The sequence below is a fragment of the Furipterus horrens genome, unplaced genomic scaffold (genome assembly GCF_987537825.1).
Source record: "Furipterus horrens unplaced genomic scaffold, mFurHor1.1.pri manual_scaffold_13, whole genome shotgun sequence".
NCBI classification, from domain to species: Eukaryota; Metazoa; Chordata; class Mammalia; order Chiroptera; family Furipteridae; genus Furipterus; species Furipterus horrens.
Window position 1 is genome coordinate 51,603,105 of NW_028327183.1, and position 70,410 is coordinate 51,673,514.

Consider the following 70,410-nt stretch of genomic DNA (forward strand, 5'->3'; position numbering starts at 1 on the left):
TTCAGTTGTTGGTAGTCGTGAGTTTCTTGTCATTTTTGTGTTCATAGTTTCGATCTTCTTTTCCTTAAATAAGTCCCTTTAACATTTCATATAATAATGGCTTGGCGATGATGAACTTTTTGAGCTTTACCTTGTCTGCGAAGCACTTCATCTGCCCTTCCATTCTAAATGATAACTTTGCTGGATAGAGGAATCATGGCTGTAAGTCCCGTCTTGCCTGCAAAGTTTCTTGTGAGAAATCAGCTGATAGTCTTATGGGAGCTCCTTTCTAGGTAACTCTGCTTTTCTCCTGCTGCTTTTAAGATTCTCTCTTTATCTTTCATGTTTGGCATTTTAATTATGATGTGTCTTGTTGTGGTCCTTTTTCTGTCTAGCTTGTTTGGGACTCTCCGTGCTTCCTTGACTTATATGTCTATTTCCTTCAGCAAATCTTGGAAGTTTTCCTTCATTATTTTTTCACATAAACTTTCAATTTCCTGCTCTTCCTCTTCTCCTTCTAGTACCCCAATGGTTCAGATGTTGGCATGTTTAAAGTTATCCCAGAGACTCATTCTGTACTGGTTGACTGGTTTTTTTTTTTTTATTCCCTATGTTGCAAATCATTGATTTGAACCCTGGTTTCATTTTCTTCATTATTGGTTTTGTGTGAATTTTTCTCTGTTTAACTTAGCATAGCCTTCACTTCTTCCCTTATGCGTTTGCCATACTCAAGCATATCTGTCAAGCCTGTGAGCATTTTTATCACCAGCGTTCTGAACTCTGCATCTGTTAGTTTGGCTTTAATCCTTGTTTGTTAGGTTGGCTATCTCTTTGTTGCTTAGTTCTCCCACTGGAACCTTGATCCGTTCCCCTGTTTGGGCCATACTTCTCTGTCTCCTCATCTTCACAAGCTCTGTGTTTGTTTTCCTCTGTGTCTTAGGTAGAGTTATTGCAACTGTTACATTGTAAGGGGTGAAGCGTTAGGTGTTCATTAGTATAAGGCAACCCGTTTCACCACGCTTTGGTGCTGTATGTGGGGGCGGGGTCAGAGAGGGAACAATGCTGCCGGTTCAGCACCCACCCCTTTTTCAGGCACCTCTCTTACCTTCTCATGGGACTGGTGCCCCTCCAAATCTCGCCCTGGCCGCCGCTCCCAGAGTTGATCGGTCTGCGGATGTTCCTGGACCATGGGGACCATCCAAAGAAGCAGACTCTGCTGAAAGACAGACAGTTTCTTCCTCTGCCCCAACCCCCAGTGCACAGTGAGAAGCAATGAGACTTGATTTTCCCTGGCGCTGGGATTGTGACCTGTGCGGTCTGGTCTGGTGCTGAGAGTGCTCCCCAGGTGTACCTCCCCACTTTTTAAAACATGTGACTGTGCTTTCTGCTGTCCTGCTGCTGCCACCGCTGCTGCCACCACCACACTACATCCTCTCTGCCCAAGCTCCGCCCTTCCTACCTGCCTGGATGAGTGTTTCTTCTTTATACCTTTGTTTGTTGGACTTCCATGCAGCTCAATTTTCTGGAACTTCTGGTTGTCTCTAGTTTTGAGGCAGTTGTATTTCTTCTTAGTTGTGGAGGGAGATGCAGCATGTCTGTCTAGGCCTCCATCTTGGCCGGAAGTCTATGTTGTAGTTCTTAACACATTTTTATGTGTAATTAAATGTTAATCACTACAAGGTAGGCATCTTTGAATAGAACAGAAGAGCTGTGCTCCTCACTCTACACTGTGTGGGTGTCTACACTGACAGGGAAGTTTGGGAGACTGGAAACTCAGGTGTTACCAGGTACCTCTGGGTAATGGGAGGATAAGGCCCCAAGTTCATTTTTTCTGGGCCAGGGGATGGAGAGAGAGGAGCACAAAGTGGGGAGAGAGAGGACTAGTCAACGGGAGAGGCACAGGCAGAAAAAAGGGTCCATTGCGAGTGGGTATCACCTGTTGTTTATTTTCTGCATCTTAGGATGCTTTCAAGTCTGAAAAACCGCTGGCCAAGGAGAGACACAGCTCCTCCCAGGACTCCCCACATCTCAGAGACAGGGAAGGACTCTGCCAGGAACAGCCCCTCAGAGGCAAACCATCCAATTCTGATCCCACATTCCCCAGCCACCAACCTGCCCTCAATCACCCAGGACCTGGGATCAGAGAAACAGAGACCACCCGCAGGAACAAACCCACCAGATGTGTATATACAGCTGATCCTAAACAGGTCACCCTGCCTTACCTTGGACTTCCCTTGGAAACTCCAACAAAGGCTCTGGCTAGGCTTCCCCCCACATACATCTGCTCCCTGAGGAGACCTGGTGCTTCCCCTGGGGCCCTGCTGGCCTGGCGGGGCCTCCTCTATGGAAATGAAAGTAATAAAATCTCCTTCCATTGACATTGACTGTCCTTGCCGTCACTCAGTCACACAAATTAAAATCCCAAGGGTACGATTGAAACAGGTGAGTCAAGAGTTTCCAGGGAGAAGGTGACACTGATGTCCCACGATGGCTTCTCTGGACCCCGTGTCTCACCTCAGTGCCGTCTTAACAAGAAAGGAGAATTGGTCAAAATGTTGGCCTTGTTGCTAAGGGGCCTCCACACCTGCAGAACCAACACAGGCCTCGCTCAGCTCAGCTCCAGGCAGGGGGACAGCTCAGCCCCACCTGGAACTGGGGCCGGTCACTGACCGTCCCTGTAGGGAGACAGACCTGCCCACCTGGTGTAGTAGAGCCAGGTGAGGCCGTAGGTGAGGAGGAAGCCGGCCCCCATGAGGGCCCCTCTGACCAGGGTGAGCACCAGGGGCCAGGAGCCCTGTTCCTCCTCAGTCACACACCTGCAGGGAGGGGGGCTTCCTGGGGAAGAGGAGAGGGGGTGTGACAGTGTGACCCCCGGTCCTGTCCTGCCCACAGCCCCAATGCCTGACATGGCTGCCGGCTCGCAGCACCTGTCCTGTACTCACTCTGCACAGAGAGGTTGAAGGAAACATGCTGGGAGCCCAGCGGGTGCTGAGCCCGGCAGGTGAACTCCCCTCAATCGCCAGATCGCATGGGCGGCAGCTCCAAGACTCCCGGAGCGGAAGTCTGCAAGGGGCTCAGTGTTTTTCCCTCCAGGGACCAGCTCAGCGTGGCAGGGGGGTTGCTGTCAGCCACACAGACCAGACGTAGGGACTGGCCCTCCAGGACAGGCAGTGATGTGTGGTTGCTGAGGGTCTTCAGAACTGGGGGAGGGACACACACACAGCAAGGTGGGTTAAGGGACAATGACCCTGGCAGTCAGGTCAGGCTACCAGAAAGGAGGGGCTGAGCTGTGGTTGGCTGGATGGGAAGTGGGCAGGCAGCTCAGATGGAGCTGTGTCAAGAATTTTGGAGCCCGGCCAGGGATGGGCACTACACCTACACCTGCATCTTGGCAGTAGGCCCAGGAGCACCAAAGCCATGGCTATGGTGGAGACAAGGCAAAGGCAGAAATTCCGGAGCCTTGAGCGCCAGGCTGAGGGCATTAGGCTGTGCCCTGAGTTCACTAGACAGCAGTAGGGAGCTTGTCCAGGGGACACAGAGAATCAGTGCCAAGTCCAGGGAGATCCTGCTGGGCTGTGGGGTCTGGGCCTGAGATATTAGACTGGAGGCAGGGAAGCTGAGGAGGACGCTGAGCCATGGGGTTCAGGGTCGAGGACAAGACTGGCACTGAGGCTGGGCCAAGGGCAAGAAGAGAAGGGGGAAGAATTTGAGAAGTGACATTTCCCTGACTCACGGACTCGGGAAGCTGCTGCTGAGAAAGGAAGTCATCTAGAGTGAGTCAGACCACGTCTGAGTTACGTGTGGTCACAGGGACCTTGACAGGCAGCAGCCAGAGGCACCGACATGTGCAGATCTGTAGCTGCCTGTAAAGCTCCGGGAGACATCAGGATTGGTCAGGTCAGAGGCAGGGGCGCAGGTGGAGACGTGGGACGTGAGGAGCATGTCCCGGAAAGTGGAGAGAGATTGAACCACATGCAGGGTGGGGCCGTGGGGAATGGGAACGTTGAAGGCTCCTGGAGAAAATGACCAGATCGCAGATGAAGAAGGGTACGTATCAGTGGGGGTGAGGGCAGACAGGAACTTCAGAAAGGGAGCAGGGAAAAGAAGGAGCAGAACTTGGAAGTGTCACCACCACAGAGACAGAAAGTGGAAGGCATTTGGCAGGGGCTGGACATGGCGAGTGGGGTGGGAAGTTCATGTCTGCTGCGGATGGAGTTTCAGTTCTGCAACAGGAAAAAAATTCTGCTCACGGGTTGCACAACCCCGCACATGCACTAACCCTGCTGAACTATTGCCTAAAAAATGGTGAAGACAGCCCCGACTGGTGTGGCTCAGTGGACTGAGTGCGGGCCTGTAAACCAAAGGGTCGCTGGTTTGATTCCCAGTCAGGGCTCATCCTCGGTTACAGGCCAGGTCCCCAGTTCGGGGCACGCGAGAGGCAACCACACATCGATGTTTGTCTCCCTTTCTTTCTCCCTCCCTTCTCCTCTTTGTAAAAATAAATAAATAAAATATTTTTTTTAAATGGTGAAGATAGTGGTGTATTATGTGCACTTTATTACAATGAAAACTAAACATAGAACTTTAGAAACGAACAGGTAGTGGCCAAAAGCAAGCGAAATCCCATAAATGTGAGATGTTGATGAGGGTGTGGGGGCAGACCCAGACCTTGGGGCAGAGCCCTAGGCTGGCAGAAACCCCACTCCCCTCACATCTCCAGAGAGGACAAAACGGTTCCTACCTGTAGAGTTTCCCTGGGAAAGACTGATGGTCAACCGAGGCGCGTCTGGGGAGGAAAACGTGGTGAGATAAGAGTAAAGGGGACATCTTCCATTTGCGCCAGGAGCTCCGTAAGGGGAAGAGGTGAAGCTTTACTTTGCCGATGTCCCCTGGGAAAGGGATTCCTCTGGTCCCCAGGGACCCAGCCACCCCTCAACACTCACAGAAGACACTGAGCCGGATGGTTCTCTGCGTGGTCACCAAAGATCCTTGTAGTGTCACCTGACAGGTGAGGTTGGTGCCGTGGTTGCTGGGCCTCGGGGTGAAGGTGAGCACGGGGGAGTGAAGGGTCTCGGGATTCAGAGAGCCAACAGCATCCCCGACCCAGGAGAAGCTGAGAGGACGTCCCCCTTCGCAGGACCCTGGCAGGCTGCAGGTCAGCTGCGTGGGGCGGCCGGACTCCAGGGGCTCCGGAATGAGGATGTCTGGTTTCTGTGTGAGGTCTGCGGAGGCGAGAGGGAGGTGCTGGGGGCCCAGGGTTAGGGATCCGGACTGAGACTCTGCGACAGACCCGGGCCTCAGTGCCAGAGGCGGATTTAACAGCGGGCACACCAGCTGTGCGCCCTGGGCCCCAACTTCTGAAAGGCCCCGCAAAACCCCAACTTAAAACTTTTTTCTAGCGACACCGAGTTTGGTTTCGTAAGTGCAATTTTAATTACGTACATGTTTACAATTGGCAGTAAAGCCTGATAGTATGTTACATTCACTTACCTTTTTATTTCATTACCACACTGCATGGTATACATACACTACGGTTCACAGGCCCCGTGCAGCCGCGCTACCGCTCATCGGAGCAAATATTTTTTATTTATTTAAAAATATGGTTAACATGTATTTTTATTTTCCCTGTTTCTCTCTTTTTGTTAAGGGGCCCAATATTTTCTTCTGTGCCCGGTGCCTCAACTGACCTTAATTTGCCTCCATTGGGCCCCTGATCACCTCAGCTCCTATTTCTCTTCTGAGCACCGGGGTCCAAGCCCTGCATCAGGGAGGGTCCCAGGGTCCTCTTCCTGCTCAAACACAGGCTCGCACGTCTCAGTGTCCCCTCCCGCGACCCTGGCGTACCTGTCACCTGCAGTGTCAGCGTCTTATCCCGGTAAGTATATTTCACATGAATCCCTCTCTCCACTCGGAAGACGTAGATTCCTGTGTCATTCCTCCTGGCGTCTCTGATGCTCAAGGAACAGTTGTTGGTCCTGGCGTCTGCGAGGAGGAATCGGCCCTGGGTCCCTTTCTTCACTGGTTTATTTGGGTTGTTTGTGGCCACAGGAGCAGCATAATCTGTGTCGTCCCCACTCCAGTACCAGTAGGTGTAGGGATTGCTAGTGGGATACCACGGAATCCACGGGTAGGAGAAGGAACAGGGCACGTGGATGCACAGGCCCTCCTGCACCCTAACCCATTCCTGCACTCGGAGCTCATAGCCTTTCTGCTCCTGCAGGGACCCTGGGGGGACACAGAGGCTCAGCTGTAACCCCTTCCCCTCCCCCACCTGCCCGTCCCCCCAAACTCAGCCCACTCACCCCCCCACAGCAGGGGCAGCAGCAGCAGGAGCACCATGTCTGCATCTGACAGGTAGAGTGGGTCCCGGTCCCCGTGTCAGGGAGGGAAATGCCCAGCTGTGGGGTGGGGCCGAGGACACCCCAACAGGAAGCCATGGGTGACCGACTGTGGCCAGGCCTGGAGGGGGAACTTGGTCTCCACAGGCCATGGGGGTGGTGTGGGTGCTGTGAAATGAACTTCAGCCCTCTGTCAGACCCTCCAAGTGGATATACCAAGGTGCCCAGAGGTTGAGAGGCTTCTCCAGATGTGGTTCTGAAAGAGATCACCTTGTAGATGATGTTTAAATTGAGAAGAAGGTAACCCATTGGTTCCTACACTCAAAGGGGTCTTGGTGACTCGGGGGCTACCACCCTCCAGCTGAAATCACTGAACATTCTGGAAAAGGATAATGTTAAGTTTTCCTTAGACCACACAAGTGCTGAAGGAGAGGAAGGAATTTAGACCAAACTTCAGTGGAGGTTAAAACCCATGGGAAAGCTGCACATTAAAGCCCTCTGTCCTGAGGGTTTTGGGGACATGGGATACACATGTGTTTTTCTTGAAGGGTCTGAGGGTCTGTGGGACATCAACCACAAATGCCCCTTCAAAATGAGATGTGTGCAGAGACCCCAAAGGGTCTCTTTGGCAGGAACCCCAAAGGCTGGCCCTCAGCACAGCAGGAAACTTGCCCCCTGAATCCTCAGGGAACTTTATCCTCAGGGCGCCTCACATCCTCAGTCTCTTTTCGAAGCTCCAGCAAGGGCTCCAGGGATGTGTGAAAATAACCTGCAAGCCCACTGCTCTGTTATGAATGAAAGAAACCTGATAAATGTTTTCACAAATACGACAATGGTGTGAAACAGTTCAGAAATTCCTGTAACAAGCTGAGTGACTGAAATAAAGTTTTTGATCCTGTACAGGAGAAAAAAACATCAATCAGTTCCGCTGGAGGAAATATTGAATTCTTTTCTACTCTCTACATTATATAAATATAATATTTAGTAAGGGAATGATTAATATGATATTAATATTTATAACTATCAGACACCATTATTTTCCTATGAAGAGGGAATCAGACTATTAGTTAGAAACACAGGGAAGTGTTGTCATGCAGGTGGACCAGACTGGAACACCTTACTCCTAATGAAAGCCGTCTGTAATGTTCTGAATTGTCTTATATTTTGGTTTTCAGCATTTTAGCTTTACTGACTTAACGGGATGTGTTTTCTCACTTCAAAAAAATCTATGTGTGCCACATATTGCATTTCTCTTTGAAGCAGTGATCTCAACATTAGTAATCATATTACGTTCCACAAAATCCAGGTCTGCCCCTGCTGCAGGGAGCAGGTGAACAAGTAGGAACCAGCTCTACAGCCCACTCACCACCGACTCCACACGGATTGCAAAGAAGATGGTTTTGTGCCAGCAAAGGTCTAAAGAAAGCAGGATTTCATGGTTGTGCCCCCACAACTCACATCACTGAGGGTTCTAGCAAACCTCAAGAAATAGTAAGTGTTGGCAAGAATGTTCAGAAAGGAGAACCCCCTTGTACAGTTGGTGGAAATTAAATTGGAGGCCACTATGTAAATCAGTATGGCAGTTCCTCAAAAGTTAAAAACAGAACTTCCATAAGATCCAGCAATTTCACTTCTGGGTATTTATTTGGAGGAAATGAAAACACTAACATGAAAAAAAACTAATGCATCCCTGTGTTTGTTGCAGCATTAATTACAATAGCCAGTATGTGGAAGCAACCTACGTGTGCATCCTCAAATGAATGGATAAATAATATGTGGTTGTGCACAACGGAATATTTTCGTACCTCCCCTAAAAAAAGAAAAGAAAATCCTTCCATTTTTGATAACATGATGGATCATATGGGCACTACGCTAAGTGAATTAAATCAGACAAAGACTAATACCACATCAGTTTACTTATAGGTAAACATTTTTTAAAAAATCAAACATGGAGAGAATAGATCAGCAGTTGCCAGAGGCAGAAGGTTTGGGGTAGTCAAATGTACAAACTTACAGCCATAAGAAAATTAAATCATGAGGAGTTCATACACAGCATGGTGGCTGTAGTTAATAATAGTAGATATTAATACTATTGACTATAATAATATAGTTAATCACACCATGTTGTATATTTAAAAATTGCTAAGAGAATAAATTGTTAAAAGTTCTCATCACAAGAAACAAGTGTGAAACTTTATGTGGTGCCAGGTATATAGCAAGACAGATTGTGATGAGCACATCACAATATATACATCTAGCAAACCTTTAAGTTGCACTTGAAGCTGCAGGAATGTTATGTATCAAGTATCTATCTCAATTGTACATATATACTAAAAAACTCAGGCTGGGCCAAGTCTTCCAGGCAGAGATCCTTTCTCCCTCATTTGTGCTCAAAAACCAGCATAGCAAATTCCTTACACTAAATTCCTGCAGCTGAAATACATAGTGGGGCATCTCTCTTCCTGATCTGCCCTTGACTGATTAAATCATGAGATAAAACAAGGAGCAGTGGGTGATTTCAAATGCCTTCATGTTAAAACTCACAGGCAACTAAGAATAAAAAAGAATTTCCCTGGTCAGATCCAAGATGGCAGAAGAGTAACTGGAAGCTACACTAACCTCCCAAAACCAAACTAGAATTACACTAAATTTTAGGACAATCATCCTGAATAACCAACCGAGCACTAGATGATGAGAAGCCATATAACCAGGGATGAACAGAAGAAACCATTTCTCCACAAGGAGACTTGTAACAGAACCCCTGGGCTGCTCTGATTGAAACAGAACCCACGAGCTGTTTAGTTAGGGGCCCGATTGCCCGCCGCCAGAATTATAACTCTCAATACCAGAGTTTGGTGAAAAGAAAAAGAATTGTTTATTTACACAAAGTCCTGCCTCCCCCTCCCAGACCTGGCCAGTCTTAGGAAAGTCAGAAACACCGTTTCCCTACTTCCCAAACACAGTTCAGCTTTACCAGTAGCTGCCAATCACTCAGTTCAGATTGGGGAGTTCCTTTCTGTGATGTGGTGCCCTCCAGTTCCCAATGCAGAACCGCCTGGATTCTCAGCCTCCTTGTAAACTGCCTTCTTCCTGCAAACCGCATGGATCTCTTCTCCTTCTCATAACCACATGGAGGAAGCACACCAGAGCTAGGGCCAGAGAGAGAGTGAGAGAAAGCCAGCTCCAGAGCCCAGCTAAAATGTCTTCAGCTGCTTATCTCCCTCCCCACGTCCTCTCATGCAGTGGGTGTTGCAAACAGTTCTGACCATTCACAGAACCCTACGCAGGCTCTGTCTGCTTCTTCCATACCAGCCCACAGTCCAAGACTCCTCCCATCTTCCTGAGCCTTGGAAGTTTCAAAGTGGATCTTTGTGCAACAAAGTTTCCAGCCACTAGCCCCAGGCATGCAAGGGCATCATGAAAGCTGCTTACTTTTCCCTATCTCCCAGCGGCAAACTCTGGGGTTTGTTTTTGGACTCCCCTGTTTCTGTAACAGACTGGTAGGAAGTGCAGGTGCCAGAGGGCAAACTGGGCTCCAATGAGCTTCAGCTGAAGTTCTGGAGGGATATTTTAGGGTCCGATGTGGGAAGGGAATTCCCCCTGAGAAGTGTGGGGTTTAAACCGCAAGGTGGGCTCTGCAGCCTAGACCACCAGAGCTGGGGAAGGAACCCAAGTAACATCCAGCTGTGCAAGGCAGTGATGTTTCTGTCTACCAAGAAGGGACATCTAGAGACTCAGAGACCCTCTTAAGGGGCCAACACTCAAAATTTTGTTGGAAGCCACTTACTCTGGGCTCCAGTAGAAGGAGAGCAGAGTGGACTAGAGCCACAAGAGGAGAATCTGGGGTTGGTGGCTCTGGGGAGAGAATTGAATTAAAGACGCCAGGATTCCCGTGCTGACTCACTCCCTGTACTGCAGGAGCCACCTTTCTCAGGTAGAGCACTCACCTCATTGCGGCATCAGCCTGAAGCAAAGGAATAGGCCCAGCCTCAGGAATTCCTCTCTCCCCATGCTGTGCAGCTTAACCCAGGCTGCTGAAGAGCACAGCTGGAGGCTGTTTCAGTCATTGAGTCTAACAGAAAGCCTGCAGCAGAGGTGCATCTGTGGAAGGTCTGAGGCTCTAGCTGACCCTCCGCTGGGCCTGGTTCTGGTAAAAGCCGGCCTTGGTGTGCAGCTTGGTTCCTTCTGCGCGCACCCAGGACCAGCAGAGGGCGCCACGTGCTGTGCAATTCTGATAGCTCCAAACAGGTTGCCCAGGGCCAGTCACAGGCAGCAGGATACAAAATTAATACCCAGGAAACAGTTGCATTTTTATATCCCATAATGAACTCTCAGATAGGGAAATTAAGAAAACAATCCCATTCAAACTTGCTCCAAAAAGAATAAAATACCTAGGAATAAATCTTACCGTGGATGTAGAAGACCTGTGCTCAGAAAATTATAACACACTGAAGAAAGAATCAAAGATGATACAAATAATTGGAAGCACATATCATGTTCATGGATAGGAATATTTAACAGCATTACAATGCCCATGTTACCCAAAGCCATCTATAAATTCAATGCAATTCTATCAACATTCCAATGAAGTATTTCATAGAATTAGAAAAAATATTTCAAAATCTTATATGGAACCACCAAAGGCCCTGCATAGCCACAGCGACCCTGAGAAAGAACATATTTGGAGAAATCACACTACCTTATATCAAACTATACTAGTAGGCCATTGTAATCAGAACTGCATGGTACTAGCATAAAACAGACACGTAGATCAATGGGACAGACTAGGAGCTCAGAAATGAACCCACACCTTTATAGTCAATTAGTATTTGAGAGAGGCAGCAAGTCCATACAATGAGCTGAGGATAGCTTGTTCAATAAATGGTGTTGGTGAAATTGGACAGATATGTGTAGAAAAATGAAACCAGACACTTTCTTGCACCACATACAAGATTAAATTCAAAGTGGAATAAAAACTTAAATGTTAGACCCTAAACCATAAAAATCCTAGAAGAAAACATAGGCAGTAAAATCTCGAACATTGCTTGTAGCAATATTTTATCTGATATATCTCCTTGGGCAAGGGAAACACAAGAAAAATTAACAAATGGGAGACTACATTGAACTTCAAAGGTTTTGTGCAGCAAAGGAAACCATCAACAAAATAGAAAGACAACCCCCTGAATGGAAGAACATATATTCTGATATACCTGATAAGGGGTTACTACCCAAAATGAATATAGAACTTACAATACTCAACACCAAAAAACTAACAGTCCAATAAAAAATGGGCAAAGGACCTGATTAGATGCTTCTTCAAAGATGGCCAATAAATATATGAAAAGATGCTCAATGTTATGAATCATAGGAATGCAAATTAAAACCAAAATGAGATACCACCTCACCCTGGTCAGAATGGCTACCAGCAATAAGTCAAAAAACAACAGGTGTTGGCGAGGATGTGGAGAAAGGGGAACCCTAGTGCACTTTTGGCGGGAATGCAGACTGGTGCAGACACTGAGGAAAGCAGTATGGAAATACCTATAAAAGTAAGAACAAATCTGTCATATGACCCCACGTTACTACTTCTGGGAATTTATACGAAGAAATCCAAAACACTAATTCAAAAATATAAGCATCCTGCCCTGGCTGGTGTGGCTCAGGGGGTTAGGTGTCATCCTGCAAAGCATGTGGTTGCTGGTTCAATTACGGTCAGGACACATGTCTGGGTTCAGGCCAGGTCTCCGGTTGCAGGGTGTACAGTAGGCAATCAAACAATGTTTCTCTCTCACGTTGATGTTTCTGTCTCCCTTTCTCTCTCTTTCTAAACATCAGTAAATAAAATAATAAAAAAGAGACTATAAGCACCCCTATGTTCATTGCAGCATTATTTACAACCATCAAGATGGGAGCAGCCCAAATGTCCTTCAGTAGGTGAGTGGATAGAACAGCTATGGGACGTTTACACAATGGAATACTACTCGGCTGTAAAAAAGAAGAAATATTACCCTTTGTGACAGCATGGACGGACCTGGAGAATTTTATGCTAAGGGAAATAAGCCAGTCAGAGGAAGACAAAGACCATATGACTTCACTCAGATGTGGAATCTAATGAACAAACTGAATTAAGAAGCGAAATACAGACAGACTCACAGACGGAGAGCCGGTGACAGCTCTGGGGGGTGGTGGTTAGGGGTGGAGGGACTGAGCCAATAGGAAAATAAGCTCATGGACGTGGACAACCGTGTGGTGACTGCAAGGGGAGGGGGGTGTAAGGGAGATAAATAGTAATGGAAGAAAATACAATAAAAATAAATCTTAAAAAATTACTAATGCTAATCTTGGATGAGTAAACTGTGAGGCTGTTTATTACTACACGTCCCCCATCACTATTTTTACGAGAGGCCTCCTGCACCATGTTTCCTTCCTGGTAGGAGTCTGAGCTGGGGGCTCCTGAAACCATTCATGCACTGAGGAGCCAACCGAAATCCTGCAGACCAAAGGATTACAGTTTACATTGAATATTATTTTGTATTAGATTCAAATACACAACATGGTCATCAGACACTCATATTCTTTATTATTTATTTATTTTTATATATTGAATTTAGAGAGAGAAGAAGGGACAGAGAGAGAGGGGAAGGGACAGAGAAGGGGAGACAGAAAGGCATCAATGTGAGAGAGAAACATGGATTATCTGCCACCCACATGTGCCCCAACCGGGTATCAAACCCACAGCCTAGATATGTGCCTTTACTAGGAATGAAAACCACAACCTATCGGTGTATGGGACGATGCTCAACCAATGGAGCCGCACTGGCCAGAACAAAATCATGTGCTTTGAGAAGTGATTCCCTGATATTCCCAGCACTCATCTGGCACCACACACAGTAATGACATATTATTGTCTGTGCCCCCCATTACGCACTCCCACAGACACTAAATACAACAGGAAAGTCAATTTTTATGTTGTTCCTTTTTTAAATTCGTCGTCGGCAGCCGTCCGTCTCGAGAGACGATGGTGTAGCTTCTTAAGAGTCTATCTGCACCGCCGAGAATGGCTGTGCAGTCCGACTCGGGAGTGACACGGTATCTGTCTCCTCCCGTGTTGAATCGACATCTTGCGATGACGCTGGAGTGTCCTCTCCAGTGAAGCTGAAGCTACAGAGCCTGGGCAGGGTGATATGGAGGGTCTGCTGTTGCCCATGCAGCAGACGCCCCCTCTCTTCGCAGCTGAAGGATCCAAGAGAAAGACGGAGTCAATACAGCTTGGCTTCAGGTGCGCCGCAGGAGTTGCCGGTGTTGACTACAACGTCAAACCGCCTTAGGGACTCCGGCTCCGGATTTTCTGTCGGGGTTTACTCCCTTAGCCTTTCCCCTGAAGAGGTATGCCGCAAGGCAGCGGAGGTTTTTTGGAGTCAGAGTTTTCCTTCTCTGATGTGCCCTGACTGGAAGATCGAACCAGCGACACTTAGCTCGCAGGCCGACGCTCAATCCACTGAGCCAAACCAGCCAGGGGTCTTTTTTAAATTATACTTTATTAATTATGTGTTACAGTAGTCGCAATTTTTTTCTCCTTTGGACTTTACCCAAAAGCCCCCTTCCCTCCAGCAATGTCACCCCCTTAGTTCATGTCCATGGCCCATGAATATAAGTTCTTTGGCTTCACCCTTTCCTGTACTATTCCTTAAAAAAAAAAATTTATTTATTTATTTATTTGTTTATTTTATTTTTCGAGAGAAGGGAAAGGAGAAAGAGAGGGAGAGAAACATCACTGTGTGGTTGCCTCTCACTCGCGCCCCCAACTTGGGACCTGACATGCAACCTAATCATGGGCCCTGACTGGGAATCGAACCAGCGACATGTGGATCGCAGGCCGATGCTCAATCCACTGAGCCACAGTACCAGAGCTCTTCCTATACTATTCTTAACTTCTCCCTGTCTATTTTGTACCAATCAATTATGCATTAATCCCTGCATCATTTCCTCATTTTTGTCCCCTTCCCCCTCCCAGCTGATAACCCTCCAAATGATCCTTATACCTATGATTCTCTTCCTATTTTGGTTTGCTTAGTTGGGTTTTGTTTTTATTTTTCTGTTTCAGTTGTTGATAGTTGTGAGTTTCTTGTCATTTTAGTGTTCATAGTTTTGATTGTCTTTTCCTTAAATAAGTCGCTTTAACATTTCATACAATAATGTCTTGGTGATAATAAAGTCTTTTACCTTTACCTTGTCTAGGAAGAACTTCACCCGCCCTACGATCCTAACTGATAGCTTTGCTGGATAGAGTAATCTTGGTGGTATAGGTCCTTGCTTTTTGTCACATTGAATACTTCTTGCCAGTCCCTTCTTGTCTGAAAAGTTTCCTTTGAGAAATCAGCTGATAGTTTTATGGGTACCTCTTTGTAGGTAACTCTCTGCTTTTCTCTTGCTGCTTTTAAGATTCTCTCTTTATCTTCACGGTTGGCATTTTAATTATGATGTGTCTTGTGTGGTCCTCTTTGGGTCCAGCTTGTTTGGGACTCTTGTGCTCTCTGGGCTTCTATGTCTATTTCCTTCACCAAATTTGGTAAGTTTTCCTTCATTATTTTTTCACATAAGCTTTCAATTTTTTGCTCTTCCTATTCTCCTTCTGGCACCCCTATGATTTGGATGTTGGCATGTTTAAAGTTGTCCCAGAGGCTACTAAGCCTCTCATCACTTTTTTTTTCAATTCTTGTTTCCTCATTCTGTACTGGTTGACTGTTTTTTTATTTCTTATTTTCCAAATCATTGATTTGAATCCCAGTTTTTTTTTCCTTCACCGTTGGTTTTGTGTGGATTTTTCTTCGTTTAATTTAGAATAGCCTTCACTCCTTCTCTTATGCATTTGCCATACTCAAACATATCTGTCAAGCCTGTGAGCATCTTTATCACCAGTGTTTTGAACTCTTAATCTGTTAGGTTGGCTATTTCCTCATCTGTTAGGCTGGCTATCTCCTTGTCCCTTAGTTCCCCCACTGGAACTTTGATCTGTTCCCCTTTTTGGACCATACTTACCTGTCCCCTAATCTTGACAGGCTCCTGTGTTTGTTTGCCTCTGTGTCTTAAGTAGAGCTGTCACACCTGTTACATTGTAAGGGACAGAGCCTTAGGTATTCATCAGTACAGGCTGTGGTACTGTATGTGGGGGAGGGGTCAGAGAGAGAACAAGGCACCCAATTCAGCATCAGCCCCTTTCCAGGCACCTTGCCACCTTTACATGGGACTAGCACCCCTCCAGCCATTACCCTGTTTGTCACTCCCAGATTGGGTGGGTCTGCAGATTATCCAGGACCACAAGGGCCCTCCAAACAAGTGGACTCTGCTGAAAGACTGAAAGTTTCTTCCTCTGCCCCAATCCCTACTGGTTTGCACAGTCAGAAGCAATGAAGCTTGATTTTCCCTTGCACTGGGATTGTGAGCTGTGTGGTCTGGCCTGGTGCTGGCAGTGTTCCCCAGGTGTTCCTCCCTACATTTTTAAATGTTTGACTGTGCTTTCTGCCAGCCTGCTGCTGTACCACTGCTACCACCACCACACCACATCCTCTTCACCTCGGCTCTGCCCCTCCTGCGTGTCTGAATGAGTATTTCTTCTTTATATGTTTGTTTGTTGGACTTACGTGCAGCTCAATTTTCTTAGAACTTCTGGTTTTCTTTCATTTTGAGGTAGTTGTATTCCTTCTCAGTTGTGGAGGGAGCTGCAGTGTGTCTGTTTAGGCCTCCATCTTGGCCAGAAGTCTTTGAGCAGATGACTTAACCATTTATTACCAAAACAAAAGTCAGTATTCAGCTTTTTATCCCCCTAAAAATGGGGTTGGTATAGTGATTGTGGAAACCAACGTCATCCAACTATCATGCTGTAATTGTCCACTTCTTTCCTCAAGAAAACTTTCAAAAGTTCAGGAAATAAGTCATTATGTATGGGTGCTTGTTTTGTGTCACTGGGGCACTCACCTGGGCCCATACTACTTGTGCCCACAGCACAGACATTTCCCCCACTGCAGTCAATTTTGTGGCTGGACCCGCTCTTGTTGTTTTTATTATGATTATAGGACACACTTCAGCAACAACCCTTAGAAACTTTGAAAAAAACGGATTTAGTAGCGTCATCTCCTCTCCTCTGCAGTTGTGTTTTCCATGGTTTCAGTTAACTGTGTTCAACCACAGTCTGTATGTACTAAATGGAAGATTCCAGAACTAAATTATTCATGTTTTAAATTTCTCCATGAGCTGAAAAGTATGATGAATCCTTTATGCCTCTGTCTGTCCTGCCTACATGAACACTTTGACCAGTGTCTCCATTCTGTATACACTGCCCACTTGTTAGTCACTTAAGCTGACTAGGTTATCAGTTGGACTGTGGCAGTATCTGGGCACTTGTGTTCAAGTCACCTTTTTTTTTTTTTTTTCAAGTCACCTTTATAGTAGCCTCGTGTTATGTCACAATGCCTGTAACATTCACCTGCCTACATCTCATCACAGAGGCATTGTGACATCTTACAGCAGCACAGGAAGAATGATAAGTAAAGGACAAGAAGATATTTTGAGAGATGGAGAGACCACATTCACAAAACCTTCATCACAGTATATTGTTATAATTCTTCTCTTTTGTTATTAGTCATTACTGTTAATCCCTAATTGTGCCTAATATATAAATTAAACTTTATCAGAGATGTGTGTAGAAAAAATCATGCGTGTATCAGATTCTGTACTATCTGCGGTTTCAAGTACACACTGCGGGTATTGGAACATCTCTTCCAAAGATAAGGGGGACTGATGTTTTCACAATCAAAAGTGGTTATTGATAGCAACTTAGGCTATACTACTGCTTTTGAATTTTTGGGTGATTTCGTTGTGGAGATTTCTTTAAATAGTAAATTATATCAACTATATAGAGGTGTGAGAGTATGAGTTTTCAGTTCACCCTCTCAACCCAAGTCTGTCCAAGAACTCAGGTTTGAAGGACAGGTTGGTGTAGGTCAGATGAAAGCAAGGTGGTGTGGCCTCCAGGAGGGGGACCTCAAATTGCTAACATTTTTGTAGGAACCACCATAGAAGGTTAAAGAACAAAGGCTCCGAGGACAAGGCTGGTGAGGACAGAGGTGCCAGGAGAAGATGCCTGTGACGTATTGTCTCAGGCCAGGGAGTCTGAAGAGGTTTGTGTAGGAGAGGCAGCGTCAGGCCTCTGGCGTGTTCCGTTTTACCACGGAGGACTAACCCAGCCAGGAATCGGGAGGCCTGTGGGGGGCGCTGTCACACCGTCTGTAGTGCTGACAGCCCTACCGGAAATGCTCTATGGTCACGGCAGAGCTCTATGGTCATAACAGCCCCTCCCCTGAACTTCCTCTTCCGCTCCATAAAAAGGACTTCTTACCTGCTGCTTTCTTGCCTAGAGTGTGCACGTGGGTCACTGAAGCTGCGTCGACTGCCTTACAGCCTTTTGTTTTCTCTGAAAAAAACCCTTTTTGGTGATGAAGTACCCAGTCAGCTCTTGTTCACAGGCGACAGGCTGTTGGAAAGATCCCAGTGGGACCGTTAATGGGATGGGGAAGGGGTCGAGAGTCTGGAGTTGCTGGAAAAATGGACAGGTCCCAGTGAGGAGAGATGGCTCCAGAGAAACTATAAGATACTGTATCGTAAACTGAATGCCAGACTGATGGGCATATATTTCCCTGTGAAGAGTTCTGGGACGGAAATGACACCGTCAATTTGTCACCATGTTTATTATGGTTGGCCACATCTGGCTGAAGGAGAACTTCACACCAGGACTTCTCTGGTCAAAAAAAGAGACAGGCAAGCCCTGGTCCTGTCTTGGTTCTTAATTTCTTTAATATCCACAGCCACTTAGAGTCGGATGTATAATTTGTGTTTAAGAATGGGAAATTGAGAAACAGAAAAGTGAAGTGAATTTGATGACAATGCTTTAAGAAGTGCTGAAGCCTGCACTTGAGCCCAAGTGTCTCCAATCTTGTTACCTTTCTTCTTCCTGCTCTGCGTGCTGACGCTCTTCCAGTGATTAATGTGAATATCTCACAAGGTCTCCTCATGCTTCACCAATTAGTCCCTGACTGCTTTCCCCCAGAGGGGTTGTGATGTCTCCATCCAAAACCGAGATCTGAGTGATGCCTCATTTGCTGGTCTTCTTGATCTCTGAGTACACGCAGGTGCTGGTGGCCTCCTTGTTCTGAGGCTCCGGCGGCTTCCTCTCGTGAAAGGTGAAGTTCACGTACTGGACGTCCTGCTCCTCTCTTGCCAGAGAGCCATCCTGTGGCAATGACAGTTGGTCTGGGAGTCTGTCTGGCCAGGATTTTTGCTGGGATCCCTGAGTAAAGGGGAGAGAAGAGAGTCAGAGAAGAAGAAACAGACAAGGGGAAGTCAGACTGATGGAAGTTCTTCATTGATCCTCTTACTCCACACACACTTCTCATGAACGCAATGATTGGCTCATCATTTTAAAATATTGTAATACCACAAATGATTAGACCATATCGAGAGATCACTACTCACATTTCATCCTCACAGACACCAAGTATAAATGATACTCTTATTATTTCCATATACAGATAGGGAAACTGAGGTTAGGAGAGCTGAAGTAACATGCCGGGAGTAGAAAGTAATAGTTTTGGAGAGACCATTCTGGCAGCCTGTCCCTGACACAGAGGTGAGGCAGGCTCAGTGGCCAGCAGGGCTGGGGCAGGAGGCTGACCCTGGGCTGCAGGAGATGAAGGAAAAGTCAACTCCCAGCTGTCTGTCCAGCTGACCACAGAGTGAGATTAGGGAAATGCTGGGAAGCACAGTCTGGACTCGCTGAATAAATATGTCCAGGACCCCTCCCTACATTGCAGGAGAAGACATCCTCATCACTCACCCAGGTGACTCCAGCCATGACAGGGCCTTCATCGTTCATTCCCTTTGGTCTCCCGGCTGCTAGCTTCCTGTGGGCTTTCACTCTAAGGGAAGAAGCCAGAAGCCACAGTGGCTCAGTCTCAGGAGGGCAGGCTGCCCCCACTCCCTGGTAACACAACTGAGCATCCAAACCCTGGAACCAGACTCAGAGAACCTCCTGACATGCAAGTGAGTGCTCCGTCCCCTGGATGACTAGATTTTTGGCCAAGACTAACTTACATCACGATAGGCCCCTATACAGGGAGAAACTGATTCACAAGTGATCATAACAGTGTTGTTGAGGACCACCCCAAAGTATAATCAACCCAAGTGTCCTCCAATGAATGAAGAGACAGACAAAATGTGCCCCATCCATACCATGGAATCTTATTTGGGAATATAAAGGAATAAAATAATGACATATGAACCTTGAAAAAATTATGCTATGTGAAAAGAAGAGTCATTCACAAAAGACAATGTACATAGGATTCTATTTATATGAAATGTCAAGAATAGGCAAATCTAGAGACACAGGAAATACATTAGTGGCTGCCTGGGGCTGGAGGAAGGATGAAGGCAAAATGACGAGTGATTTTTTTTTTTTTTCATTTTGTGCTAATGAAATCTAAAAATTGATTGTGGTGGTAGGTGCAGAACTCTGTGACTAAACTAAAAGTTATTGAATTGTACACTTTATGTCTACTGGAATTTTGTTTCAGTAAAGCTGCTCCCTCATCCTGCCCCCCCAAAATTCCTTTGTATGTCCTCAGTTCTGCCTTTCTAGATTCAGGGGCCTCCACCTGTACCCCCTATAACACAGCTCCCTGTACCTCCCCGGGACGCAGGCTCACATGAGAAAGGACATGAGACACAGACACAGCGACAGCAGGGCCAGGGCACCAGCACCTCCAAGAGCCGCAGGAACCGCTCCCGACACGGATGCCGACTGCCCTGCAGAGAAGAGGGGCATGAGCGCACCACTCACGGACTCGTGTCTTGTCTTCCCACCTCCTTGCAGAGCCAGAGTAGGTTGTGTGCAGACACTAAACGGAGGGTCCCATCGTAACAATCACGCCCTTCTGGGACGCAGCCCCTCTCCCCGGTACCAGCTCCTCTCTGACCCCACCCTCTCTCCCTAAGTCTCTGTCCCCAGCAGGCCCTGACCTGGCGGCGGCGACAGCAGCAGGACAGAGGCGCTCTGGGCCCCGTGGACGTTCCCGGCCTCGCAGCTGAGTCTGAGGCCGGCGCCGAGCCCCGTGCGGAGGCTCAGGGCGCTGTGGGCCCAGGGCCCGGCTGAGCCGGAGGTGACCGTGTAGGAGCCGTCGCTGGGGGTCCCCTCCAGCAGCCGCTGCCCCAGCCGCCAGCGCAGCGAGGGGGCCGGCTGGGCTCGGGAGGAGCAGTTGCAGTGCAGACCCTCGTCCTCCTCCCAGGAGCAGACGGGGCCCAGCAGCTGCGGGGGGTCTGCGGGGAGCGAGGAGAAGGTCAGCGGAGCCCCTGCCCGCCGGGGACCCAGGTCACCTGCCCAGGGGTCCCCACACTCACAAACCACGGAGAGCTTTACAGAGATACTTTGGGAGCCCAGCGGGTGCCGAGCGCGGCAGGTGAGCTCTCCTTCGTCCCCCGACCCCACGCGAGGCAGCTCCAGGATCGCGGTGCTGGAGATGGGGGTGGCGTTCAGGGCTGGGGACCCCCGGAACCAGCTCAGCGCTGCAGGGGGGTTGCTGTCAGCCACACAGAGCAGCCGCGGCGCCTCGCCCTCCGGGATGGGAAGGGATGTGGTTTGCAGAATCTTGAGGGCTGGGGGAGAGAAGTGCCGGGAGAGGGGGAGGGGGAGAGAAAGAGAACACAGGGGTAGGCGCTCACCCAGGAAGGTGAGGGAAGCAGGGTGGTTATTTCCATCCTTGCCTCTCCCATATCCGATCCCACTTACACTCTGTTCCCCCCTCAGCTATGTGGTGTCCGAGGGGCAGGTTCCAGCCCCAGAGACTGAGGTTCTTTCCTACCTGTGACATTTCTGAAGGACATGCCTATGATGAGGTTCTGTGGGGCATCTGAGACAAAAAGACATGGCCCAGCTTCAGAGGGGAGGAGCAGGTGGAAGTCACTGCAACCCAAGGAGGGGCGGTGGGAACCAGGAAGGAGCGAGAGCTGTCCTCGCCCCCTCCCCGCCTGCACTCAGATCCGTGCATGAGTGCTGTCAGGTAGCTCAGTCTCCTATAGCGCACACACATACACACACACACACATGCACACACAGTCCCACTGCCCTCAGGGGCCCAGCCATCCCTCCGAAACTCACAGGAGACATTGAGCTGAATGGTTTCCTGTGTGGTGAGCTGAGGTCCAACAAGTGTCACCAGACAGGTGACATTGGTGCCATGGTCCTGGGGCCTTGGGGTGAAGGTGAGCACCGAGGAGTGGAGGGTCTCAGGGTTGAGAGAGCCCAGAGCAACCCCCTCCCAGGAGAAGCTGAGAGGACGTCCCCCATCGCAGGACCCTGGCAGGCTGCAGGTCAGCTGCATGGGGCGGCCGGACTCCAGGGGCTCCGGAATGAGGATGTCTGGTTTCTGTGTCAGCTCTGAGGAGGCGAGAGGGAGCTGCCTGGGACCCGGGGCAGGAATGGGGAGCCTGACCGTGTCTCTGCCTGGGAGCCAGGCCTCAGGGCCTGAGCTCACCCTGGGTCCTGCTCCTCTTCTAACACCATGGGCCCAAGGCTTGGATAAAGTGGTGTCCCACCATCCTGTTCCTGTTCTAAGACAGGGTGCCACATCTCAGCATCTTCTCCTGTGACCTTGCCATACCTGTCACCTTCAAAGTCAGCCCCTCATCTTGGTAAGTATATTCCACAGAATATCCTCTCTCCCCTTGGAAGATGTAGGTTCCTGAGTCACTCCTCCTGGCATCTCTGATATTCAGGGAACAGTTGTTGGTTCTGAGGTCTGCGAGAATGAATCGGCCCTGGGTCTCTCTTTTCACTTGTGCATCTGGGTCATTCGTGGCCACGAGTTCCATGGAATATGGATGGTACTGATATCGGTACCAGGAGGCGTAGCGTTGGCTAGAGGGAGACCACGAACTCCAATAGTAGGAGAAGGAGCAGGGCACGTGGACGCACAGACCCTCCTGCACCCGGAGCTCATAGCCTCGCTGCTGCTGCAGGGACCCTGAGGGACACAGACACTGACCATCAGCTCCTGTTCCTCCCCCACCTCCCCAGCCACCCTCTCATGGTCCACTCACCTCCCCACAGCAGAGGCAGCAGCAGCAGCAGGGGCACCATGTCTGCTTCTCACAGCACAGAGTGAGTCCCGGTCCCCGTGTCAGGGAGGGAAATGCCCAGCTGTGGGGTGGGGCCGAGGACACCCCAACAGGAAGCCATGGGTGACAGGCTGTGGCCAGGCCTGGAGGGGGAACTTGGACACCACAGAGATGGGGGTGCACTGAGGGCTGAGAAATCATCCTGCCTCACCTCCCCTAACCCAACCCTGCAGGTGATATACGGAGGCCCGCAGTGGTTTGAGAGGCTTGTTCAGATGTGGATCTGAAAGTGATCGTCTTGTAGATGATGTTTAAGTTGAGAAGGAGGTCACCCAGGGGTCATTGTGTTCAGAGCTGGTCCTGGTGACTTAAGGGAACCCTCCAACCGGAACACCTGAAAGTTCTGGGAAAGGATGAGTTGAAATTTTATTTAGAGGACCAATTGATGAAAGAGGGGAAGGAATTTAAACCCGACTCCCGTGGAGGGTGGAACCCTGGGGAAAGCTAAGCATTAAAGCCCTTTGCTCTGAGGGTTTTGGGGACATGGGATGCACATGGTCCTCTCAAGCATCTGAGGGTCTGTGGGCAGCAAGGGCACACAGACCCCCCAAATAGGACATATGCAGAGATATCTCACCCCTTTCAGCAGGGACCCCAGAGGCTGGCCCTCAGCACAGCAGCAAATTCGCCAACTTTAAGATCATAGAACTCCACCCTCAGGGCCCCTCACGCACTGGGTCCCTTTCCAAAGCCCCAGCAAGGGCTCCAGAAATGTGTGGAAATAACCTTCAATCCTGCTGCTCTTTTAAGAAAGAACAGCGCTTAAACCTTTTCCCAAATATGACAATGGTGTGAAACAGTTCACACATCCTAGTAACAAGTTGTGTGATTGAAAATGTTTCTTAAACTGTACAGGAGGAAAAAAAGTTAATCACCCGCATGGGAAAAAAATACTGAATTCTCTTTCTTTTCTCTGTAACAGAGGCCCCCAACTTCTTTGACACCAGGTACTAGTTTCATGGAAGACAATTTTTCCACTGTCTGGGGCTGGGGGATGGCTTTATATTCCGCCACCAGATACAGCGTAATTGTCACGTGCCCCTCACTGATAAGGTTTTGATACGAGTCTGGAAGCCCTTGATCGGTTATGGTCTCCGTGCGGTCCGACCTCTCTGCTGAGGATGATCTGTGTTTGCAGCCGCTCCCCGACGCCAGCATCGCTGCCTCGGCTGCACCGCAGGTCACCGGGCGTTAGATCCTCGTAGGGAGCGTGCGACCTAGGTCCCTCGTGCGCAGTTCACAGTAGGGTTCGCGCTCCTGTGAGAGTCTAATGCCCTGCTGATCGGACAGGAGGCGGAGATCAGGCGGTTGTAAGTGCAAATGAAGCTTCGCTCACCCACCGCTAACCTCCTGCTGTGCGTCCCAGTCTGTGGCAGTGGGATTGAGGGTCCCTGATCTATATTATATAAATATAAATTAAAACAATAATACTTACTAATATTATATGAATATTTATTACTATATGGCATAATTATTCTCCTCTTAAGTGGCAATCGAAGACTATCAGTCAAAAACTGTTAGGAACATGTGTCATGCAGGTGTGCCAGACGGGAATGCCATTTTACTAATGAAAATAGTCCATCATATTTCTGAATTGTCTTATATTTTGGTTTTCAGCATTTTAGCTTTTCTTACTTCATGTGATGTGTTTTCTCATTTCAGAAAAATTCATATGTGCCACATGTTGGTTTTTGTGGAATCTGTGATGTCAACATTAGTCTAAATATGAGGCTCCACAAAACCTGGATCTGCCCCTCAATGGGGAGCAGGTGAACCAGAAGTAGCCAACCCTACCCCAGCCACCCCAAACTCCTCACAGATTGCTAATAAGGTTGACTGTGCCAGCGAAGGACTAAAGGAAGCAGGATTTTCATGGTTGTGCCCCCTCAGTTCACATCCCGGAGCGATCTAGCAAATCTCAAGCTGGGATCATAAAAAAGACAAGAAATAATGTTGGCAAGGATGTCCAAAAAAAAGGAACTGTCATGCACTGTTGCTGAGAATCTAAATTGGGGATCACTATGTAAATCAGACTGGCACTTCCTCAAAAATTAAAAATAGAGCTGCAAGAGAATGCAGCAATTCTGGGTATTTATTTGGAGGAAATAAAAACTAACTTGAAAAGACATACTCACCACTGTGTTCACTGTAGCATCACTTACAACAGCCAAGGTGTGGAAGGAATCTAAGTGCCCCGCAATAATGAATGGGTGGCCCCCCCAGCCCGGTGCCGGTGTTGCCCGCCTCAGCCCAGTGTGGCGATGTATAAGGAGACCCCGCTGTCCCAGAACCCGGACACCCGGTGGGAGCTGGTGAAGCTCTTGAACTAGAAGCAGGAGCTGGCGGCTGCACTGGCAAACTTGGAGAGACAGATGTATGCTTTTGAAGGGAGCCGCCTGGAAGACACTCAGATGTATGGCAAAAGCATTCGTGGCTGGGATAGGTATCTGACCAACAAAAAAAAAGAAAACACTCCAATAGTCAAAACGGCTGAAGGAACCAGAAGGGGAAGGGCGCTGAGCGGCTCTGCAGTAAATCCTCAGTTACTTCTGCAGCTGCAGCAGGTGCATTGGCAGGAGTTCAGGACCAGCTCGTTGAACAGAGGGAGCCGGGACATGGGACGGAAATTGATACTTCTCCAGACGTCCACCTCCAGGAAAATGAGCCTAACCAGGAGGACCCCAGGGATCTGGATGGATCTGTGCAGGCAGTGAAACCTCAGATGTTGCATCTTCTACTTCCTCAGGGAGTCACCACAGCAGCCGTAAAAAGCGGAAGAATAAAATCTGGCACCGATATGTATGTCAGGTTAGGCTGGGAAGTTTCTTACAAGATAGAAAAACATGATTGAGGATTGATCAGAAGTTAAACAAAAAAAGAAAACAAACCACGAGCTGAGCACTAGAAGACTCATTAGTACAGAAGCTTCCAGGCTGCAGAGCCCTGCTTCCCTCCTGCGACCTCACATAGACAAACATCCCTTGTCTGAGTGCGTGGCCATCCATCCACCTCTGCTTTCCCAGACCCAGTGCCTGTCACTCAGAGCACTTTCTTCTGAGATGTGGTGACAGACAGTTCATTTCCGTATGACCACATTGGGTCGTTTAATTTGTGTCATTTTTAGTAACAGAACTGCAGGAAGACCATGACACGGTTATGATCCCAGCAGGATGCTAACTGAACCTCTCCCTTCGTGGAACTAATACCCCCACACCCCAGACTGGCTGGTATCAGCTTCATCTGTGATACCCATCGACAGATAGTCTCTGCTTTTGTTCTATGCTGATAGTAGAGCTATGACCACATTTCAGAGGGAGGCTGTAAATACCAGGCTTTTTCTTATTTTGTTTGTGTTTCATTCTTTTTCTATCATTCTGACCATATTCCTTTCTTTTGGGACTTTTGTAATGGCTTTGTATAGCTCATACGTTCCTGCTCACATATCTAATAATCTGTTATCAGTATTCTTAGAGTGAAAGTAATCTGGTGTACCATAAATAAAATGGGGAACTTGGCTCTTTGGTTTTATGCAGGGGAAAGGTAAAGAGTGTTTATTTAATAATTACTCTAAATCCTTCTCAACTGGAAGCAGTTTTCATGTTCAAGGAAAAAGAAAAGCTGAAAAACCTAAGTTTTAAGCAGTCCTTTTAAAATAGATTTCTGTGTAAATAAAAGATCATAGGGTTTGACTTCTCATGCTTTAGTTTTAAACCTAAAAAAAAAAATGGATGAAGAATATGTGGCATATATACAATGGAATATTATTCTGCCACAAAAAAGGAAATCCTGCATTTGCAACAACATGGATGGACCCTGAGGGCATTATGCTAAGTGAAGTAAGTCAGACAGAGGAATACAAATATCATATGATCTGACGTGTATGTGGAAATTTTTTTTTTTTGGCAGCCTCCCTGGGTTTGTTTCTGTGTATTAAGCAGAGATGCTTTTATCCCTGTCTTAGTATTGTGGTCTATGTACAAAAGACACCTGTAAATTGTGTGGGGCAGAGCCTCAGGTAATTGCTAGGGCAGGGCCACCTGAAAATTTTTAAAAAAATCAAAATCGTAGATAGGGAGAATAGATTGATGGTAGCCAGAGGCAGAGGGTGGGGTGTGAGTAAAATGGTGAGGGTGGTCACAGGTGCAAACTTCTACTTATAAAATAGTGAAATCATAAGAGCATAATGTACAGCAGGGTGACTGTGGTCAAAAATAGTGGGTATTAATACATTAACTGTAATATTAGAGTTAATAATACTGCATGGTGTATTAGAAAATTGCTAAGAGAGCACACTTAAAAGGTCTCACCACAAGAAAATAGTATGTAACATTATGTGGTGATGGATGTTAACAAGACATATTGTGGTCTGCACTTTACAATCAAATCATTAATTTGGACACTTGAAAGCAACATAATATTATATGTAAATTGTATCTCAATTATATATAACTTTCAAATCTCAGACTGTGTATTTGGTTTAGATCTGAAGGTCCATGTCTTTCAGGCAGAGTCCCCCTTTCTGCTCCATTTGTGTCCAACATTGGCATAACACATTCCTTACGTTAAATTCCTACTGGTGAAATACATAGTGGGGCTTCTGTGTTCCTGACTGGCCTCTGAGTATTCAATTAGCATGGATGGAACTAGATAGTATTATGCTAAGAGAAATAAGCCAAGTGGTGAAAGACAAATTCCATATGACCTCATCTGTAAGTGGAACCTAATGAACAAAACAGACGAGAAAATAGAACCAATGTCATGGAAATAAGAAACAGACAGCGATCAGAGGGGAGGCAGGAGAGGGAAAATGGGAGAAAGAAGGGGAAGCATCTAGTCAAGGATGAACTATAAATGATCTGTGGATAGGAACAACAGGGAGAGGATTGACTGTGGGAGTGGGGGTGGGTGGGGCAGGGAAGAGCAATGGGGGAAAAACTGGGGCAACTGTAATTGAACAACAATAAAATAAAATAAATGAAAAAAGAGATAAAACAATGAGTAGTGGGTTATTTCAAATGCTTTCATGATAAAATGCACTGTCAACTAGGAATAAAGGCAAATTTCCTTAATGGGATAGGGGATGACTTCAGCAAACATCACACCTAATGCAGTAGCATCAGGTCATAGTCTACAAAGGAAATAAGAAGTAAAAGCTATAAAAATGGAAAAGAAAACGAAGCTGTCTTAGTTCATCAATGATTGCATATATAGAAAAATCCACAAGTATGTGCAGATACATCTGGGGCTTTACTAAGAGAGTTTATCAAGGTTGCTAGAGACAAAAGCAGATTACAGAAATCAAGTGCATTCCTATGCCACAGCAATACCAAAGACGGATGTTATACAAGATGCCATTGATGATAGCATCAAAAATTATGGTACGTCTCGAAGAGAGATATTCAGATATGTACATGACAAAAATATATTATGTGCTTTTTCAATGGAAAAATTATAAATCTGCATAAAAGGACATAAAGATGTAAATAAATGCAAAAATACATATGTTTATGGATATGAAAACAATATTGTATAAAAGTCTATTTCACCCAAATTAGCCTGCAGAATTAAGGCAAATGTCACCATATCTTCCAGTTGAATTTTGTGAACTTAGTACTTCTATTGTAAAATATATATTGAAGTAAAACCTTCCAAATACAGACAAAACAATCATAAAGAAGAAAAATGTATGAACATGATCACATGGCATCCAGGAGAAGGAGTGTCACGCATGGACTTTGTCATCAACACGATCAAGTAAATAGATGCTGGAAGAGGGAATTGCATTGTCAAATTGGGATATGTGAAATAAAGAACCATGCAGGATGCAATGGCTGGTACCAGACTATTCGTCCTGCTGTGAACAACTGTCAAACCAGATGTAACACATGAGACAATTTGCTTCGCCTTGATCCATGTGCATCCCATCCTCTCAATCGACAACCCTGATGACCAAAACCAACATCAAGCCCACCACCAGCCACCTGGTTGTGTCCCAATAGAGGCAGTGGCCACAAAGAGGCAACAGCTTCCCCCTGGAAATTTCTGTGAGCTTCCCCTTCGGACTCCCATGTTGGTGATGCACATCTTGGCTTCTCACATCCTGGGCCAGCTCTCTCATGTCCACCCACACCCGTGCCTCAGGGGAGTTGCTTCATGATGCTCCCTTTTCCCCTCTTGCTCCCTCCAGAACATCACTTCCTGGCTCCTGGCATAATGTGTAAGGACTGGGTTTTCTACTAAATCCCTTCTCCTCATTATTCACCTGGTAGCTGTTTCCCTGGTCACATCCTGTCTGATGCAGCTATGACCCATGATACAGACCGCGTTAGACCTGGGCAGTATTCTCTTCCTCCAGATACATTGACTGTTGCCTGTAGCAGGTGGGTCGCTGCAATCCGGTCAAGGGTTGAGGAAATTAAAAATTGACTTCAGTCCCTAAGGGATCTCATCTCTCTCCAGTCCACCCTCATCTTTAGGGTCCCAACCACAGTATGCAATGTTTGCCAGTGCCCCCCTCTTTGGCAAGACCCCTTTCCTGGCCCCAGGAGACTTGTGAATGGTCTATTTAGGTCTCAGTGAGTGCTCAGAATCAGCAGTCAATACGCAGGAAAAGCGGCTCCAAACACTCTGCTTATAGCTTTCACTTCCTGATTCTTCCATCTTCACTATATAAATTCTCTTTCATTAACTCCAAACCTTTAACAGATTTAATCCATGTTACATGGTGTTTTAAAAAAATGTTTCTAGTAGAAAGATTTGAAATAACATGGCAAGCCACTGTCCGAATCATGTCACCCGAACTGGAATATCTATATTCTCAATATTCTTCTCTGCTCTGAGTGCCTTTTCCCCTGAAGTTCTGTGGTGCCACCACTGAGGGGCTTCCCCACAAGCCTGTCTCTCCCAGGACCAGCTGGCCTGTCCCCAACGAATGAGTCACAGCAGAGATTGCTTGCTCTATGCCCTCCCTGCTCTGTGTCCCACACACCCCATCCCCATGTCCTCTTCTACAGCCCACCCCAGTGAGGGCCTGTTGTACCCAGAGAGTTGGGGTGTCCCCATGTCTACATGTGGGCACCCCTCATGCGTGGGGGCAATCGCTGGTCTGGGTGAGCGCAGAGGAGGGCCTTGCCCTGGCCGTCTACTTACACAATTGAGACTGTTCTGTGTGGTCACTGGAGCCCCCAGGTGAGCACGGCTCTTTCCCAGAACCAGCAGCATAAACAAGAGCTGAGTTGAGCTGGGGTCCTGGGTGGAGAAGGTCCAAGGATGCACAGGCCTTTCTGCATCACAAGAGGTGTGTTGGTGGAGGGAGACTCAGGGCGAAATGTTGCCAGTGAAGGTTGAATGTCATACTCCCAACCAGGTGCCATTGTTCAGATCCCAGGGTTCCCAGAACGTGAAGGTCATGTCTCTGAGTCAGCACGAGAAAAGAGACCAAGACACCACTAAGAAACATATGACACCTGGAGGGCTTTTAATGTCACAGTATCTCCTAAGCAGTCTTCACTCCCTAAAGAACAGTGTCCAGCTCTCCCCATCTAGGTACCTCTGTTGCTCAGGGTACGGTCATAGGTGGAGTTTCCCCAAAAGGTGGAGTATGCCCAAGAGTGTTGATCATCTCTTTCAGCTTTTGACCAGGTCCCTTTGGGCATAGCAGGACCGTGGTATATGTTGGCCTCTTCCTTAAGTGAGAAGATGTAGGCTATTCTAGAGTAAAGCCGTAGGTTTGAGGCTGAGAGAAGGTCAGAGCACAAGGACCTATAAGCACTTTGTCCTCACCATGTCCCCCATCCTCATACCTGCAGATCCTGCCCCGAGTGCTTCTCTAAGTTGTTCCCAATAAATAGGGAAGATGGTGTCCCACAGCCCTCTCATCCCACATACACACAGCAGGGACAGTGGCAACAGCCTGACCTTAGAGGGGGCAAGGCTGGGACACCAGACAGCACCAGATCAGTCCCTGCTCTCCGGGAAGCAGTAGATAAGTACACTCTTTTTAGAGGGGTCTCTTCCAAACCCGCCCTCTCTCAAAAGCTTCCCTTCTCCCCAGTAAAAAATAGGGAAGGGAAGGCAGAGCCAGAGCTCCTCTCACTGTAGATCTGGTGACAACCTGTCAGGATGGCCCCTTTACATCCCACCTCCATCATGTCACCTGTCCCAAGTGGTCATCCCCACCCCCTTCAGAGAACAGACATATAGAGGTCTCTCTCTGCTCTCTCAGAATTTTCAAAACATTTCTCTCAGCAAAGGAGGGTCTAGGGGCCAGGATCTACTTGAAACCTAATCTATGTCCGTCCTGGTCCTCAGCCCAGGCCTGGTCACACAAAAAACCTCCAGAAGGGAGGGCTGATCTCACACTCATGGCAAGGGGTCCCTTAGGGTCAGAGGCTAGGACTGAGAAGGGCAGCCCTGACACCAGTTCCAGGAGTGACTGTTGGTGGCTTCCTGCTGGCAGTTTGAGGTTAGAAAGCCACTGGACTGGAGCGTGGCTGTTAGCTCATTCTCAGCGTTCCCATGAATCCTGCATTCACTCCTTCTAACTTGTATAAAGTTCCTCCAGCCACAAAAGGCCTCCCCTCTTTAGGGTATCTATTGAATCTCCCTCTCCTGACCCCCCTTCCATTTGCCCCTGGCCTTGCCTGGCTTTCCCTGCCCTTCATGACAATTCTCTTCATGCTGCGTTCCCCCGAGGCCTCAGAATCCTTTCCCCAATCTGACTGTTTACCCTTCATGTGGGACCAGTTGAAACCCAGGATGTGTTTGTGTGACCTATCAGCTCCAAACACGTCTCACCTGGTCTTCTGATGCCTCGTTTCTTCAGGTGAGCTGAATCAGCACTGGGCCTACTGCCACGCACAGAAAAGGATCACAGATCATGGTTCTGTTCTCCAGGGCTCCGTCCGTGACAGTACAAGGAAGGGATGAAAAGCAAGACAAAACGTCAGTCCACTGTTGTGAGGAAAGAAAGTGAAGGGAGGAAAGGCAGGAGGCTGGCACATGTTTTCTGGAGAGGGTGACAGTAGAATCAGCCCTGAGGGGCAAAGAACCCAGGGGCCTCTGAGACATGCATTGTGTCTCTGGAGCTAAGGCTCCTCTTCCCTAGGATGCGGGGGCACTCAGGGGGAAACTGAGACAGGAGTTTGGGTGCACCTCTGTCCTGTAGGACAGAATGTCACCAGGTCCAGGCTCTGCCTATAGGGGAAGCGCCACCCACCATGCCAGACCCAGAAGCTCGTTAAGGAAGGGTTGCCGCTGTCCGTGGTCCTGGAACACAGTTCAGAGGCACAAGGGCTGAGCCTTAGGTAAGCAGGGCACCTAAGTCAGGGCTGCTTCGGAAAGGCTGGGTCTCTCTTGATAAGGAGAGGCAGGCGTATGCGTGGCAGTGGGCTGGGTTCGTGCTTCTGCTTTTTCTCTCACACTTCTGATATGTCCTCCTCCTATTTCATAATGTTACTATTCCTTCAAATTTTTCTGCAAAATGTGACCATTGGAACATAAAACATTTCCTGGCTCAAATAGTTTTACATGTATTGGTTATGAAAAATATAGTTATAGTTCATATTGTGTAAACCTTATATATTTTTATAGTTTCTATTATGTAAATCTGACTTATAAACATTATAATTAATATGTAACTAATTATTATCATTAATCGTCGTCGTCGGCAGCCGTCCGTCTCGAGAGACGATGGTGTAGCTTCTTCAGAGTCTATCTGCACCGCCAAGAATGGCTGTGCAGTCCGACTTGGGAGTGACATGGTATGTGTCTCCTCCCGTGTTGAATCGACATCTTGCGATGACGCTGAAGCTACAGAGCCTGGGCAGGGTAATATGGAGGGTCTGCTGTTGCCCATGCAGCAGACCCCCCCTCTCTTCGCAGCTGAAGGGTCCAAGGGAAAGACGGAGTCGATACAGCTTGGGTTCAGGTGCGCCGCAGGAGTTGCCGGTGTTGACTACAACGTCAAACCGCCTTAGGGACTCCGGCTCCGGATTTTCTGTCGGGGTTTACTCCCTTAGCCTTTCCCCTGAAGAGGTATGCCGCAAGGCAGCGGAGGTTTTTTGGAGTCAGAGTTTTCCTTCTCTGATGTACCCTGACTGGAAGATCGAACCAGCGACACTTAGCTCGCAGGCCGACGCTCAATCCACTGAGCTAAACCAGCCAGGGCAATATTATCATTAATAGTATGCTGCAATTCATCATATTGTATTTTATATAATGTAAAAATATTATAGGTTTATAAATATACTCAATGTATAATGTGATACCTCATTAATATAGTTTATATTATATAAATATATACTGATAAGTTTATTATGTGATCATATCTCAAGTTAAGATATAGAACAAGAAGGCTCTGCAGGAGCCTCAGAATATTCTCTCCAAGCTCCTCGAAGGTTACCATCATATTGACATTTGGGGTCATCTATTTTTCTGCCTTTGCTTATAATCACAGCACCTGTCTATTATTCTTCAACAAGACAGTTGCTTTAGGACTTTACAGTAGTCAAATGATATAGTAACATGTATTTTGTATGAGGTTAATAGGATAGGATTACTCCAGCTTTCTTTCTCTTAATGTTGGCACCGTATTTACTTTCATCTACTTTGATTTTGACATTTGCTCTCCTTATAATTTAGATGCATATATTATAAAGAGCATGATATTGACCCAAGCTGACCCTCTGTTTTTCCCTGAAGCCTTTATCTAATTGTATTCAACATAAGTATCCCACATTACATTTATTTTACATATGTGCCAGCAATGTCACATTACTTTTTCTCCTTTTTTCTTGTCTTATTTTGATTTACTAAGTTTTTCACAGTATATTGTTGACTGATTTTAGTTCATTAATTATACATTAGGATTCTATTTGTATAGTCATTACCATAAAACTTACTGCATAAGTAATTAACTGTTAGTAAGTGAAAAGCTCTCTCTCCTCCCAGAGAGTATACAAATATTAGAAAGTGTAAAGTTAATTTATCCCACCACACCCATTTTGGACTTAGCTCTTATAACTGTCAAGGATTTTCAAACTATATTTTTATTCTACTGACAATGACTTTCCCCATTTCTTTGTTTCACAGGATCTGTATTACTTCCTCATTTTTGAATTGTCTCTACAGAGCATAGATTAGAAAGTGCTTTTTTATGCTGTCCATGGTTACTAGTGACATTTCAATTAAACTGCTACTCTTTTGAATGCAATCAGTCTTTTTTCCTCTGGTTGCTGTTTATATTTTCTCCTTGACTGTGGTTATCTCTGACTCACCGTTACCCTGATACAAACTCCCCACCTTGGGAAGAGCCAGAGTCCTGACTTTAATTTCCAAGACGCAAAGGCCACAGAACCAAAGCACACATGATCAGTATGGGCAAATGCCATTGGAAACTATGGTATTGTGACTTAGATATCTGTCTAATTTTCAGGATTCAAGCATTCCCAAAAATACAAGACTGTAAGTTCCCATTTTCAGTCTTTTAAATTATTCTATGCTTATAAAATGAGAGATTTTAATTTCTCTATTTATTTCTCAAAGATTTTTGTTGTTCTCAGCACAAATCTTGAGCAGATGATTTTTTAAAGTATGTTATATTGATTATGTTGTTACAGTTGTTCCAATTTTTTTTCCTTTGCTCCTCTATGCCCAGTACCCCCTTCCCTCCAGCACTCTCACCCCCTTAGTTCATGTCCATGGGTCGTGCATATAAGTTCTTTGGCTTTGCCATTTCCTATATTATTCTTAACCTCTCCTTGTCTATTTTGTACCAACCAGTTATGCTTCTTAGTCTTTGTACCATTTCCCCATTTCTCTCCCTTCCCTCTCCCAGCTGATAACCCTCCAAATTATCCCCATACCTATGATTCTGTTCCTATTCTGGTTTCCTTAGTTGGATTTTGTTTTTATTTTTTAGATTCAGTTGTTGATAGTTGTGAGTTTGTTGTCATTTTAATGTTCATAGTTTTGATCTTTGTCTTAAATAAGTCCCTTTAATATTTCGTATAATAATAACTTGGTGATGACGAACTCCTTTAGCTTTACCTTCTCTGGGAAGCACCTTATCTGCCCTTCCATTCTAAATGATAGCTTTGCTGGATAGAGTAATTCTGGTTGCAGGTTGTCTTTCATCACATTGAATACTGCTTGCCAGTCCCTTCCTGCCTGCAAAGTGTCCTCTGAGAAATCAGCTGATAGTCCTACAGGCACCCCCCTGTAGGCAACTCTCTGTCTCTCTCTTGCTGCCACCAGGACTCTCTTTATCTTTCACCTTTGGCGTCTCAGTCATGATGCACTCTGGTGTGGTCCCCTCTGGGTCCAGCTCACCCAGAACCCTACGTGCTTCCTAGACCTGTATGTCCATCTCCTTCACAAAATTTGGGAAGTTTTTCTCATGTTTTTCAATTCTTGCCTCCTCATTCTGCACTGGTTGACTGTTTTTTTCTTCCTTATGTTCCAAATCATTGATTTGAACCCTGGTTTCCTTCCCTTCAGCATTGCTTTTGTGTGGATTTTCCTTTGTTTCACTTAACATAGCCTTCACTTCTTACCTTATGCATTTGCGATACTCAAGCATATCTGTCAAGCCTGTGAGCATATTTATCACCAGTGTTTTGAATTCTGCATCTGTTAGGTTGTCTGTTTCCTCATCTATTAGGTGGTCTATCTCCTTGTCTCTTAGTTCTCCCACTGGAACCTTGATCCATTCCCCCTTTTGGGCCATGCTTCTTTGTCTCCTCATTCTGACAGGCTCCTGTGTCCCAGGTAGAGCTGTCACTCCTGTTATGTTATAAGGGGCAGGGCCTTAGGGATTTCTCAGTACAGGGCGACCTGTTTCACGATGTTGTGGCGCTGGATGTGGGGGAGGGGCCCAAGAGAAACAATACCGCCAGCCCAGCACTCACCCCTTTTCCAGGGACCTCTCCCACTTCTGCTCTGGACTGGCGCCCCTCTAGGTGCTGCCCTCGCCGTCGTTCCCAGAGTGGGTGGGTCTGTGAATGTTCTAGGACTGTGGGGGCCCCTTAAACAAGTGGACTCTGCTGAGACTGGCAGTTTCTTTCTCCGCCCCAACCCTACTGGTCTGCACAGTCAGAAGCAATGAGGCTTGATTTTCCCCAGCGCTGGGACCGTGAGCTGCGAGATCTGGTGAGGAGCTGGGAACACTCCCCAGGTGTCCCTCCTGACCTTTTAAAACGTGTGACTGTGCTTCCAACCGACCCGCCGCTGCTGCTGCCACACCGCATCCTCTCTGCCCCATCTCTGTCTCTCCTACCTGTCTAGATGAGTATTTCTTATTTACATCTTTGTTTGTTGGCGTTCCATGCAGCTTGGTTTTCTGGAACTTCTGATTGTCTCTAGTTTTGAGGTAGTTGTGTTCCTTCTTAGTTGTGCAGAAGACGCAGCATGTCGATCTAGGCCTCCATTTTGGCCAGAGACCTTGAGCAGATGACTTAACCAGTTATTACCAAAACAAGAGTCACTATTCAACTTCTTAGCCCACTGCAAATGGGGTTGGTGAAGGGGATGTGGGGAACCAAATTCATCCTACTTTCACACTGTAATTGTCCACTTCTTTCCTCAAGCACATTTTCAAAAGTTCAGGAAATAAGTCACCTGTGTTCAGGTGCTTGTTCTGTGTCACAGGGGCGCTCACCTGGGCCCATAATACTTTTGGCCACACCAGACATTTCCCCCGCTGCAGCCAATGTTGTGGCTGGCCCAGCCCTTGTTGCTTTTATTATGATTATAGGACACACTTCAGCAACAACCCTTAGAAACTTGGAAGAAACAGGATTAGTAGAGTCATCTCCTCTTCTCTGCAGTTGTGTTTTCCACGGTTTCAGTTAACTGTGTTCAACCACGGTCTGTATGTACTAAATGGAAGATTCCAGAACTAAATTACTCATGTTTTAAATTTCTCCATGGGCTGAGTAGTATGATGAACCCTCTATGCCTCTGTCTGTCCTGCCAATATGAACCCCTTTACCAGTGTCTCCATGCTTACACACTGACTGCTTGTCAGTCACTTGAGCTGACTAGGTTATCAGTTGGACTATTGCCGTATCTGGGCACTGGTGTTCAAGTCACCTTTATAGTAGCCTCATGTTATGTCACAATGCCTGTAACATTCACCTGCCTACATCTCATGACAGAGGCATTGTGACATCTTACAGCAGCTCAGGAAGAAGGGTTAGTACAAGAGAAAAAGATATTTTGAGAGATGGGGAGACCACAATCACACAACCTTCATCACAGTATATTATTACAATTCTTCTACTTTATTATTAGTCATTATTGTTAATCCCTAATTGTGCCTAATATATAAATTAATCTTTATCAGAGATGTGTGTAGAACATGCCATGTGTGTATCAGATTGTGTACTATCTGCAGTTTCAAGCACCCACTGTGGGTATTGGAACATCTCTTCCAAAAATAAGGAGGACTAATGTCCCCAAAATCAAAAGCGATTACTGATAGCTACTTATGCTATGTGACTGCTCTTGAATTTTTGGCTGATTTTGTTTGAGATTTCTTTGAAAATTAAATTATATCAAGTATACAGGTGGGAGAATGAGTTTTCAGTTCACCCTCTCTACCCAAGTCTGTCCAAGAACTCAGGTTTGAAGGACAGGTTGGTGTAGGTCAGATGAAAGCAAGGTGGTGTGGCCTCCAGGAGGGGGACCTCAAATTGCTAAAATTTTTTAGGAACCCCCATAGAAGGTTAAAGAACAAAGGCCACAAGGAGAAGATTGGTGAGGAGATAGATGCCAGGGGAAGATGCCTGTAATGTACTGTCTCAGGCCAGGGAGTCTGTAAGGGGTTTGTGTAGGAGAGGCAGCGTCAGGTCTCTGGCATGTCCCGTTTTACCACAGAGGACTAACCCAGCCAGGAATCGGGAGGCCTGTGGGGAGTGCTGTGACACCCTAAGTAGTGCTGAAAGCCCTATAGGAAACAGTCTATGGTCACAGCAGAGCTCTATGGTCATAACAGCCTCTCCCCTGAACTTCCTCTTCTGCTTTGTAAAAAGTGCTTCTTAGCTGCTTTCTTGCTTAGCATGTGCATGTGGCTCACTGGGGCTGCAGTGACTGCCTCACAGACTTTTGTTTTCTCCAAAAGAATCTTTTTTGGTGATGAAGTACCCAGTCAGCTCTTGTTCACAGTCGACAGGCTGTTGGAAAGATCCGAGTGGAACCGTTAATGGGATGGGGAAGGGGTCGACAGTCAGAAGGTGCTGGAAGAATGGACAGGTCACAGCGAGGCGAGATGGCCCCAGAGAAACTATAAGATACCGTATCATGAACCGAACACCAGGCTGACAGACATATATTTCCTTGTGAAGAGTTCTGGGATGGAAATGACACAATCAATTTGCCACGAAGCTTGTGGGAGACAGGCAGGCATGGTTCAAAAGACTTTGACGACCTCTGTGTGGAGCCCGGCCCAAAAACGGGAACCTGGGTCTTAACCGGCTGGTTTTTGTCTTTCATGCTTTCTATGAATCCCACCCTCTAGGGTGTTTTAAAGGTAGAAAAAAATGCAAAGTGGCTTTAACGCAAAAGGGAACCTGCTCTGTTTTTCTCTGAGTAGTCCCAAATTCTTGTCAGTAGACTATGAAAAACAGAACGATTAAGTAAAAGAAAATGTTTTTGAACTTGTGTGAAAAACCTAGGCGTTTCAACCCTGTATTGATCAGTGTTTCCCTTTGTTATTACTCCCAAACATTTGGTGAAGGGCTGCATGTTTTTCTTATGCAATTCCCATGTATAAAGTAGGTAAAAACACTAGCTAATAAAGAAACAGGGGCGATTTTCCTCAGGAAAAAAACCCCTCCCTTCGTTCCTCAGATGGTGACTTTCTGAGTAGTTTCTTCATCCACTCTGAGGGACCCAGAGTCTCTCTCAAGTGGCACCCAATGTGAGGCTAGAACCCACAAACCTGAGATTAACAGTCCTGTGCTCCCCAGAGAAACTATAAGATACTGTATCATGAACCGAACGCCAGGCCGACGGGCATGTATTTCCCATTGAAGAGTTCTGGGGTGGAAATGACACCATCAATTTGCCACCATGTTTTCTATGGCTGAAGGAGAACTTGACACCAGGATTTTTCTGTTCAAAGAAAGACACAGGCAAGCCCTGGACCTGTGTTGGTTCTTAATTTCTTTAATATTCACAGCCACTTAGAGTCGGATGTATGATTTGTGTTTACAGAACGAGAAACTGAAGAATGGAAAAACGAAGTGAACTTCTTGATGACAATGCCTTAGGAAGTGCTGAAGCCTGTACTTGAGCCCAAGGGTCTCCAACCTAGTTACCTTTCTTCTTTCTGCTCTGCATTCAGATGCTCTTCCAGTGATTAATGTGAATATCGCACAAGGTCTCCTCATGCTTCACCAATTAGTTTCTTACTCCTTTCCCCCAGAGAGGCTGTTATGCCTCCATCCAAAACCGAGATCGGACTGATTCCTTGTTTGCTGGTCTTCTTGATCTCTGAGTACACGCAGGTGCTGGTGGCCTCCTTGTTCTGAGGCACCCGTGGCTTCCTCCCATGAAAGGTGATGTTAGAATACTGGACGTCTTGCTCCTCTCTCAACAGAGAGCCATCCTCTGGGAATGACACTTGGTCTGGGGGCCTCTCTGGCCCAGGGTTTTGCTGGAAACCCTGAGTGAAGGGGAGAGAAGAGAGTCAGAGAAGAGTAAGGTAGACATGGACCCAGGGGGAAGTTGGGCAGACCCAACAGTAATTCATTCATTTTCATATTCCACACAACTAATCATAAACTCAACTATTTGCTCAATCATTTAAAATTTTGTAATACTACGGTTGATTAGACCATATTGAGGGCTACTAATCACATTTCATCCTCACAGAAATCAAGTGTAAATGATAGTCTTATTATTTCCATTTACAGATAGAGAAACTGAGATGAGGAGAGGTGAGGCAAGATGCCCAGAAGAGTAGAAAGTAATAGTTTTTTGGCAATGGTTCTGGCAGGCTGTACCTGGCAGAGAGGTGAGGTGGGCTAAATGGTCAGCAGGGCTGGGGCAGGAGACTGACCGCTGGCTTCAGGAGATGGAGGGGAGGTCAGCTCCCAGCTCTTTGTTCAGCTGACCACAGAGGTGCAGGTTTGGTGAAATGCTGGGAAGCTCTGTCTGGACTTATTGAATGGATGTGCCCAACCTGCCTCCCTTCACTGCAGGAGAAGACACCCTCATCACTCACCAAGGAGACTGTTCCTATGACAGTGTCTTCATCATTTCTGAACTCTGGTTTCCTGGCTTCTTGCTTCCTTCTGGCTTTCACTCTAAGGGAAGAAGTCAGGAGCCACAATGGCTCACGCACAGGTGGACAGGCTGCCCCCACTCCCTGGTAACACAACTGAGCATCCAGACCCTGGAACCAGACTCAGAGATCCTCTTATTTGCAAGTGTGTGCTCCGTCCCCTGGATGACCAGGTGTTTGGCTAAGACTAAACTTACATCACGATAGGCCCCTATACAGAGAGAAACTTATTCACAAGAAATCATACAGTGTTATTAAGGATCGCCCCAATGTAGAATCAACCCAACTGTCCTTCGATGAACAAAGAGACAGATAAAATGTGCCCTATCCATATCATAGAGTCTTATTTGGAAATAAAAAGAATTAAAATAAAGAGACAGGAATCTTGAAGATATACTAAGTGGAAATAAATCATTCACAAAAGACTGTGTATTGTAGGATTCCATTTCTATGAAATGTGGAGAATAAGCAAATCTAGAGACATGGGAAATAGATTAGTGGCTGCCTGGGGTTGGGAGGAGAATGAAGGCAAAACGACAAATACGGGATTTTTTGTTCATTTTGTGTTAATGAAAATATTATAAATATGATTGTTGTGACTGGTGCACAACTCTGTGCCTGAACTAGAAGCCATTGAGTGGTACACTTTAAGTCTATGGGAATTCTATCTCAATAGAGCTGCTACCATATCCTTCCCCCCCCCCCACCACCACCAAAGATCTTTGTGTATGTACTCAGCTTCATCTTGGACTCAGGTCCTCCATCTGTACTCCCTACAACAAAGCTTCCTGTACATCCCCGGGACGCAGGCTCACATGCGAAAGTAGATGAGACACAGACACAGTGACAGCAGGGCCATGGCACCAGCACCTCCAAGAGCCGCAGGAACAGCTCCCGACACGGATTCTGACTGCCCTGCAGAGAAGAGGGGCATGAGCTCACCACTCACGGGACTCAGTGTCTTGTCTTCTCACCTCCTTGCAGAACCCAGGGTAGGTTCTGTTCAGACATCAAACGGAGGGTCGGGTCTTAGCAATCATGCCCTTCCCGCCGCAGCCCCTCTCCCCGGTAACAGCTCCTCTCTGATGCCACCCTCTCTCCCTAAGCCTCTGTCCCCAGCAGGCCCCGACCTGGCGGCGGCGACAGCAGCAGGACAGAGGCGCTCTGGGCCCCGTGGAAGTTCCCGGCCTCGCAGCTGAGTCGGAGGCCGGCGCCAAGCCCCGTGCAGAGGCTCAGGGCGCTGTGGGCCCAGGGCCCGGCTGAGCGGGAGGTGACCGTGTAGGAGCCGTCGCTGGGGGTCCCCGTCCCCTCCAGCAGCCGCTCCCCCAGCCGCCAGCGCGGCGAGGGGGGGGGCGGCTGGGCTCGGGAGGAGCAGTTGCAGCGCAGACCCTCGTCCTCCTCCCAGGAGCAGGCGGGTCCCAGCAGCAGCGGGGGGTCTGCGAGGAGAAGGGTCAGCGGTGCCTCTGCCCGCCGGGGACCCAGGTCACTTGCCCCCAGGGGTCCCCACACTCACAGACCACGGAGAGGCTGAGAGAGATACTTTGGGAGCCCAGCGGGTGCTGAGCGCAGCAGGTGAACTCTCCTTCGTCCCCTGACCCCATGTGAGGGAACTCCAGGATCGCGGTGCTGGAGATGGGGGTGGCGTTCAGGGCTGGGGGACCCCGGAACCAGCTCAGCACTGCAGGGGGGTTGCTGTCAGCCACACAGAGCAGCCGCGGCGCCTCGCCCTCCAGGATGGGAAGGGATGTGGTTTGCAGGATCTTGAGGGCTGGGGGAGAGAAGTGCAGGGAGAGGGGCCAGGGTAAGAGCAGGAGATGCCGCTATGAAACACAGGGGGAAGATGCCCACCCATGGAGGTGAGGGAAGGAGGGTGATGATTTTCAGCCTTGCATCTCCCAAATCTGATCCCATTCAACTGTTCCCCCCTCAGCTCCATGGCGACCCCAGGGGCAGGTCTCGGCCCCAGAGACTGAGGTTCTTTCCTACCTGTGACATTTCTGAAGGACATGCCTATGGTGAGGTTCTGTGGGGCGTCTGGGACAGAAAGACATGGCCCGGCATCAGGGGGGAGGAGCGGGTGGAAGTCACCCCAACCCAAGGAGGGGCGGTGGGAACCAGGAAGGAAAGATAGGTGTTCTTTTGGCCACCTCCCCGCCTGCACTCAGATCCATGCACGGGTGTTCTCAGGTAGATCAGCCACCTGTGCACACAACACACACACACACATACACACATACACACACACAGAAGTCAGTCCCACTGCCCCCACGGAACCAGCCATCCCTCCAACACTCACAGAAGACATTGAGCCAGATGGTTCTCTGCATGGTCACCCCAGTTACTTGGTGTGTCACCTGACAGGTGAGGTTGGTGCCATAGTGCCAGGGCCTCGGGGTGAAGGTGAGCACAGAGGAGCGGAGGGTCCAGGGCTTCAGAGAGTCAACAGCGGCTCCCGCCCAGGAGAAGCTGAGAGGACGTCCCCCTTCGCAGGACCCTGGCAGGCTGCAGGTCAGCTGCGTGGGGCGTCCGGACTCCAGGGGCTCCGGAATGTGGATGTCTGGTTTCTGTGTCAGGTCTGAGGAGGTGAGAGGGAGGTGCTGGGACCCCAGGGTTAGGCACCCAGACTGAGACCCTGCAAGGGACCCGGGCCTTGGTGCCCTAGATCACCTGAGGTCCTGTGTCTCTTATGAGCACCCAGGGCCCAAGCCCTGAATCAAAGAATGTCCCAGGGTCCTCTTCCTGTTCAAAAAAGGGCTCACATGTCTCAACCAGTGACCCTGGCGTACCTGTCACCTGCAGTGTCAGCCACTTGTCCCAGTAAGTATATTTCACAGCACTTCCTCTCTCCACTTGGAAGATGTAGGTTCCTGAGTCACTCCTCCTGGCATCTCTGATGCTCAGGGAACAGTCGTTGGTGCTGGGGTCCGCGAGGAGGAATCGGCCCTGGATTTCTCTCTTCACTGGTTTATTTGGGTTGTTTGTGGCTACAGGAGAATCAGAATGTGTGTCGTCCCCACTCCAGTACCAGTAGGTGTAGAGTTTGCTAGTGGGATACCACGGAATCCGTGGGTAGGAGAAGGAGCAGGGAATGTTTACACACAGACCCTCCTGCACCCTCACCCATTCCTGCACTCGGAGCTCAGAGCCTTGCTGCTCCTGCAGGGACCCTGGGGGGACACAGAGGCTCAGCTGTAACCCCTTCCCTTCCCCCACCTGCCCGTCCCCCCGTCCTCAGCCCACTCACCCCCCCACAGCAGGGGCAGCAGCAGCAGAGGCACCATGTCTGCATCTGACAGGGCAGAGAGGGTCCCGGTCCCCGTGTCAGGGAGGGGAATGCCCAGCTGTGGGGTGGGGCCATGGCCGCCCCAACAGGAAGCCATGGGTGACAGACTGTGGCCAGGCCTGGAGGGGGAACCTGGGCTCAAGAGTGATAGGGGTGCACTGAGGGCTGAGAAATCGTCCTGTGTCACCTCTAACTGAGCCTGCAGGTGATATACGGAGGCCCGCAGTGGTTTGAGAGGCTTGTTCAGATGTGGATCTGAAAGTGATCACCTTGTAGCTGATGTTTAAGTCAAGAGGTAGGTCGCCCAGGGGCCATCGTGGTCAGAGCTGGTCCTAGTGAATCCAGGCTCCCACTCTCTACCCAAAACCTTGAACGTTCTGGAAAAAGATGAGTTTAACTTTTATTTAGATCACCAACTGCTAAAAGAGAGGAAGAAATTTAATCTAAACTCCAGTGGAAGGTGGAACCCCGGGGAAAACTGGGTCTCAAAGCCCTTTGCTCTGATCGTTTTGGAGACATGAGATACACACATGTTCCTCTTCAAGTGTCTGAGGGCCTGTGGGACAGCGATGGCACACAGACACCCCCCAGAACAGGACATGTGCAGGCAGATCTGACCCCATTCAGCTGGGAACCCAGAGGCACAGCAGCAAGTTCGCCAACTTAAAACTTACCCAGCTCCATCCTCAGGGCCCCTCACGCATGCGTCCCTTTTCAAAGCTTCAGCAAGGGCTCCAGGGATGTGTGGAAATAACCTGCAAGCCCACTGTTCTTCCATGAAAGAAAAAACTTAAACTTTTCCCAAATATGACAATGATGTGAAACATTTCACATGTCCCAATTACAAGCGTTGTGCTTGAAAGATCGTTTCTTAAACTGTACAGGGGGAAAAGAATGTCAATCCCTTGTGCTGCCGGAAATGCTGAATTCTCTTCTATTCTTTTACTATATAAGCATAATATTAATATTTATTACTGTGCGACAGAATTATTCTCCTATAAAAAGGCAAAAGGAAGTATCAGTCAAAAACAGGTAGAGAGCGTGTTTGCAGGTGTGCCAGACAGGAATGCCACACTATTAATAAAAATAGTCTCTAATTCTCTGAATTGTTTATATTTTCATTTTTAACATTGTAGTTCTTCTTATTTAATGTGATGTGTTTTCTCACTTCAGAAAAATTCACAGGTGTCACATGTTGCTTTTTTTCTGAAGCAGTGATCTCATCATTGGTGTAAATATCAGACTCCACAGAACCGGGGTGTGCCCCTTACACAGGGAACACGTGAACCAGTCCCACTCCACTCACCCCGGACTATTCATGTTTTCAAAGAAGATGGTCTTGTGCAAGCAAAGGACTAAAGGAAGCATCATTTCCTTCGATGTGACCCCACAATTCACATCACCAGGTGGTCTAGCAAATCTCAAGCTGGACTATAAAAATGAGAAGAAAAAAGGGTTAGCACGAATATTCAGAGAGGAGAACACCCTTGCACTGTTTCTGAGCATGTAAATTGGGGATCATCGTGTCAATCAGTAGGGGACGTCCTTGATAATTACTAAAAAGCTTCCACATTATCCAGCAGTTCCACTTCTGGGTATTCATTTGGAGGAAATGAAAATACTAACTGAAAAAGACGTGTGCACGTCTATGTTCATTGCAGCATCGTTTACTACAGCCGTCTTGTCTGCCAATAAATGATGGATGAAGAAAATGTGCACAGATACAATGGGATGTTTCTGTGCCATAAACAAGGAGGAAATCCTCCAGTTCACAACTACTGTACACAAATGGAACGTGAGTGCATCCTGCTACGTGTAGTAAATGAGACAGAGAAAGACAAATACTAGGGTGTGGAAACTTTAAGAAAAGAATCCATCTCACAGACAGAATAGATGGTTGGTGGCCAGACAGAGGGTGGCATTGGGCAAAATGGGTGTGGGGGGTCGAAGGTACAGTCTTCATTACAAAATAATTAAATCGTGAAGACATCAGGTACAGCATGGTGACTGTAGTTAATAGTAGTGGGTATTAGTATTATACTGGTAACTATAATGAGGTAGTTAATGATACTGTGTTGTACACTTTAAAGTTACTAAGAGAGCCCTGGCTGGTGTGGCTCAGTGGACTGAGTGCTGGCCTGTGAACTGGAGGGTCGCCGGTTTGATTCCCGGTCAGGGCACATGGCTGGGTTGCGGGCCGGGTCCCTGGGTGGGGGTGCACAAGAGGCAACCACGCATTGATGTTTCTCTCCCTCTTTCTCCCTCCCTTCTCTTCTTTCAAAAATAAATAACTAATACAGATAAATAAAATAATAAAATAGTACTACTCTTTCAAAATAAATTAGTGAATAAAGTTTCTGAGACATAAGATTATTTAAAGGTCTCATTACAAGAAAAAAATAGTGGAAACTATGTGGTAATGGGTGTTAACAAGACATGTTGTGGTGACAACTTTACAATATATATGCATATCAAATCATTAAGTTATATGTCAATTATATGTACTTAAAAAATACATATATGTACTTAAAAAAAGAACTCAGACTGGCTGCTTGGGTGACATTAGAGTGGCCCAAGTCTTCCACACAGAGTTCCACTTCTGCTCTGTTTGTGTTCCAACACCCTCATAACAAACTCTTCACATTGAATTCCCGCTGCTGGCCCTGGCACGTGTGGCTCAGTGCATTGAGAGTCAGATGTGAACCAAAAGGTCTTCGCTTCAATTTGGGATACACGCCTGGGTTGCAGGACCCCAGCTGGGGGCGTGTGAGAGGCAACTGATCAATGTATCTCTTGCACATCGATGTTTTCTCCCTCTCTTTCTCCTGCCCCCTCTCTCTAAAAATAAATAATAAAGTAATTCCTTAAAAATTATTGCTGCTGAAAGACATGCTTGGGCTTCTGTGTCCCCAATCCAGCCTTGACTGATTAAATCTCAAGATAAAACAAGGAGCAGTGGGTGATTTCAAATGCCTTCATGATAAAACTCGTAACCAACTCAGAACAGAGGAGAATTTCCTTAATGAGATAGCGGGTGTCTTCAGCAAACATCATACTGAATGCAGTAGCATTGGGTTCCAATATAGAAGGGGTATGACAATCATTAAAAACTGTGAAAAACAAAAAGAAGACAAAGCTGTCTCTCTTCATAAATGAATGTATATATAGAAAAATCAACATTACATAGACATGCATTTGGGGGCTTAATATGAAAATTAGCAAGGGCCTTAGAGACAAAATCAAATTCCAAAACTCAAATGCATTCTCCTATCAGCACAATAAACAAAAGGTAGGATGTTATAAAGGATGCCATTGACAAGAGCACCAGAAGTTACAATACACCTGAAATATATCTGTTCATATATGTACATAATAAAAATATAAAATGCACTTTTTCAGTGAAAGAGATGATAAATCTGTTTGAAGGACATGAAAGATGTTACTAAATAAAGAAATATGCGTGTGGATGGATAGTAAAACAATACAGTGTAGAAGTCCACTCTACCCGGATGAATGTGCAGAATTAAAGCAACATGTCACCCAGTCCCCATGTTCACTTTTGGGAAACTTCATACCGCTCTTGTAAAATTTATATGAAAGCAAATTTTTCCAAATGCAGCCACGACAAACATGGAGAACAAAGTATAAGGACAGGCTCTGTAGAACTTCAGGACCCAGTAAAGGGTTACAGACAATAACGCGGTGTTGCATTCACTGACACGGTGTTACACCACTAAACCACGGGGACAGAATAGGGTGACTAGACCTAGACCACAGGAAATGTCATGCAGATAGAGGAGGTGATGCAGAGAAGTAACAAAAAGATAAACATCTGTTTTAGTTTTTCTTACGTATGGATTTTATTTTTTATTTAATTTTTATTTCATTTTCCAGTACAATTTGGTCCCCTTATACCCCCTGCACCCAGCAATCACTGCACTGTTGTGCATGTCTATGAATCTTTTTCCTTTATGCTCAAACTACCTCCTCCCTCATTCCTCCCTTCCCTCCCCCTCTGCCACCCCTCACCCACTTGCTGTCATCCTGCTGAGAGAGAGAGAGAGAGAGAGAGAGAGAGAGAGAGAGAGAGAGAGAGAAATATCAACTTCATGTTTCACTTACTGATGCATTAATTGATAGATTCCTGCATGTTTCCTGACCTGGGATTGAACCGTGAACCTTGCTAATTGGAACAATGTTCTAACCAACTAGGCTACCAGGCCAAGCATGATAAACATTTCAATAACACATGTGGGCAACTAGGCATCCGAATGCAGTTGAATGAGATTGCACCCCTAGCTCCCACAATGCAATAAAATCAAGTGCAGATGGATTGAACATCTATTGTTGTACAAGAAAAAGAAAATAGAGTTGTTAGAAGATAATAGAGCAGGGCTGTCTGCATGAATTTACAGTAGGGAGGGATTTCTGAAGAAGACATAAAAAGCACTAGTTATCAAGACAAACATCAAAACTTGGACTATGCTGAAACTACGGACTCCTCCTATAAGGCACCATAGGCAGACTTCTGGCCAAGTTGGAGGCGTAAACAAACACGCTGCATCTCCCTCCACAATTAAGAAGTAGTACAACTACCTCAAAACTAGAAACAATGAGAAGTTCCAGAAAGTCAAACTGCATGGACGTCCAACAAACAAAGATATAAAGAAGAAATACTCATCCAGACATGTAAGAGGGGCGGAGCCGGGGCAGAGAGGACGCAGTGTGGTGGTGGCAGCAGCGGCAGCATCAGGCTGGTGGAAAGCACAGTTACACATTTTAAAAAGTCAGAATGGACACCTGGGGAGCGTTCTCAGCTCCTCACCAGACCACAGAGCTCATGGTTCCAGCACCGGAGATAATCAAGCCTCATTGCTTCTGACTGTGCAAACCAGTGGGGGTTGGGATGGAGGCAGAAACAGCTGGTCTCTCATCAGAGTCCGTTTGTTTAAAGGGCCCTCACCACCCTAGAATGTCCGCAGACCCACCCACTCTGGGAACGATGGCCAGGGCAGGAGCTACAGGGCTGCCAGTTTCATACAGAAGTGGGAGAAGTGCCTGGAAAAGGGGGCGAGTGCTGAACAGGCAGCATTGTTCCCTCCCAGACACCTCCCCCACATACAGCACCACAATGTGGTGAAACAGGTTGCTGTGTACTGACAAATACCTTAGGCTCCGCCTCTTACAACATAACAGGAGCAACAGCTCTACCTTAAACACAAGAGGCAAACAAACAGAGGAGCCTGGCAAGATGAGGAGATAGAGAAGTATGGCCCTAAGGAGGGAGCGGATCAGGGTTCTGGTGAGAGAAATGAGTGACGAGGAGATAGCCAACCTAACAGATGCATAGTTTAAAACACTGGTAATAAAGATGCTCACAGGCTTGACAGATATGCTTGAGTATGGCAAACGCATAAGAAAAGAAGTGAAGGCTATGCTAAGTTAAATGAAGGAAAATCCACACAAAACCAATGATGAAGGGAAGAAAATCAGGATTCAAATCGATGGTTTGGAACATAAGGAAGAAAAAATCAGTCAACCAGCGCAGACTGAGGAGACAGGCATTGAAAAAAATGAGAAGAGGCTTGGGAATCTCTGGGATACCTTTAAACATGCCAACATCTGAATCATAAGGATGCCAAAAGAAGAAGAAGAGCAAGAAATTGGGAACTTATGTGAAGAAATAATGAAGGAAAACTTCCCAAATTTTGTGAAGGGAATGGACATACAAGTCCAGGAAGCACAGAGAGTCCCAGACGAGCTGGATCCAGAGGGGACCACACCAAGACACATCATGATTAAAATGCTGAAGGTGAAAGATAAAGAGAGAATCCTAAAAGCAGCAAGAGAGAATCCTAAAAGCAGCAAGAGAGAACCCTAAAAGCAGCAAGAGAAAAGCAAAGAGTTGCCTACAAAGGGGTGTCTATAAGACTATCAGCTGATTTCTCAAAAGCACTTTGCAGGCAAGAAGGGACTGGCAAGAAGTATTCAACATGGTGAAAAGCAAGGACCTACAACCAAGATTACTCTATCCAGCACAGCTATCATTTAGAATGGAAGGGCAGATGAAGTGCTTCCCAGACAAGGTGAAGCTAAAGAGTTCATCATCACTGAGCCATTATTATATGAAATGTCAACGAGACTTACTTAAGATAAAAAAGATCAAAACTATGAACACTAAAATGACAAGAAACTCACTTATCAACAACTGAATCTAAACATTAAAAACAAAATCCTACTAAGCAAACTAGAATAGGAACAGATCATAGGTGTGGAGATGATGTGGATGGTTTTCAGATGGGAGGGGGTGGGGGGACAGGTGGGGAAATGGTGCAGGGACTAAGAAGCATAATTGGTTGGTATGAAATAGACAGGGGAAGTTAAGAATAATATAGGAAAGGGTGAAGCCAAAGAAATTACATGCACGACCCATGGACATGAACTAAGGGGAGTAGAATTGCTGGAGGGAAGGAGGTTATTGGGCAGAGGGGAGCAAAGGGGGAATAATTGAAACTATTGTAACAACATAATCAATAAAATATACTTAAAAAAAAAGAAACATAGGCCGTGCTCAATCATCAGCCATCAAGTGAGAGAAAAACTTTACAACACATGTAAACATTAAAGTATCACTCTCAAGAATAGGAAAATATTTCTACACACACACACACACACACACACACACACTGGATTTGGAAGGCTGACTGCAAAAAAATGAATGTAAACTATTTTGGTTTCCAATGAGGGGAAGGTGGGGAGTTCCTCCCACACCACCAAGTACTTCAGCTCAATTCTGACACTACCTACCTGAGGACAACATCAGAGTCCACAATTAAAGCTTCAGCTCTTAACGTGTCCCCCCGAACCCAACGTCAGATGCCAGTGTCAAGTCCAGTTCTCACCTGTGCCTTCAACACACCAGCTATGAATCAGGGTCCCAAGACCTCCTCCTCTTTGAATTTATTAACTTGCCAGAATGGCTCACAGAACGCAGAGCACATCTTACTCACGAGGTCACAGGTTTGTTATAAAAGAATATGACTCGGGATGGAGCAGATGCAGAGGGCAGGGTGTGCAGTCAGGGGCGTGGAGCTTCCGTGGCCTCTCTGAGGTCCCTCCCTCCCAGCGCCAACGCGTGTTCACCAACCCGAGCGCTCCAAACCGCGTCCTTTTTGGTGTGTATGGAGGCTGCACTACATAGCCATGATCAGAAATCACTGAACGCTGGTGAGTGGTCCCACCCAGACCCTCCCCTGTCTGATTCCCTCTGGCTTTTGTGCCACCCAGCACGGGAGGCTCCTCTCACACTGGAGATTGCAGATGTGGCCCCAACACTGCCCCATCCCCTAAGTCCACGCTCTGTCCCCTGGGTCAGGAGTGACAGACAGTTGGGGCGGTGAGAGGAGAGGAAGTCGTGACCACAGCCACAGTCACAGATGGAAGGACCTGCACCAGGCAACCAGGGCCTCAGAGCAGAGAGGAGGCCGGGCTGACCCACCTCTGAGCACGAGGCCCCTGCGAACACAACCCACAGCCGTGACTTGGGGGAAAGGAGCGACCACTGTCGCATTCCAGAAGGGCCACAGAATACATCTCAGGAAAGGGAGTGTGTGTGTGTGAGTGTGTGAGTATTTTCCATGTGAACTAGAGATAAAACTATTTGTGGAGGTGAAATTCACGTGACATAAAATTTCTGTGCTGATTTCGGATGTGTAGACTGTGGGGCTGTTTATCGCGACACTTCTCCCATCACCGTCTTTTCCGCAGGCCTCCCGCACTCCTTCCCCACACCGCCTGCCGTGCAGGGATCTGTGGGGGGCGATTAGAAATGATTAATGCACTGATGGGCCAAATAAATCCTACAGGCACAACGGTGTCTATTATTTTTTAGTTAAATTTTACTTTTCAACTTTAGTTTACATTCAGTACTATTTTGTATTGGTTTTGAGTATACAACATGGTAGAAAGAGAATTGTATACATATTTTTTTATTTACTGATTTGAGAGAGAGAGGAAAAGAGAAATAAACATCGATGTGAGAGAGAAACATCGATCGACTCCCTTCCACAGGTGCCCCCATGAGGGATCTAATCTGCAAACTAGGCATGTGCCCTGACAGGATATAATACCCACAACTTTCGGTGGACAAGACAGCGCTCCAATCCATGGAGCCACACTGGCCAGAACAAGAATTATGTACTGTGAGAAGTGATTCCCCTGATATTTCCAGCACCCCCCGGGCACCATACCTAGTTGTTTCATTACTGTATCTATGTTCCTTATGGCGATTCTAAAAAGGGTGTCTCTGTAATTCAGATTCTCAGGCAGGGTCTGGCTCATTCAAATCCTGGATGGAAAACCAAGGTCATGACCTCTCTCTGCTGGACACGGTGCCACCCGCATTTCCATGTTCCTGAGTCATCTCACCTGAGACGTTCTGCCTGGGAAACAAGCCCCTCCTGGATCCCAGTTTTCTGTTCTGACATCCGAGATGTAATAACCTCAGAGAATAAAGATTGTATGGTGATCCTTCAGGACATAAAATTATTTAAATCCTGTTTTGTGTATTTTTGTATCTGGAGTCGGGGAGACCCACTAGAGCAGAGGAATGAATTCATTGCAAATATGAGCTGATGTGTCAACTGAAATCCACAGGCCTAAGGGTGTCTCTTTTGTTAATTTAAGTTTTATTTTTGATTTATAGTTTACATTCAGTATTATTCTGTATTAGATTCAAGAACACAACATGGTCATCAGAGAATTATATACTTTATTATTTAATTATTTTTATTTATTGAATTTTGAGAGAGAGGAAGCAACAGAGAGAGAGAGGAAGGGAGAACGAGGGAGAAACAGAAAAGCATTGACGTGAGAGAGAAACACGGATCAGCTGCACCCACTGGGGCCCCAACTGGGCATCAAACTCACAGCCTAGGCATGTGTCTTGACCAAGAATAAAAACCACACCCTTTCGGTGTATGAAATGATGCTCAACCAACTGAGCCGCACTGGCCAGAGTAAGAATCATGTACTTGAAAAAGTGATTCCCTGATATTCCCAGCACCCAGCGGGCACCACACACAGTTATGACGTATTATTATTGTCTCTGTCCCCCATGCTGCACTCTACATCCAGGTGACTATTCTGAAAGGTGTGTCTTTAATTCAGCTTCTCAGCAAGGGTCTGGCTCATTCAAATCCTGGATGGAAAACCAAGGCCATGACCTTCCACTGCTGGACACGGTGCCATCTGCATTTCCATGTTCCTGAGTCATCTCACCTGAGACGCTCTCCCTGTGATACAAGCTCCTCCTGGATCCCAGTTTCCGACTCTGACATTGAAGAGATAATAACCTCAGAGAATAAGGGTGGATTTGTTGAACATTCATAACTTGAAATTGATCTGCACATGTAGTTCATCCTCCCATTTGCTAACCCAATGATCAACACCAACACCAAGTCCACCACCAGCCACCTGGCTCTGTCCTGACAGAGGCAGCACCCACACAGAGGCAACAGCTTCTCTGGAACTTTCTGTGAGATTCCCTTTCAGACTCCATGTTGGCAACTGGACATCCTGGCTTTTCACATGCTGAGCCAGCTGTTTTGTGTCCACCCACACCTGTCCCTCAGGGGAGTTACTTCACGATGCTCTCTCTTACCCTCCTGCTCCCTCCAGAATATCACTTGCTGGCTCCTGTCACAATGTGTAAGGACTGGGTTTTCTAATGAATCCCTTCTCCTCATCATTCACTCAGTGGCTGTTTCCCTGGCCACATCCTGCCTGATGCAGCTATGACCCATGATACAGACCATGGTAGACTCTGGGTAGATTCTCTTCCTCCAGATACATTTACTGTTGCCTATAGCAGGTGGGTCACTGAAATCTGGTCAATGGTTGAGGGAGTTCAAACTTCAACTTCAATCGCTGAGGGTTCTCATTTGCTTCCAATTCACCCTCACCTTTAGGGTCCCAACCACAAGGCTGTAATGTTTACCAGTGCCCCGCTCCTCGGCAAGACCCCTTTCCTGGCCCCATGAGACTCAGAAATGATCTCCTTAGGTTCGAAGTGAGTGCTCAGAATCAGCATTGATATTCTGGAAAAAGTGGCTCCAAATATTCTTCTCACAGCTTTTCACTTTTTTTGCTTGACTGAACAAATTATCTGTTCATTAACTCCAAACTTTAAAAAAATTTCATTCATCTCGTCTAGTTTTTTTTTTCTAGGAGGAAGTTATGAAATAACATGGCAAGCCGCTGTCCTAATCACGTCATCTGAACTGGAGAATTTGCTCAAAGTTATTCTTTGCTCTAGGTGTGTTCTCCCCTAAAGTTCTATGGTGCCACGCATTGAGGAGCTTCCCCACAAGCCTGTCCTTCCCAGGACCAGCTGGCCTGTCCCCAACGAATGAGTCACAGCACAGGATTGTTTGCTCTATGACTGAACCAGCTTTGGGCCAAGTCACTATGCCCTAGCTGCTCTGGGTGCCACACACCCCGTCCCACGCATCCTCTTCCAGCCCACCCCAGTGTGGACCTCTCATACTGAGAGAATTTGGATGTCCCCATCTCCACATCTGGACACCTCTCATGCTTGGAGTTAATTGCTGGTCTGGAGGAGCTCAGAAGAGGAGCTTTGCCCTGGCCCTCTACTTACACATGTGGCCCCTTTTCATCCCTCGTCATCATGTCACCTGTCTCAAGTGGTCATCTGCTCTCCCCTCAGTGAGTGCACAGAGCACGGTATCTCTCTGCTCTCTAGAAATCTCAAAACATCACTCTCAGAGCAGGAGGGTCTCGGGGTCAGGACCTACCTGAAACCTAATCCATCGCTGTCCTGGTCCTCAGCCCAGGCCTGGCCACACAAGAAGCCTCCAGAAGGGGTGACTGATCTCATATGGCAAGGGGCCCCTAATGGTCAGAGGCTAGGACTGAGAAGTGCAGCCCTGACACCAGCCCCAGAGGTGAGTGTGTTGGTGGCTTTCTGCTGGCAGTTTGATGTTAGAAAGCCACTGGACTCGTGTGGCTGTTAGCTCATTCTCAGCGTTCCCATCAACTCTGCACTCACACCTTCTAACTTCTATAAAGTTCCTCCAGCCACTAAAGGCCTTCGCTCTTTAGAGTATCTGTTGAATCTCCCTCTCCTGACGCCACTCCCATTTGCCCCTGGCCTTGCCTGGCTTTCCCTGCCCTTCATGACAATTCTCTTCATGAACTCTTTCCCTAATCTGAATGTTTACCCTTCATGTAGAATGACTTTAAATGTAGAATTGATTTGTGTTACCTATCAGCTCCAAACACAACATCTACACCCATCTTCTAAAACTTCATTTCTTCAGGTGAGCTGAATCAGCACTGGGCCTACTGCCAGGCAAAGAAAAGGGGTCACAGATCACGATTCTGTTGCCCAGAGCTCTGTGACAGTACAAGGAAGGGATGAAAAGCTGAAGAAAATATCAGCCCACTGTTGTGAGGAAAGAAAGTAAAGGAAGGAAGGGCAAGAGGCTGGCATACATTTTCTGGGGAGGGTGACAGTAGAGTCAGCCCTGAGGGGCAAAGAACCCAGGGGCCTCTGAGACATGCATTGTGTCTCTGAAGCTAAGGCTCCTCTTCCCTAGGATGTGAGGGCGTGAAGGGGGAAACAGAGAAAGGAGTTTGGGTGCACCTCTGTCCTGTAGGACAGAAGGTCACCAGGTGAAGTCTTTGCCTCCAGAAGAAGCCAGACCCTGGAGCTCCTAGATGAAGGGTTGGCGCTGTCCGTGGTCCTGGAGCACACCTGGGTCAACTCTGCCAAGGAACCAGGTTCACAGGCACAAGGGCAGAGCCTTAGGTAAGCAGGAAACCTAGGTTGGGGTGCTTCGGAAAGGCTGGGTCCCTCTTGAGAAGGAGGAGGCAGGATTAGGCATGGCAGTGGGTTGGGTTCATGTTTGTTTTTTTTTCTCACACTTCTGATATGTCATCTTGCTATTTAATAATGTTATTCTTCTTTCAAAATTTTCTATAAAAGGTGACCATTGGGACATAAAAATTTCCTGGCTTAAATAGTTTTACATGTATTGGTTATGAAAAATATATTTATAGTTCACATTGTGTGAGCCTTACATATTTTTATAGTTTATATAATATAAATCTGTCTTATAAATATTTTAATAATATGTAACTGATTATTATGATTAATTACATACTGCAATTCATCATATTGTATCTTATGTAATATAACAAAATATTATAAGTTTATAAGTGCATAATATGATACCTCATTAATATAGTTTATATTTTATAAATGTATACTTATAAGTTATGTGATCATATCTCAAGTTAAGATACAGAACATGAAGGCTCCACAGTAGCCTCAGAATATTTCTCTGTTTCCCATTCTCTCCAAGCTCCTCGTGGGTTACCATCATATTGACATTTGGGCTCATCTGTCTTTCTGCCTTTGCCTATAATCACAGCACCTGCTTTCTAATTCTTCAACAAGATAGTTGGCTTAGAATTTTGTAGTAGTAGAATGATGTAGTAACATGTATTTTGTAAGACTTTAATAGGACTACTCCAGCTTTCTTTCTATTAATGTTGGCACAGTATGTACTTTTGTCTTCTTTGACTTTTGACATTTGCTATCCTTATAATTTAGATGCATATATTACAAAAGCATGATACCATTCCCAACTGACCCTCTGTTTTTCACTGAAGCCTTTATCCAATTGCATTCAACATAAGTATCCAAAATTATATTAATTTTATGTATGTTCCAGCAATGCCACATTACTTTCTCTCTTTCTTCTTGTTTTCTTTTGAGTCACTAAGTTTTTCACAGTATACTGTTGACTGTTTCTAGTTCAAAAGTTATACATTAAGATTCTATTTGTATAGTCATAACCATAAAACTTACTGCATAAATAATTAACTCACCAAAGATTTAGTAAATGAAAAGCTCTCTCTCCTCCTAAGGAGTATGTAAACATTAGGAAGTGTAAAGTCCACTTATCCCACCACAACCACTTTGGTCTTAGCTGTTATAACAGTCAAGGATTTAAAAATCATATTTTTATTCTAATAGCCATAATTTTCTTCATTTATTTGATTCAAATGATCTATACTACTTCCTCAGTTTTGAATTATCTGTACTAAGCATAGATTATAAAGGGATTTTTAAAGATAGTATTTGCTTTTTTCTGCTGTGCATGGCTGCTACTGACATTTCAATAAACTGCTCTTTTGAATGTAATCTGTCTTTTTTCCTCTGATTGCTATTCAGTTTCTCTCCCTGTCTTTGTTTTGTTTTGTTTTGTTTTTTTACTCACCCTTACCCTGGTATAAATACAATGTGGGGATGGTCTCTTTGAAACTCCTCAGCTTAGGTAGGGCCAGAGTCCTAATTTTTATTTCCAGGACACAAAGGTCACAGAACCAAGGCCACATGATCAATATGAGCAAATGTCATTGGCAACTATGGTATTTTGGCTTTGATATTCTAATTTTCTGGATGGACATATTCCCCAAAATACTAGCCTAATCCGTTCCCATTTCTTTTCTTTTGAATTAGTGTATACTTTTAAAATGAGGGATTTTACATTTTCTATACATTTTTTCAGATAATTTTGTTATTTTGAGCACAAGTCTTGAGCAGATGATTTAACCAGTTATTACCAAAACAAGAGTCACTATTCAACTTCTTAGCCCACTGCAAATGGGGTTGGTGAAGGGGATGTGGGGAGCTGAAGTCATCCAAACCACACACTGTGATTGTCCACTTCTTTCCTCAAGGACATTTTTTAAAATTCAGGAGATAAGTCAGCTGTGTTTGGGTGCTTGTTCTGTGTCACTGGGGCACTCACCTGGGCCCATACTACTTGTGGCCACACCGCAGGCATTTCCCCCACTGCAGCCAATGTTGTGGCTGGCCCAGCCCTTGTGATTCTTATTATAAGACACACTTCATCGGCAACCATTAGAAAATGTCAACCAAACAAGTTTAGTAGCGTCATGTCCTCTTATCCACGTTGTGCTCTCCATGGCTTTCAGTTAGCTGCGTTCAACCACGGTCCAAAAATACTAAGTCAAAGATTCCAGGAATAAACCATTGGCGTTTTCAATTTCATGGTGGTCTGAATAGTATGATGAATCCTGTACGCCTCTGTCTGTCCTGCCAACATGAACCCTTTGACCAGTGTCTCCACACTGATACACTATCCACTATCCGTCACTTAAGCTGACTATGTTATCAGTTCCACTGTGGCAGTATCTGGGTGCTGGTGTTCAAGTCACCCTTATAGTAGCTTCGTGCTACATCACAATGCCTGTAACATTCACCTGCCTACAAATCATCACATAGGCATTGTGACATCTTACACCAGCACAGGAAGCAGGGTGAGTGCAAGTACAAGAAGATGTATTGGGAAAGGGAGACCACATTCCCATAACCTTCATCACAGTGTATTGTTATAATGCTTCTATTGTATTATTACTCATTATTGTTAATTCTTATTTGTGACTAATTTATAAATTAAACTTTTCAGAGATGTGTATAGAAAAAAATTATGTGTATATAGGATTCCGTACTATCTGTGATTACAAACATCACTGGGGGTCTTGGAATATCTCTCCCAAAGATTAGGGGAATAATGGACTCACAATCAAAAGTGACTATTGATAGGTACTTGTGCTACGCTACTGTTCTTGAATTTTGGCTGATTTTGTTTTAGAACTTTCTTTAAAAAATTAAATCAGATCAACTATATAGAAGTGGGAGAGTATGAGTTCTTTTCTTCAGTTCACCTTCTCAACACAAGTCTGTCCAAGAACTCATGTTGAAGGACAGGATCGTGTACACCAGAAGGAAGTGAGGTGGCATGGCCTCCAGGAAGGACACCTCAAATTTGTAAGACTTTGTAGGAACCACCATAGAAGGTTTAAGGAACAAAGACCACGGGGAGAGGGTGGGTGAGGAGGCAAATGTCAGGGGAAGATGCCTGTGATGTATTGTCTCAGGCCTGGGAGTCAGGAAGGGGTTTGTGTAGGAGAGAGGCAGGGTAAGATCTCTGGTGTGTCCCATTTTACCATGGAGGACTAACCCAGCCAGGAATTGGGAGGCCTATGGGGGTGCTGTGACACCCTATGTAGTGCTGACAACCCTACCAGAAACGCACTACACTCACAGCAGAGCTATATGGTCCTAACAGCCCCTTCCACGAACTTTCTCTTCTGCTACGTAAAGAAGGCTTCTGGCCTGCTGCTTCCTTACCAAGGGTGTGCACCTGGGTCACTGGGGCTGTGTTGACTGCCTCACAGCCTTCTCTTTTCTCTGAAAAAGAAAACTTTTTTGGTGATGAAGTACCCAGTCAGCTCTTGTTCACAGTCAACAGACTGTTGGAAAGATCCCAGTGGGACTGTTACTGGGATGGGGAAGGGATCGACAGTCAGGAGGGGCTGGAAGAATGGACAGGTCACAGTGAGGTGAGGTGGTCCCAGAGAAACTATAAGATACCGTTTCATTAACCGAATGCCAGGCTGACAGGCATGTATTTCCCTTTGAAGAGTTCTGGAATGGAAATGACACCATCAATTTACCACCATCTTTTCTAAGGTTGGCCAAACCTGGATGAAACAGAACTTGACACCAGGACATTTCTGGTCAAAGAAAGAGACAAGCAAGTTTTGGACCTCTCTTGGTTTTTAATTTCTTTAATATTCACAGCCATGTTTGAGTAGGATGCATAACTTGTGTTCTACAGAATGGGAAACTGAGTAACAGAAAAGTGAAGTGAACTTCTTGGTGACAATGCCTTAGGAAGTGATGAAGCCTGTACTTGAGCCCGTGTCTCCAATTTTGTAACCTTTCTCCTTTCTGCTCTGCATGCAGATGCTCTTACAGTGATTAATGTGAATATCACAAAGGTCTCCTCATTCTTCACCAATTAGTCCATAACTCTTTTCCCCCAGAGGGGCTGTGATGCCTCCATCCAAAACCGAGATCTGAGTGATGCCTCATTTGCTGGTCTTCTTGATCTCTGAGTACACGCAGGTGCTGGTGGCCTCCTTGTTCTGAATCTCCTGCGGCTTCCTCCTGTGAAAGGTGAGGTTAGCATACTGGACATCCTTCTCTTCTCTTGACAGAGAGCCATCCTCTGGGAATGACACTTGGTCTGGGGGCCTCTCTGGCCCAGGGTTTTGCTGGGAACCCTGAGTGAAAGGGAGAGAAGAGAGTCAGAGAAGAGTAAGGTAGACATGGACCCAGGGGGAAGTTGGGCAGACCCAACAGTAATTCATTCATTTTCATATTCCACACAACTAATCATAAACTCAACTATTTGTTCAATCATTTAAATTTTTGTAGTACTACAGTTGATTAGACCATATTGAGGGCTACTAATCACATTTCATCCTCACAGAAATCAAGTGTAAATGATAGTCATTATTTCCATTTACAGATAGAGAATCTGAGATGAGGAGAGGTGAGGCAAGATGCCCAGAAGAATAGAAAGTAATAGTTTTGTGGCAATGGTTCTGGCAGGCTGTGCCTGGCAGAGAGGTGAGGTGGGCTAAATGGTCAGCAGGGCTGGGGCAGGAGACTGACCGTTGGCTTCAGGAGATGGAGGGGAGGTCAGCTCCCAGCTCTCTGTTCAGCTGACCACAGAGGTGCAGGTTTGGTGAAATGCTGGGAAGCTCTGTCTGGACTTATTGAATGGATGTGCCCAACCTGCCTCCCTTCACTGCAGGAGAAGACACCCTCATCACTCACCAAGGAGACTGTTCCTATGACAGTGTCTTCATCATTTCTGACCTCTGGTTTCTTGGCTGCTTGCTTCCTTCTGGCTTTCACTCTAAGGGAAGAAGTCAGTGCCACAATGGCTCAGACACAGGTGGGCAGGCTGCCCCCACTCCCTGGTAACACAACTGAGCATCCAGACCCTGGAACCAGACTTAGAGATCCTCTTATTTGCAAGTGTGTGCTCCGTCCCCTGGATGACCAGGTGTTTGGCTAAGACTAAACTTACATCACGATAGGCCCCTATACAGAGAGAAACTTATTCATGAGAAATCATACAGTGTTATTAAGGATTGCCCCAATGTAGAATCAACCCAACTGTCCTTCAATGAACAAAGAGACAGATAAAATGTGCCCTATCCATACCATAGAATCTTATTTGCAAATAAAAAGAAATAAAATAAAGAGACATGAATCTTGAAAATATGCTAAGTGGAAATAAATCATTCACAAAAGACAGTGTATTGTAGGATTCCATTTCTATGAAATGTGAAGAATAAGCAAATCTAGAGACGCGGGAAATACATTAGTGGCTGCCTGGGGTTGGGAGGAGAATGAAGGCAAAACGACAAATACGGGATTTTTTGTTCATTTTGTGTTAATGAAAATATTATAAATATGATTGTGGTGACTGGTGCACAACTCTGTGCCTGAACTAGAAGCCATTGAGTGGTACACTTTAAACATATAGGAATTCTATCTCAATAGAGCTGCTACCCTATTCTTCCCCCACCCCCACCACCACCAAAGATCTTTGTGTATGTACTCAGCTTCATCTTGGACTCAGGTCCTCCATCTGTACCCCCTAGAACACAGCTCCCTGTACCTCCCCGGGACGCAGGCTCACATGCGAAAGTAGATGAGACACAGACACAGCGACAGCAGGGCCATGGCACCAGCACCTCCAAGAGCCGCAGGAACAGCTCCCGACACGAATGCCGACTGCCCTGCAGAAAACAAGGACATGAGCTCACCACTCACGGGACTCAGAGTCTTGTCTTCCCACCTCCTTGCGGAACCCGGGGTAGGTTCTGTTCAGACAAAAAACGGAGGGTCTGGTCGTAGCAATCACGCCCTTCCCGGCCGCAGCCCCTGTCCCCGGTACCAGCTCCTCTCCGATCCCACCCTCTCTCCCGAAGCCTCTGTCCCCAGCAGGCCCCGACCTGGCGGCGGCGACAGCAGCAGGACAGAGGCGCTCTGGGCCCCGTGGACGTTCCCGGCCTCGCAGCTGAGTCTGAGGCCGGCGCCGAGCCCCGTGCGGAGGCTCAGGGCGCTGTGGGCCCAGGGCCCGGCTGAGCGGGAGGTGACCGTGTAGGAGCCGTCGCTGGGGGTCCCCGTCCCCTCCAGCAGCCGCTCCCCCAGCCACCAGCGCAGCGAGGGGGCCAGCTGGGCTCGGGAGGAGCAGTTGCAGCGCAGACCCTCGTCCTCCTCCCAGGAGCAGGCGGGGCCCAGCAGCTGTGGGGGGTCTGCGAGGAGAAGGGTCAGCGGTGCCTCTGCCAGCCGGGACCGAGGTCACTTGCCCCCAGGGGTCCCCGCACTCACAGACCACGGAGAGGCTGAGAGAGATACTTTGGGAGCCCAGCGGGTGCCGAGCACGGCAGGTGAACTCTCCTTCGTCCCCCGACCCCACGCGAGGCAGCTCCAGGATCGCGGTGCTGGAGATGGGGGTGGCGTTTAGGCCTGGGGACCCCCGGAACCAGCTCAGCGCTGCAGGGGGGTTGCTGTCAGCCACACAGAGCAGCCGCGGAGCCTCGCCCTCCAGGATGGGAAGGGATGTGGATTGCAGAATCTTGAGGGCTGGGGGAGAGAAGTGCACGGGGGAGGCAGGGGCCAGGGTAAGAGCAGGAGATGCCGCTATGGGACACAGGGGGCAGATGCCCACCCATGGAGGTGAGGGAGGGAGGGTGATGATTTTCAGCCTTCCGTCTCCCAAATCTGATCCCATTCAACTGTTCCCCCCTCAGCTCCATGGCGGCACCAGGGGCAGGTCCCAGCCCCAGCGACTGAGGTTCTTTCCTACCTGTGACATTTCTGAAGGACATGCCTATGGTGAGGTTCTGTGGGGCATCTGGGGCAGAAAGACATGGCCCAGCTTCAGAGGGGAGGAGAGGATGGAAGTCACCCCAACCCAAGGAGGGGCGGTGGGAACCAGGAAGGAAAGATAGGTGTTCTTTTGGCCACCTCCCCGCCTGCACTCAGATCCATGCACGGGTGTTCTCAGGGAGCTCAGCCTCCGGTGCACACAACACAAACACACACACACACACACACACAGAAGTCAGTCCCACTGCCCCCAGGGAACCAGCCATCCCTCCAACACTCACAGAAGACATTGAGCCGGATGGTTCTCTGCGTGGTCACCCCAGTTACTTGGTGTGTCACCTGACAGGTGAGGTTGGTGCCGTGGTGCCAGGGCCTTGGGGTGAAGGTGAGCACAGAGGAGTAAAGGGACAGTGGCTTCAGAGAGTCAACAGCGGCTCCCGCCCAGGAGAAGCTGAGAGGACGACCCCCTTCGCAGGACCCAGGCAGGCTGCAGGTCAGCTGCGAGGGGCGGCCGGACTCCAGGGGCTCCGGAATGTGGATGTCTGGTTTCTGTGTCAGGTCTGAGGAGGCGAGAGGGAGGTGCTGGGGCCCCAGGGTTAGGGACCCGGACTGAGACCCTGTAAGGGACCCGGGCCTTGGTGCCCTAGATCACCTGAGGTCCTGTGTCTCTTATGAGCACCCGGGGCCCAAGCCCTGAATCACAGAATGTCCCAGGGTCCTCTTCCTGTTAAAAAATGGGCTCACATGTCTCAGCCAGTGACCCTGGCGTACCTGTCACCTGCAGTGTCAGCCACTTGTCCCAGTAAGTATATTTCACAGCACTTCCTCTCTCCACTCGGAAGACGTAGGTTCCTGAGTCACTCCTCCTGGCGTCTCTGATGCTCAGGGCACAGTCGCCGGTCGTGGGGTCCGTGAGGAGGAATCGGCCCCGGGTTTCTCTCTTCACTGGTTTATTTGGGTTGTTTGTGGCCACAGGAGAATCAGAATCCGTGTCGTCCTCACTCCAGTACCAGTAGGTGTAGAGTTTGCTAGTGGAATACCACGAACTCCAGGGGTAGGAGAAGGAGCAGGGCACGTGGATGCACAGACCCTCCTGCACACTCACCGATTTTTGCACTCGGAGCTCATAGCCTTGCTGCTGCTGCAGGGACCCTGGGGGGACACAGAGGCTCAGCTGTAACGCCTTCCCTTCCCCCACCTGCCTGTCCCCCCATCCTCAGCCCACTCACCCCCCCACAGCAAGGGCAGCAGCAGCAGAGGCACCATGTCTGCATCTGACAGGCAGAGAGGGTCCCGGTCCCCGTGTCAGGGAGGGAAATGCCCAGCTGTGGGGTGGGGCTGAGGACACCCCAACAGGAAGCCATGGGTGACAGAGCTGTGGCCAGGCCTGGAGGGGGAACTTGGGCTCAAGAGTGATAGGGGTGCACTGAGGGCTGAGAAATCGTCCTGTTTCATCTCTAACCTGTGCCTGCAGGTGACATACTGAAGCCTCCAGTGGGTGACAGGCTCGTTCACATGTGGATCTGAAAGTGATCCCCTTGTAGCTGATGTTTAAGTCAAGAGGTAGGTCGCCCAGGGGCCATCGTGGTCAGAGCTGGTCCTAGTGAATCCAGGCTCCCACTCTCTACCTAAAACCTTGAATATTCTGGAAAAAGATGAGTTTAAATTTTATTTAGATCACCAACTGCTAAAAGAGAGGAAGAAATTTAATCTCAACTCCAGTGGAAGGTGGAACCCCGGGGAAAGCTGGGTCTCAAAGCCCTTTGCTCTGAGCGTTTTGGAGACATGAGATACACACGTTCCTCTTCAAGTGTCTGAGGGCCTGTGGGACAGCGATGGCACACAGACACCCCCCAAACAGGACATGTGCTGACATATCTGACCCCATTCAGCTGGGACCCCAGAGGCACAGCAGCAAGTTCGCCAACTTAAAACTTACCCTGCTCCATCCTCAGGGCCCCTCACGCATGCGTCCCTTTTCAAAGCTTCAGCAAGGGCTCCAGGGATGTGTGGAAATAACCTGCAAGCCCATTGCTCTTCCATGAAAGAAAAAACTTAAACTTTCCCCAAATATGACAATGATGTGAAACATTTCACATGCCCCAGTAACAAGCGGTGTGATTGAAAGATTGTTTCTTGAACTGTACAGGGGAAAAAGAATGTCAATCACTTGTGCTGCTGGAAATGCTGAATTCTCTTCTATTCTTTTACTATATAAGCATAATAGTAATATTTATTACTGTGTGACAGAATTATTCTCCTATAAAAAGGCAAAAGGAAGTATCAGTCAAAAACAGGTAGAGAGCGTGTTTGCAGGTGTGCCAGACAGGAATGCCACACTATTAATAAAAATAGTCTCTCTTTTTCTGAATTGTTTATATTTTCATTTTCAACATTTTAGTTCTTACTTGATGTGATGTGTTTTCTCACTTTAGAAAAATTCACAGGTGCCACATGTTGCTTTTTTTCTGAAGCAATGATCTCAACATTGGTGTAAATATCAGACTCCACAGAACCGGGGTCTGCCCCTGACACAGGGAACACGTGAACTAGTTCCACTCCACTCACCCCGCACTATTCATGTTTTCAAAGAAGATGGTCTTGTGCAAGCGAAGGACTAAAGGAAGCATCATTTCCTTCGATGTGACCCCACAATTCACATCACCAGGCGGTCTAGCAAATCTCAAGCTGGACTATAAAAATGAGAAGAAAAAAGTGTTGGCACGAATATTCAGAGGGGAGAACACCCTTGCACTGTTTCTGAGGATGTAAATTGGGGATCATTGTGTCAATGAGTAGGGGACGTCCTTGATAATTACTAAAAAGCTGCCATAATATCCAGCAGTTCCACTTCTGGGTATTCATTTGGAGGAAATGAAAATACTAACTGAAAAAGACGTGTGCACGTCTATGTTCATTGCAGCATCGTTTACAACAGCCGTCTTGTCTGTCAATAGATGATGGATGAAGAAAATGTGCAGATACAATGGGATGTTTCTGTGCCATAAACAAGGAGGAAATTTTCCAATTCACAGCTACTGTACACAAATGGAACGTGAGTGCATCCTGCTACGTGTAGTAAATGAGACAGAGAAAGACAAATACTAGGATGTGGAAACTTTAAGAAAAGAATCCATCTCACAGACAGAATAGATGATCGGTGGCCAGACAGAGGGTGGCATTGGGCAAAATGGGTGTGGGGGATCAAAGGTACAGTCTTCATTACAAAATAATTAAATCGTGAAGACATCAGGTACAGCGTGGTGACTGTAGTTAATAGTAGTGGGTATTAGTATTATACTGGTAACTATAATGAGGTAGTTAATGATACTGTGTTGTACACTTTAAAGTTACTAAGAGAGCCCTGGCTGGTGTGGCTCAGTGGACTGAGTGCTGGCCTGCGAAGTGGAGGGTCGCCGGTTTGATTCCCGGTCGGGGCACATGGCTGGGTTGCGGGCCGGGTCCCTGGGTGGGGGTGCACAAGAGGCAACCACGCATTGATGTTTCTCTCCCTCTCTTTCTCCCGCCCTTCTCTTCTTTCAAAAATAAATAAATAATACAGATAAATAACGTAATAAAATAAAATAGTACTACTCTTTAAAAATAAATTAGTGAATAAAGTTTCTAAGAGATAAGATTATTTAAAGGTCTCATTACAAGAAAAAAAATAGTGGAAACTATGTGGTAATGGGTGTTAACAAGACATGTTGTGGTGACCACTTTGCAATATATATGTATATCAAATCATTAAGTTATATGTCAATTATATCCCAATAATACATATATGTACTTAAAACAAGAACTCAGACTGGCTGCTTGGATGACATTAGAGTGGCCCAAGTCTTCCACACAGAGTTCCACTTCTGCTCTGTTTGTGTTCCAACACCCTCATAACTCTTCACACTGAATTCCCGCTGCTGGCCCTGGCACGTGTGGCTCAGTGCATTGAGTGTCAGATGTGAACCAAAAGGTCTTCGCTTCACTTTGGGGCACACGCCTGGGTTGCAGGACCCCAGCTGGTGGCGTGTGAGAGGCAACTGATCAATGTATCTCTTGCACATTGATGTTTCTCTCCCCCTCTTTCTCCTGCCCCCTCTCTCTAAAAATAAATAATAAAGTATTTCTTTAAAAATTATTGCTGCTGAAAGACATAGTTGGGCTTCTGTGTCCCCAATCCACCCTTGACTGATTAAATCTCAAGAGATAAAACAAGGAGCAGTGGGTGATTTCAAATGCCTTCATGATAAAACTCGTAACCAACTCAGAACAGAGGAGAATTTCCCTAATGAGATAGGGGGTGTCTTCAGCAAACATCATACTGAATGCAGTAGCATTGGGTTCCAATATAGAAGGGGTATGACAATCATTAAAAACTGTGAAAAACAAAAAGAAGACAAAGCTGTCTCTCTTCATAAATGAATGTATATATAGAAAAATCCACATTACATAGAGATGCATTTGGGGGCTTAATATTAAAATTAGCAACGGCCTTAGAGACAAAATCGAATTCCAAAACTCAAATGCACTTTTCTATCAGCACAAAAAACAAAAGGTAGGATGTTATAAAGGATGCCATTGACAAGAGCATCAGAAGTTACAATACACCTGAAATATATCTGTTCATATATGTACATAATAAAAATATAAAACGCATTTTTTCAATGAAAGAGATGATAAATCTGAAGGACATGAAAGATGTTACTAAATAAAGAAATATGCGTGTGGATGGATATTAAAACAATATTGTGTAAAAGTCCACTCTAGCCAGATGAATGTGCAGAATTAAAGCAACATGTCACCCAATCCCCAAGTTCACTTTTGGGAAACTTGATAACCGCTCGTGTAAAATTTATATGAAAGCAAATTTTTCCAAATGCAGCCACGACAAACATGGAGAACAAAGTATAAGGACAGGCTCTGTAGGACTTCAGGACCCAGTAAAGGGTTACAGACAATAAGGCGGTGTTGCATTCACTGACACGGTGTTACACCACTAAACCACTGGGACAGAATAGGGCGTCTAGACCTAGACCACAGGAAATGTCATGCAGATAGAGGAGGTGATGCAGAGAAGTAACACAAAGATAAACATCTGTTTTAGTTTTTCTTATGTATGAATTTTATTTTTTATTTAATTTTTATTTCATATTCCAGTACAGTTTGGTCCCCTTATACCCCCTGCACCCAGTAATCACCACACCGTTGTGCATGTCTATGAACCTTTTTCCTTTATGTTCAAACTACCTCCTCCCTCATTCCTCCCTTCCCTCACCCTCACCCCTCACCCACTTGCTGTCATCCTGCTGAGAGAGAGAGAGAGAGAGAGAGAGAGAGAGAGAGAGAGAGAGAAATATCAACTTCGTGTTTCACTTACTGATGCATTAATTGATAGATTCCTGCATGTTCCCTGACCTGGGATTGAACCGTGAACCTTGCTAATTGGAACAATGTTCTAACCAACTATGCTACCAGGCCAAGCATGATAAACATTTCAATAACACATGTGGGCAACTAGAAATCCGAATGCAGTTGAATGAGATTGCACCCCTAGCTCCCACAATGCAGTAAAATCGAGTGCAGATGGATTGAAGATCTATTGTCGCACAAGAAAAAGAAAATAGAGTTGTTAGAAGATAATGGAGCAGGGCTGTCTCCATGAATTTACAGTAGGGAGGAATTTCTGAAGAAGACATAAAAAGCACTAGTTATAAAGACAAACATCAAAACTTGGACTATGCTAAAACTACGGACTCCTCCTATAAGGCACCATAGGCAGACTTCTGGCCAAGTTGGAGGCGTAAACAAACACGCTGCATCTCCCTCCACAATTAAGAAGTAATACAACTACCTCAAAACTAGAAACAATGAGAAGTTCCAGAAAATCAAAATGCATGGACGTCCAACAAACAAAGATATAAAGAAGAAATACTCATCCAGACATGTAGGAGGGGCGGAGCCGGGGCAGAGAGGACGCAGTGTGGTGGTGGCGGCAGTGGCAGCAGCAGCAGGCTGGTGGAAAGCACAATTACGCATTTTAAAAAGTCAGAATGGACACCTGGGGAGCATTCTCAGCTCCTCACCAGACCACAGAGCTCATGGTTGCTGCACCGGGGAAAATCAAGCCTCATTGCTTCTGACTGTGCAAACCATTGGGGGTTGGGATGGAGGCAGAAACAGCTGGTCTCTCAGCGGAGTCCGCTTGTTTAAAGGGCCCTCACCACCCTAGAATGTCTGCACACCCACCCACTCTGGGATCGATGGCCAGGGCAAGAGCTACAGGGGTGCCAGTTCCATACGGAAGTGGGAGAAGTGCCTGGAAAAAGGGGCGAGTGCTGAAGAGGCAGCATTGTTCCCTCTCAGACACCTCCCCCACATACAGCACCACAATGTGTTGAAACAGGTTGCTGTGTACTGACAAATACCTTAGGCTCCGCCTCTTACAACATAACAGGAGCAACAGCTCTACCTTAAACACAAGAGGCAAACAAACTCAGGACCCTGGCAAGATGAAGAGACAGAGAAGTATCGCCCAAAGGAGGGAGCGGATCAGGGTTCCGGTGAGAGAAATGAGTGACGAGGAGATAGCCAACCTAACAGATGCATAGTTTAAAACACTGGTGATAAAGATGTTCACCGGCTTGACAGATATGCTTGAGTATGGCAAACGCATAAGAAAAGAAGTGAAGGCTATGCTAAGTTAAACGAAAAAAATCCACACAAAACCAATGATGAAGGGAAGAAAATCAGGATTCAAATCGATCGTTTGGAACATAAGGAAGAAAAAATCAGTCAGCCAGCGCAGACTGAGGAGACAGGCATTGAAAAAAATGGGAAGAGGCTTGGGAATCTCTGGGACACCTTTAAACATGCCAACATCTGAATCATAAGGATGCCAACAGAAAAAGAAGAGCAAGAAATTGGGAACTTATGTGAAGAAATAATGAAGGAAAACTTCCCAAATTTTGTGAAGGGAATGGACATACAAGTCCAAGAAGCACAGAGAGTCCCAGACGAGCTGGATGCAGAGGGGACCACACCAAGACACATCATGATTAAAATGCTGAAGGTGAAAGATAAAGAAGAATCCTAAAAGCAGCAAGAGAGAACCCTAAAAGCAGCAAGAGAAAAGCAAAGAGTTGCCTACAAAGGAGTGTCTATAAGACTATCAGCTGATTTCTCAAAAGCACTTTGCAGGCAAGAAGGGACTGGCAAGAAGTATTCAACATGGTGAAAAGCAAGGACCTACAACCAAGATTACTCTATGCAGCACAGCTATCATTTGGAATGGAAGGGCAGATGAAGTGCTTCACAGACAAGGTGAAGCTAAAGAGTTCATCATCACTGAGCCATTATTATATGAAATGTCAATGAGACTTACTTAAGAGAAAAAAGATCAAAACTATGAACACTAAAATGACAAGAAACTCACTTATCAACAACTGAATCTAAACATTAAAAGCAAAATCCTACTAAGCAAACTAGAATAGGAACAGATCATAGGTGTGGAGATGATTTGGAGGGTTATCAGCTGGGAGTGGGTGGGGGGACAGTTGGGGAAATGGTGCAGGGACTAAGAAGCATAATCGGTTGGTACAAAATAGACAGGGGAAGTTAAGAATAATATAGGAAAGGGTGAAGCCAAAGAACTTACATGCACGACCCATGGACATGAGCTAAGGGGCGTGGAATTGCTGGAGGGAAGGGGGTTACTGGGCAGAGGGGAGCAAAGAGGCAATAACTGAAACTACTGTAACAACATAATCAATAAAATATACTTAAAAAAAAGCAACATAGGCCGTGCTCAATCATCAGCCATCAAGTGAGAGAAAAACTTTACAACACATGTAAACATTAAAGTATCTCTCTCAAGAATAGGAAAATATTTCTACACACACACACACACACACACTGGATTTGGAAGGCTGACTACAAAAAAATGAATGTAAACTATTTTGGTTTCCAATGGGGGGGAAGGTGGGGAGTTGCTCCCACACCACCAAGTACTTCAGCTCAATTCTGACACTACCTACCTGAGGACAACATCAGAGCCCACAATTAAAGCTTCAGTTCTTAACGTGTCCCCCCGAACCCAACGTCAGATGCCAGAGCCAAGTCCAGTTCTTGCCTGTGCCTTCAACACACCAGCTATGAATCAGGGTCCCAAGACTTCCTCCTCTTTGAACTTATTAACTTGCCAGAATGGCTCACAGAACGCAGAGCACATCTTACTCACTAGGTCACAGGTTTGTTATAAAAGAATATGACTCGAGATGGAGCAGATGCAGAGGGCAGGGTGTGCAGTCAGGGGCGCGGAGCTTCCGTGGCCTCTCTGAGGTCCCTCCCTCCCAGCGCCAACGCGTGTTCACCAACCCGAGCGCTCCAAACCGCGTCCTTTTTGGTGTGTATGGAGGCTGCACGACATAGCCATGATCAGAAATCACTGAACGCTGGTGACTGGTCCCACCCAGGCCCTCCCCCTGTCTGG

At 46.8% G+C, this 70,410-nt stretch overlaps 4 protein-coding genes and 1 pseudogene across 8 annotated transcripts; 1 reads left to right on the forward strand and 4 right to left on the reverse strand.

The window, feature by feature from the left end:
• Window positions 1-2,363: 2,363 nt before the first annotated feature.
• On the reverse strand, window positions 2,364-6,318 carry LOC149995239 (sialic acid-binding Ig-like lectin 14). The gene is given in 7 exon segments (XM_090260315.1): window positions 2,364-2,563; window positions 2,679-2,814; window positions 2,922-3,179; window positions 4,721-4,765; window positions 4,923-5,201; window positions 5,824-6,204; window positions 6,282-6,318. Coding segments are annotated over 7 exon segments (1,173 nt in total). The 3' UTR covers window positions 2,364-2,526.
• A 13,752-nt stretch (window positions 6,319-20,070) lies between these two features.
• LOC149995240 (sialic acid-binding Ig-like lectin 5) lies at window positions 20,071-22,552 on the reverse strand. Its single transcript, XM_090260313.1, has 7 exons — window positions 22,464-22,552; window positions 22,025-22,387; window positions 21,523-21,801; window positions 21,227-21,274; window positions 20,766-21,020; window positions 20,388-20,684; window positions 20,071-20,174 (listed from the first exon to the last, which is right to left on the reverse strand). The coding sequence occupies exons 1-7, from the start codon at window positions 22,501-22,503 to the stop codon at window positions 20,071-20,073; spliced, it is 1,386 nt and encodes a 461-aa protein (XP_090116439.1). The 5' UTR covers window positions 22,504-22,552.
• A 2,250-nt stretch (window positions 22,553-24,802) lies between these two features.
• Window positions 24,803-25,787, forward strand: LOC149995241 (chromatin modification-related protein MEAF6-like; annotated as a pseudogene).
• Window positions 25,788-40,639: 14,852 nt separating this feature from the next.
• LOC149995242 (sialic acid-binding Ig-like lectin 5) lies at window positions 40,640-43,157 on the reverse strand. The gene is made up of 7 exons (XM_090260289.1): window positions 43,073-43,157; window positions 42,615-42,995; window positions 42,125-42,403; window positions 41,815-41,862; window positions 41,342-41,596; window positions 40,959-41,264; window positions 40,640-40,743 (listed from the first exon to the last, which is right to left on the reverse strand). Exons 1-7 carry the CDS (start codon window positions 43,107-43,109, stop codon window positions 40,640-40,642), a joined length of 1,410 nt encoding a protein of 469 aa, XP_090116415.1. The 5' UTR covers window positions 43,110-43,157.
• Window positions 43,158-59,101: 15,944 nt separating this feature from the next.
• Window positions 59,102-63,200, reverse strand: LOC149995243 (sialic acid-binding Ig-like lectin 5). Of its 5 annotated transcripts, none has more exons than XM_090260277.1 (9): window positions 63,155-63,200; window positions 62,697-63,077; window positions 62,207-62,485; window positions 61,903-61,950; window positions 61,425-61,679; window positions 61,046-61,348; window positions 60,730-60,829; window positions 59,856-59,937; window positions 59,102-59,296 (listed from the first exon to the last, which is right to left on the reverse strand). In XM_090260277.1, exons 1-9 carry the CDS (start codon window positions 63,189-63,191, stop codon window positions 59,102-59,104), a joined length of 1,680 nt encoding a protein of 559 aa, XP_090116403.1. In that variant the 5' UTR covers window positions 63,192-63,200. The 5 variants fall into 5 exon arrangements, with proteins under 5 accessions (XP_090116403.1, XP_090116399.1, XP_090116398.1 ...); XM_090260273.1 differs by having other exon boundaries at window positions 59,841-59,937; window positions 63,155-63,191; XM_090260272.1 differs by having other exon boundaries at window positions 62,207-62,542; window positions 63,155-63,191.
• Between the last annotated feature and the right edge of the window lie 7,210 nt (window positions 63,201-70,410).

Bases quoted from the DNA above. Each gene is read 5' to 3' on its own strand.
- LOC149995240 (XM_090260313.1), bottom strand. From the start codon at position 22,503: ATGGTGCCCCTGCTGCTGCTGCTGCCTCTGCTGTGGGGAG. The intron at 21,275-21,522 runs GTGAGTTTCGGA...TTTTTGTCTCAG, and splicing joins CATTCAGCTCAATGTCTCCT to ATGCCCCACAGAACCTCATC. The intron at 20,175-20,387 runs GTCAGGGCCTGC...TCTTCTCTGCAG, and splicing joins GCTGCTGTCGCCGCCGCCAG to GGCAGTCGGCATCCGTGTCG.
- LOC149995242 (XM_090260289.1), bottom strand. From the start codon at position 43,109: ATGGTGCCTCTGCTGCTGCTGCCCCTGCTGTGGGGGG. The intron at 41,597-41,814 runs GTAGGAAAGAAC...TCTCTCCCCCAG, and splicing joins GTCCTTCAGAAATGTCACAG to CCCTCAAGATCCTGCAAACC. The intron at 41,265-41,341 runs GTGAGTGTGGGG...TTCTCCTCGCAG, and splicing joins TCTCAGCCTCTCCGTGGTCT to ACCCCCCGCTGCTGCTGGGA.
- LOC149995243 (XM_090260272.1), bottom strand. From the start codon at position 63,191: ATGGTGCCTCTGCTGCTGCTGCCCTTGCTGTGGGGGG. The intron at 62,543-62,696 runs GTACGCCAGGGT...GGTCCCTTACAG, and splicing joins GCTGACACTGCAGGTGACAG to GGTCTCAGTCCGGGTCCCTA. The intron at 59,297-59,855 runs GTGAGTGATGAG...CCTTTCACTCAG, and splicing joins TCATAGGAACAGTCTCCTTG to GGTTCCCAGCAAAACCCTGG.